At 35.0% G+C, this 72089-nt stretch overlaps 1 pseudogene; it reads left to right on the top strand.

Moving 5' to 3' along the window:
• The first annotated feature begins 18816 nt into the window (after window positions 1-18816).
• LOC131803359 (alpha/beta hydrolase domain-containing protein 17B-like) lies at window positions 18817-53722 on the top strand (annotated as a pseudogene).
• The last annotated feature ends 18367 nt before the right edge of the window (window positions 53723-72089 follow it).

Raw genomic sequence — 72089 nt, 5'->3', positions numbered from 1 at the left:
TTGCTTTAAATGCGATGACATAAACAATTTTGCGTAAAAATCGCTACAATCACTACCTTAAACAGCCCAAGTCGATACTGTAGCTATTTAAAAATAGAAAATCGCTATAACTCTTAAACGATGGTTTTTTATGCGTCAAACATAACCATTAGTAGCGGGAAACCAAATTTAATGTAGCCGTAAATGTAAGTTATCAAATATAAGTTTCAAATATATTCATTCTCTTACTTAATCCGCCAAATTTCAAAATTGTGAAGGAGGCATTACAGTCTTTGGAGTCAATGTGAAAAAGAATATCCTGCCTATGAAGATAATATTCCAAATAAGACTTTGACATTGATGATTTGAGTGTCAATATGAGACTGCTGATGCTTCGGTATTGATACTTCTGCACTCGGATCAGAGAAAGAACTTCAGAAATCGAAAAATCTTTTGCTGAAAATTCTACTTTGAATGTTCGACTATTGAAACATCTAATTAAACCATACCAACTCTAAAACAAGCCACTGTCTTATATAAATGCAATTATATGTACGCGTATTACAATTATAATGTGATGTGGAGAAGATCAGGGACGGAGAAAAAGGAATGCATATTTTAATGAAGACTTTGCTAAAACTATGTTAACACAATATGATACAACGCACCCCTTTAGACCGATTAATAGGTTGGTTTGTTGATAAAGAAAATAAAAGTATAGTTAACAGCCCCGTAGAAACATACTTCAATGTAATTAAAACTAGATTACTGAAAATATTTATGCACAAGCAAAACTAAAAGGTTAAGACACTTTTTCAATCCAAAAACAAGAATAAAAAAGAAGAACATAACATAAACATAAACATAAAGACAATCTAAAAAAATATAACTCCGCGACATTTATTAAAAATTAAAGAATAGAAACAGTCAAAAAAGTTTTTAAAAGAAAATGTATGGACATTTTGTATTAAAAACTCCTTAACATTTTCCAACAGCTTCGCAATACTCTAAGTCAGATCAGAAGTTATGTGTTGTTCAAATATGAAAAAATCGAGATTTAAAATGTTTTGCCAATTTTTACATTTATTGGCGTAGAGGAGATTAAAAGTATGGAAAATACAAAAATGTTATTTATAGCACTGTTGATATATTTTTAACAACATTTTTCGCACCGCGAGAAAATCGTTTTCTACAACTTGTCACGATGATGAAACAATTTTTTACAGTTCAAAATATATTCTTCTCCCATTAGATGAGTATGAACAAATTATATCCCCATATTGCATTCCATACACTACATAATATTATATATATACTATAATATATATATATATATATATATATATATATATATATATATATATATCTATATATATATATAGATATATATATATAGATATATATATATATATATCTATATATATTATTCTATATATAATACCTTGACTACTAAATAAACCACTGATATATCTTGAATGTCAAATCCAATATAGAGAATACATGACACGTTTAATGGAAAAATATACTGACCCAACCAAAACTATTAGCTCCATTGCGGTCGTAATGGTTCACACTTAATATATGTTGCAGTTGTAACCGATGTGTTTGTGAAGGCTGTTTTTAATTTTACTATGCTAATATAATACACAAGTGCACCATAAATATAGTTTTAAGAACGACAGCAATACATAAAATAATTCTAATGTATATAAATGTATTACAATATGAGAACTGGTAAGTATCCAATAAGGCATGCAAACCAAGCAAAAAGAAGTGGCGACGGAGTTTTAATATTCAGGGATGTATTTCTATAGTTTTCGAAGCTGTTCTACCTTCTTAGTGTACCAGTCTAATGGGGAAATCCAACAAGAAAAAAGTGGCAACGATGTTTCTATGTTTCTCAATGTATCTTGCATGGTAGAAGAATATAGGTAGACGCGTCGACACAGCTGCTGGACAATGAACTGTCAAACCATTTTGGAATTGAAAATAATGAAAGAAAGACTATTTAAATTTGTAAAAAATGTTGAAAATGAGAATTATAATAGCCTACGAATGACGTAGTGTAAGAAAACATATAAAATCTACTTATATTTGAAAAAACATTAAAATTTTTTTGATATATCAATGCTCCTAAGCGTTGATGCATCTACCTGTATTCTTCTCTCATGGTATCTTGGAAAGTATGCCTTTAATGGAATTCAGCCAAATAAGATAAATGAAACTTTAAGTGTTCTTACGAACATATCAAGAACGCCTTATTATTTTATTGCTTCATTGTTTATTTAAAAATTATATTTAATAGTTATACCTATAAGAAGTTACAACTTAGTATGTAGGATCATAGGGGGAGCCAACCAAGCAAAACAAAGGGCAACGCACAGGGACAGTACCTCATGCGTTGTGTGGAAATCTGTCACTATAATCAATAAAACAACTACATAAAACATATGCTCAAATATTTTTAAAGCCAGAGCGGATACTCTATTAATGAAGCTGGATCATCATTAACTTTCAACGGATCCCTCTTTACGGTATCTATCAAAACACTTTTTTTTGTGCAAAATCGTCTAATATTCCGATAGGTGCGTCACAATCTACCCTGGTATGGTACTTTTCATCACATTTATTTCATATAAAAAAAAAGGGCTTCAAATTTTTTTGTACATCATGTTCTGGCACCTCTGGCACAAGAAAAATCTATTACGGCTTAGAACACCATCTAAATCCATACCGTCTACTGGCATACACGACATTTAGCCTCCCTACCTTCGATCATCTGTTGCATGTCCTGATGACCGCTTTTCTACACAATCAAACACCACTTACCTCCCTATTTTACCTCCTCAAAAATTTTTTAACACATCATTTTTCTAAAATTACATCACGCCTTGTACAAAATACTTTGTACATACTTTTGAGTGAGATTGAGGCGCTGGGAAAATCCAACAATTAAAAATAAATATTTCCAAATTATCAGTTTCCCAGCGGTCATAAAATATCACATGTGTAGAATTAAGTGATCTTGTGCGCTGTCGCATACGATAAGGTGTAAGATAATAAAGGTCATGACCACACACACACAGTATCGATGCGTACAGTGGATAGCCAAGACCACTTGAATGAAGGGACAAGCACCCATGCAATGTTTCTTTTAAATCTAATAATAGATAAGAACAATTGTGTGGCTGCGACTAGGTTAAGTTAGATTAGTTTCAGTAGTACGTAAGGAACATATTTTAAAAATAAAATTAGAATTGAATCAACAGCCACACGATACGGTCGTGTTTTCTCTTCTCCCGCTTACATATGGTCAATCGAGCCTTCACTTTTTTATAAAGTGGAAATAACTAGCGGCCGTAAAAAAATTGTAGGAGTTTTCCCCCACCAGTGGTAAGAGACTCACTACAAGCAGAAATAGATATTCTCCAGAAATAGAGGAGAATTTCTACAAAAAACAAAGTCCGTTAAGGCATTTTAAATATAAGACCATAGGGGCATTTTGAAATAGCCGAAGGGACTAATTTGAATAAAAAAGCCATAGGGGCAAAATAAAAAAAAAGCCATAGGGGCAAAATAAAAAAAAGCCATAGGGGCAAAAACAAAAAAAAAAAAAGCCATAGGGGCAAAAATAAAAAATAAACGAAAAGAGGACAACAGAAGTCCCAAATAAAAAAAAAAATATATATACATAGTTTTGAAAAGAGGACAAAGAGTCCCATCTAAAAAATTTTAAATTCATTCAAAAATGTTCAAAGACATAGAAGAAGCTGTCACCACTTTGGCAGACTATTTCGAGGTGTTAACGTCGACGTCAACCTTTGAAAAGTGAAACACGTCGAGGCATGGAAAGTACTGGTAGAAAATACATATTACCAGTTACGACGGTACTTGAGGATATACCAAAAATATCTTCCAAGCCATATGAATGCATTACCATGTGAGGTGGATATGTGTTTACTGTCGGCAATGAAACTTCTAACAACTCGGAGTCGGAAATCCACAGATATGTACATCGATGATGAAATCGAAGAGTCGATGAAACCTCCATTAGGATGGATGCTCTCCGTAAAATGTGACTATTCAACTTGGGAAGAACAATTGGAAGAAAGCAGACAATTAAACTACGTAGAAAAAAAGGAAGATTACGACAGAGAATTGGAAGATGGTTTGCACGGACAAATGCGAGCCTATGAACACAATTTACAATCTCTGCAGGGGCAAGTAATCAAACTGCGTTCTCAAATAAAAATCGAAGTTGAAAAAAGTGAACGGATATTGAGAAATGCGAAGGCCCACGAAAAATATCTGCTCGCCCAACATGAAGAAAACATGCGGGCCAAGGATGAAGAATTGGAAGAGAAATATCGTGTTCATAAAGGTCAAGTGCGACATCTGGAAACCAAGTTAGAAAATATGAATGAAAAATTAGCTAGTTTGGAAGGAGCGCGGCAAGTCGTCGAAGCTGAGAGAGATGACCTGCCCAAACAACTGACAAATTTAAGAGAGGGACTTAATGCTGATAATCTAAAACAGATTCGCTGCTTAGAAGGTAATATTGTGAAGTTTTTCCCGCCGGCAAGTCCTCAATTTGAGGAACAAGATGATGGAGGAAATTCAGAGGTCGAATCCGCCCCCACCAATGAAGCACTCGGTGAAGAACGAATGGATTTTTACGATGACAACGAAAAGATTGATAATGGGGACTACCTAAATATACATTTGGTAAGAGAAGAAATAAATAATCTTGTTGCAGAAGAGACAAAAGAAGGAAAGCCGTTATGCACAAAAGGCCCCAACATTTACGGCGAATATAATTATTACGACAACGATTCTAACGGAAAAGAGCGCATCGAAGAAGTGGGAAAAGCCGAACAAATTTCTCTGGCTCCGGTTCCGAAAGAAATCAATAGCAAACCGTCAATGGCCATTAAAACAGAAGACGACAAACCGAAACTTACCATAAAACCATTGCCAATACTTTTCTACAGTGATGATGACAGTCTGCAACGATGGACTATCAAATCGGCAGCATGGACAATGAAGCCGGCAGATAAAGGTGGCGGTATCGACAAGAGAGACTGGGCAAAGAAATGGAGTCGTTTCCTGAAAGCGGTTACTTAACGAGACATTCATATTATTTTACATAGTATATACATGTTTATATATAGATTATATTTCATATTGTTATATTTGAATATTTCGTGCCAATCATTTTATAAAAAAAAAAAAAAATACAGTCCACTATAAAAATATACACATTTAAGCCGCCCGGGAGAATGTACAAAATACTTTGTACATACTTTTGAGTGAGATTGAGGCGCTGGGAAAATCCAACAATTAAAATAAATATTCCAAATTATCAGTTTCCCAGCGGTCATAAAATATCACATGTGTAGAATTAAGTGATCTTGTGCGCTGTCGCATACGATAAGGTGTAAGATAATAAGGTCATGACCCACACACACAGTATCGATGCGTACAGTGGATAGCCAAGACCACTTGAATGAAGGGACAAGCACCCATGCAATGTTTCTTTTAAATCTAATAATAGATAAGAACAATTGTGTGGCTGCGACTAGGTTAAGTTAGATTAGTTTCAGTAGTACGTAAGGAACATATTTTAAAAATAAATTAGAATTGAATCCAACAGCCAGACGATACGGTAGTGTTTTCCTCTTCTCCCGCTTACACGCCTTCTTTCTGCTAAGTAATTTTAAGGCTTATATTAATACAGAAATAACTAACATAAAATATTGTAGAACAAACAAAATTATTTACAATTACTCCGATAGACAAGTTTTATGCTTTCGAGCAACCGAATCTACCTAGTTTCACGAAAAATTAACTATTTTCTATGATGGACTCTAGAGGGATCCAACTATCAGTTTCAAAAACTTGCCCACGAAAAAATTAATGAATGAATTCCAAATAAAGACTTTAGCAAAACATTTAAGGTGACGACGTAAAAAACACATTAAATAAATTATTTAAAAATATTACAAAATGTAAGTTATAAAAAGAATACGGAAATAGAGAAATTTATCTTAAAAAATAGTAAAATTCGTGATAAAAAATTTTTCTTTTTGTAATTTTTAATAAGTTTGTGAACACACTGGGGTCATCTCTGCGACCAAATAAATTCTTATGAAGTTATAGCTTCCTTTTAAATCAATTGAATCAAGCATTCATTGGGTTGGAATTACTTGGTTTCGATGCGATTCCAAAACACTGTGTGGCTAATAAACAGCCTGGAGAATTCGCCGTATCAGATCCAAATTTGGTGTTTGTGATTAATTATTTTAGCTGCTGAGCACAGATTTGCAAAAGTGTTGCAAAAATTAGTTATGCAGTGGACCACGTTATATATTGATTTCTTAAGTGGTCTTGATAGGACTGCTGTCCCTAAGATCTCCCTGTCTGAGCCTGAATCCGACCTGCCGAATTAAAAAAGGTTACGTTACATGATTTCCTAACAATTTGTAAGCATTTCATTCTCTCACCTTATTTGTTTGTCGAAGTAGGGTAAGTATGCCTATGTTCGGCATGTCCCAGTAGTCGGTACCTTTTATTGTTAAGCTTGAATAAATGAAACATTGTAAACAGATTTTTTTTGCTTCAAATATAATGTCAGCTATCTTTGAATACAGTTTCGCTAAGAAATTTAATTTATTCTAATAAAAAGTAAATTTTTGTCTGTGAAGGTCCTCAGAAAGAACGGGACAATGCATATTCTTAAGAAAAGTATAATAATGATGTCAAATCAGTGTAACTAAGCAAAATATAATATTTTAATAAATTATTATTAATTATCCTTACAAAAAAATCGGTATGCCTACTGTTAGAACACGTCATACCGACAATTGGCAAGTGGTGCTGGAAAAAAATCATTATTTTATTAAAACTCCAAATTTTTGAAATTTAATAAAAAGCTATTAAAACTTTTTTATTATTGCAAAAATATACAAAACGTCGTATCTGAATAAATTAACTTTGTAATAACTGAAAAGTTCCACTCAAAATGGTGAACGATTGAAAATGCGAAAATCCTAAAAGTGCCGACTACTGTGAACTTACCCTATATTTATATAAGCTGCTTCAATTAACCTTTAAAAACTTTAGGTGTATCATTCTCATACTAGTCATGGTACAATTGTAGAAGGTAGAACAAAGCTACCCCCTAAATACAATTTTTTTTCTTTTGGTGTCGTTATTCTGTCAATACATATATACGTCTTGTTTACGTGTGTGTATTGTTTTAAATAAAATATACAATAATTTGAAATTATTTCCAATTCGGTTGCAAAATAAATGCATACTTTCAGTTTTACAGTGTTGGGATAAAACTGTATTGTAGTACTATTTCAGATTCAATCCTGTGGAATAACCTACAAATTCCATTATTGTTCCATTCTCCAGCACAGAGTTGCATTTTCAAGCTTCTTTGAAGTTGGGCAAGATTCCATGATACTAGTCATCTAATACATAAACAATTATTGTATACTTTTTCTCACATTTTGTTTGTTTTGTATTTCTTATAAAAAAAATATTTTTCACATATTATGATGTTAACACACTTTCGTTTTATGGAACAAAAATTAGCACAATACCACTAAATAACTTCACCTTTCACTCTTAGAAACAACCCTTTTTGACAATGTATTTTTTAATGGTCTATCCTTCCTTGTAATTATTGTACCATGGGTCGATCTGCCAACAGCTGTAGTCAGGGATGCCAACTGTTCCGACGTAAAAATCGCTACAGATAAGTTTTTTTTTAAACCACCGTAAATCGCTACTGAGTTAATTGCCAAATTGTTATTGGAAGTAGTCTTCTTGTTCAAATTATATAGGTTTTGGTCAGTTTTTCGTTTTGTTTGCTTTAAATGCGATGACAATAAACAATTTTGCGTAAAAATCGCTACAATCACTACCTTAAACAGCCAAAGTCGATACTGTAGCTATTTAAAATAGAAAATCGCTATAACTCTTAAACGATGGTTTTTATGCGTCAAAAATACCATTAGTAGCGGGAAACCAAATTTAATGTAGCCGTAAATGTAAGTTATCAAATATAAGTTTCAAAATATATTCATTCTCTTACTTAATCCGCCAAATTTCAAAATTGTGAAGGAGGCATTACAGTCTTTGGAGTCAATTGAAAAAGAATATCCTGCCTATGAAGATAATATTCCAGAATAAGACTTTGACATTGATGATTTGAGTGTCAATAGTGAGACTGCTGATGCTTCGGTAATTGATACTTCTGCACTCGGATCAGAGAAAGAACCTTCAGAAATCGAAAAAATCTTTTGCTGAAAATTCTACTTTGGAATGTTCGACTATTGAAACATCTAATTAAACCATACCAACTCTAAAAACAAGCCACTGTCCTTATATAAAATGCAATTTATATGTACGCGTATTACAATTATAATGTGATGTGAAGAAGAATATCAGGGACGGAGGAAAAAGGAATGCATATTTAATGAAGACTTTGCTAAAACTATGTTAACACAATATGATACAAACGCACCCTTATAGACCGATTTAATAGGTTGGTTTGTTGATAAAGAAAATAAAAGTATAGTTAACAGCCCCGTAGAAACATACTTCAATGTAATTAAAACTAGATTACTGAAAATATTTATGCACAAGCAAAACTAAAAGGTGTAAGACACTTTTATTCAAATCCAAAAACAAGAAATAAAAAAGAAAGGAACATAACATAAACATAAAAGACAATCTAAAAAAATATAACTCCGCGACATTTATTAAAAATTAAAAGAAATAGAAACAGTCAAAAAAGTTTTAAAAGAAAATGTATGGGACATATTTGTATTAAAAAACTCCTTAACATTTTCCAACAGCTTCGCAATACTCTAAGTCAGATCAGAAGTTATGTGTTGTTCAAATATGAAAAATCGAGATTTAAAAATGTTTTTGCCAATTTTTACATTTATTGGCGTAGAGGAGATTAAAAGTATGGAAAATACAAAAATGTTATTTAATAGCACTGTTGATATATTTTAACAACATTTTTCGCACCGCGAGAAAATCGTTTTCTACAACTTGTCACGATGATGAAACAATTTTTTACAGTTCAAAATATATTCTTCTCCCATTAGATGAGTATGAACAAATTATTATCCCAATATTGCATTCCATACACTATATAATTATATATATATATATATATATATATATATATATATATATATATATATATATATATATATATATATATAATACCTTGACTACTAAATAAACCACTGATATATCTTGAATGTCAAATCCAATATAGAGAATACATGACACGTTTAATGGAAAAATATACTGACCCAACCAAAACTATTAGCTCCATTGCGGTCGTAATGGTTCACACTTAAATATATGTTGCAGTTGTAACCGATGTGTTTGTGAAGGCTGTTTTAAATTTTACTATGCTAATATTAATACACAAAGTGCACCATAAATATAGTTTTAAGAACGACAGCAATACATAAATAATTCTAATGTAATATAAATGTATGTACAATATGAGAAACTTGGTAAGTATCCCAATAAGGCATGCCAACCAAGCAAAAAGAAGTGGCGACGGAGTTTTAATATTCAGGGATGTATTTCTATAGTTTTCGAAGCTGTTCTACCTTCTTAGTGTACCATGTCTAATGGGGAAATCCAACAAGAAAAAAGTGGCAACGATGTTTCTATGTTCTCAATGTATCTTGCATGGTAGAAGAATATAGGTAGACGCGTCGACACAGCTGCTGGGACAATGAACTGTCAAACCAATTTTGGAATTGAAAATGATGAAAGAAAAACTATTTAAATTTGTAAAAAATGTTGAAAATGAGAATTATAATAGCCTACGAATGACGTAGTGTAAGAAAACATATAAAAATCTACTTATATTTGAAAAAACATTAAATTTTTTTTGATATATCAATGCTCCTAAGCGTTGATGCATCTACCTGTATTCTTCTCTCATGGTATCTTGGAAAGTATGCCTTTAATGGAATTCAGCCAAATAAGATAAATGAAAACTTTAAGTGTTCTTACGAACATATCAAGAACGCCTTATTATTTTATTGCTTCATTGTTTATTTAAAATTATATTTAATAGTTATACCTATAAGAAGTTACAACTTAGTATGTAGGATCATAGGGGGAGCCAACCAAGCAAAACAAAGGGCAACGCACAGGGACAGTACCTCATGCGTTGTGTGGAAATCTGTCACTATAATCAATAAAACAACTACATAAAACATATGCTCAAAATATTTTTAAAGCCAGAGCGGATACTCTATTAATGAAGCTGGATCATCATTAACTTTCAAACGGATCCCTCTTTACGGTATCTATCAAAACACTTTTTTTTGTGCAAAATCGTCTAATATTCCGATAGGTGCGTCACAATCTACCCTGGTATGTACTTTCATCACATTTATTTCATATAAAAAAAAAACGGGCTTCAAATTTTTTTGTACATCATGTTCTGGCACCTCTGGCACAAAGAAAAATCTATTACGGCTTAGAACACCATCTAAATCCATACCGTCTACTGGCATACACGACATTTAGCCTCCCTACCTTCGATCATCTGTTGCATGTCCTGATGACCGCTTTTCTACACAATCAAACACCACATACCTCCCTATTTTACCTCCTAAAAATTTTTTAACACATCATTTTTCTAAAATTACATCACGCCTTCTTTCTGCTAAGTAATTTTAAGGCTTATATTAATACAGAAATAACTAACATAAAATATTGTAGAACAAACAAAATTATTTACAATTACTCCGATAGACAAGTTTTATGCTTTCGAGCAACCGAATCTACCTAGTTTCACAAAAAATTAACTATTTTCTATGATGGACTCTAGAGGGATCCAACTATCAGTTTCAAAAACTTGCCCACGAAAAAATTAATGAATGAATTCCAAATAAAGACTTTAGCAAAACATTTAAGGTGACGACGTAAAAAACACATTAAATAAATTATTTAAAAATATTACAAAATGTAAGTTATAAAAAGAATACGGAAATAGAGAAATTTATCTTAAAAAATAGTAAAATTCGTGATAAAAAATTTTTCTTTTGTAATTTTTAATAAGTTTGTGAACACACTGGGGTCATCTCTGCGACCAAATAAATTCTTATGAAGTTATAGCTTCCTTTTAAATCAATTGAATCAAGCATTCATTGGGTTGGAATTACTTGGTTTCGATGCGATTCCAAAACACTGTGTGGCTAATAAACAGCCTGGAGAATTCGCCGTATCAGATCCAAATTTGGTGTTTGTGATTAATTATTTTAGCTGCTGAGCACAGATTTGCAAAAGTGTTGCAAAAATTAGTTATGCAGTGGACCACGTTATATATTGATTTCTTAAGTGGTCTTGATAGGACTGCTGTCCCTAAGATCTCCCTGTCTGAGCCTGAATCCGACCTGCCGAATTAAAAAAGGTTACGTTACATGATTTCCTAACAATTTGTAAGCATTTCATTCTCTCACCTTATTTGTTTGTCGAAGTAGGGTAAGTATGCCTATGTTCGGCATGTCCCAGTAGTCGGTACCTTTTATTGTTAAGCTTGAATAAATGAAACATTGTAAACAGATTTTTTTTTGCTTCAAATATAATGTCAGCTATCTTTGAATACAGTTTCGCTAAGAAAATTTAATTTATTCTAATAAAAAGTAAATTTTTGTCTGTGAAGGTCCTCAGAAAGAACGGGACAATGCATATTCTAAGAAAAGTATAATAATGATGTCAAATCAGTGTAACTAAGCAAAATATAATATTTTAATAAATTATTATTAATTATCCTTACAAAAAAAAATCGGTATGCCTACTGTTAGAACACGTCATACCGACAATTGGCAAGTGGTGCTGGAAAAAAATCATTATTTTATTAAAACTCCAAATTTTTGAAATTTAATAAAAAGCTATTAAAACTTTTTTATTATTGCAAAAATATACAAAACGTCGTATCTGAATAAATTAACTTTGTAATAACTGAAAAGTTCCACTCAAAATGGTGAACGATTGAAAATGCGAAAATCCTAAAGTGCCGACTACTGTGAACTTACCCTATATTTATATAAGCTGCTTCAATTAACCTTTAAAAACTTTAGGTGTATCATTCTCATACTAGTCATGGTACAATTGTAGAAGGTAGAACAAAGCTACCCCCTAAATACAATTTTTTTCTTTTGGTGTCGTTATTCTGTCAAAACATATATACGTCTTGTTTACGTGTGTGTATTGTTTTAAATAAAATATACAATAATTTGAAATTATTCCAATTCGGTTCCAAAATAAATGCATACTTTCAGTTTTACAGTGTTGGGATAAAACTGTATTGTAGTACTATTTCAGATTCAATCCTGTGGAATAACCTACAAATTCCATTATTGTTCCATTCTCCAGCACAGAGTTGCATTTTCAAGCTTCTTTGAAGTTGGGAAAGATTTCCATGATACTAGTCATCTAATACATAAACAATTATTGTATACTTTTTCTCACATTTTGTTTGTTTTGTATTTCTTATAAAAAAAATATTTTTTCACATATTATGATGTTAACACACTTTCGTTTTTATGGAACAAAAATTAGCACAATACCACTAAATAACTTCACCTTTCACTCTTAGAAACAACCCTTTTTGACAATGTATTTTTTTAATGGTCTATCCTTCCTTGTAATTATTGTACCATGGGTCGATCTGCCAACAGCTGTAGTCAGGGATGCCAACTGTTCCGACGTAAAAATCGCTACAGATAAGTTTTTTTTAAACCACCGTAAATCGCTACTGAGTTAATTGCCAAATTGTTATTGGAAGTAGTCTTCTTGTTCAAATTATATAGGTTTTGGTCAGTTTTTCGTTTTTGTTTGCTTTAAATGCGATGACAATAAACAATTTTGCGTAAAAATCGCTACAATCACTACCTTAAACAGCCAAAGTCGATACTGTAGCTATTTAAAATAGAAAATCGCTATAACTCTTAAACGATGGTTTTTATGCGTCAAAAATAACCATTAGTAGCGGGAAAACCAAATTTAATGTAGCCGTAAATGTAAGTTATCAAATATAAGTTTCAAAATATATTCATTCTCTTACTTAATCCGCCAAATTTCAAAATTGTGAAGGAGGCATTACAGTCTTTGGAGTCAATTGAAAAAGAATATCCTGCCTATGAAGATAATATTCCAGAATAAGACTTTGACATTGATGATTTGAGTGTCAATAGTGAGACTGCTGATGCTTCGGTAATTGATACTTCTGCACTCGGATCAGAGAAAGAACCTTCAGAAATCGAAAAATCTTTTGCTGAAAATTCTACTTTGGAATGTTCGACTATTGAAACATCTAATTAAACCATACCAACTCTAAAAACAAGCCACTGTCCTTATATAAAATGCAATTTATATGTACGCGTATTACAATTATAATGTGATGTGAAGAAGAATATCAGGGACGGAGGAAAAAGGAATGCATATTTTAATGAAGACTTTGCTAAAACTATGTTAACACAATATGATACAAACGCACCCTTATAGACCGATTTAATAGGTTGGTTGTTGATAAAGAAAATAAAGTATAGTTAACAGCCCCGTAGAAACATACTTCAATGTAATTAAAACTAGATTACTGAAAATATTTATGCACAAGCAAAACTAAAAGGTGTAAGACACTTTTATTCAAATCCAAAACAAGAAATAAAAAAGAAAGGAACATAACATAAAACATAAAAGACAATCTAAAAAAATATAACTCCGCGACATTTATTAAAAATTAAAAGAAATAGAAACAGTCAAAAAAGTTTTTAAAAGAAAATGTATGGGACATATTTGTATTAAAAACTCCTTAACATTTTCCAACAGCTTCGCAATACTCTAAGTCAGATCAGAAGTTATGTGCTGTTCAAATATGAAAAATCGAGATTTAAAAAAGTTTTTGCCAATTTTTACATTTATTGGCGTAGAGGAGATTAAAAGTATGGAAAATACAAAAATGTTATTTAATAGCACTGTTGATATATTTTTAACAACATTTTTCGCACCGTGACCAAGAGAGAAAATCGTTTTCTACAACTTGTCACGATGATGAAACAATTTTTTACAGTTCAAAATATATTCTTCTCCCATTAGATGAGTATGAACAAATTATTATCCCAATATTGCATTCCATACACTATATAATACTTATATATATATATATAATACCTTGACTACTAAATAAACCACTGATATATCTTGAATGTCAAATCCAATATAGAGAATACATGACACGTTTAATGGAAAAATATACTGACCCAACCAAAACTATTAGCTCCATTGCGGTAGTAATGGTTCACACTTAAATATATGTTGCAGTTGTAACCGATGCGTTTGTGAAGGCTGTTTTAAATTTTACTATGCTAATATTAATACACAAAGTGCACCATAAATATAGTTTTAAGAACGACAGCAATACATAAAATAATTCTAATGTAATATAAATGTATGTACAATATGAGAAACTTGGTAAGTAGCCCAATAAGGCATGCCAACCAAGCAAAAAGAAGTGGCGACGGAGTTTAATATTCTTAAGAATTTCTGGGAAAGTAGGCCTTAAAGAGAAGTCAACAAAGAAAATTAAATGACAACTTTAAGAATTCTTACCCATAATTCAAGAATACACTATTAATTTATTAATTCATTCTATATTTTTAGATTATACTTAATAGTTGTACCTATAAGTTTTAATTATATGTAGTAAGGTAGAGCTACGAGCTGATTAGAATTTTGTTCTTCCAGTTTAGTGTATGTATTTATTGTTTTGAAAAATGAAAACAAAATAATTTAAAACAATGATTGGAAGACACGTACATTGTGGTTTGCGCATTAAAGCTATAAAGTTTGCCGCGAAATTGAAAGATTGAACAGGTTGGATCATATTTTTGAGAGAAAATTCAAGCATTTCATTCATTTCGCGCTTTTAACTCATTTTACAACTAGTTGTACATAATTTTGAATGAGTCCGACAGGAAGCGGTCATAGCCTCAGGGATGTATTTCTATAGTTTTCGAAGCTGTTCTACCTTCTTAATGTACCATGTCTAATGGGGAAATCCAACCAAGAAAAAAGTGGCAACGATGTTTCTATGTTCTCAATGTATCTTGCATGGTAGAAGAATATAGGTAGACGCGTCGACACAGCTGCTGGGACAATGAACTGTCAAACCAATTTTGGAATTGAAAATGATGAAAGAAAAACTATTTAAATTTGTAAAAAATGTTGAAAATGCGAATTATAATAGCCTACGAATGACGTAGTGTAAGAAAACATATAAAAATCTACTTATATTTGAAAAAACATTAAAATTTTTTGATATATCAATGCTCCTAAGCGTTGATGCATCTACCTGTATTCTTCTCTCATGGTATCTTGGAAAGTATGCCTTTAATGGAATTCAGCCAAATAAGATAAATGAAAACTTTAAGTGTTCTTACGAACATATCAAGAACGCCTTATTATTTTATTGCTTCATTGTTTATTTAAAATTATATTTAATAGTTATACCTATAAGAAGTTACAACTTAGTATGTAGGATCATAGGGGGAGCCAACCAAGTAAAACAAAGGGCAACGCACAGGGACAGTACCTCATGCGTTGTGTGGAAATCTGTCACTATAATCAATAAAACAACTACATAAAACATTTGCTCAACATATTTTTAAAGCCAGAGCGGATACTCTATTAATGAAGCTGGATCATCATTAACTTTCAAACGGATCCCTCTTTACGGTATCTATCAAAACACTTTTTTTTTGTGCAAAATCGTCTAATATTCCGATAGGTGCGTCACAATCTACCCTGGTATGTACTTTTCATCACATTTATTTCATATAAAAAAAAAACGGGCTTCAAATTTTTTTGTACATCATGTTCTGGCACCTCTGGCACAAAGAAAAATCTATTACGGCTTAGAACACCATCTAAATCCATACCGTCTACTGGCATACACGACATTTAGCCTCCCTACCTTCGATCATCTGTTGCATGTCCTGATGACCGCTTTTCTACACAATCAAACACCACATACCTCCCTATTTTACCTCCTCAAAAATTTTTTAACACATCATTTTTCTAAAATTACATCACGCCTTCTTTCTGCTAAGTAATTTTAAGGCTTATATTAATACAGAAATAACTAACATAAAATATTGTAGAACAAACAAAATTATTTACAATTACTCCGATAGAGAAAAAATTAACTATTTTCTATGATGGACTCTAGAGGGATCCAACTATCAGTTTCAAAAACTTGCCCACGAGAAAATTAATGAATGAATTCCAAATAAAGATTTTAGCAAAACATTTAAGGTGACGTAACTATTATAAAAAACACATTAAAAAAATTATTTAAAAATATTACAAAATGTAAGTTATAAAAAGAATACGGAAATAGAGAAATTTATCTTAAAAAAATAGTAAAATTCGTGATAAAAATTTTTCTTTTTGTAATTTTTAATAAGTTTGTGAACACACTGGGGTCATCTCTGCGACCAAATAAATTCTTATGAAGTTATAGCTTCCTTTTAAATCAATTGAATCAAGCATTCATTGGGTTGGAATTACTTAAATTAAGGGTGGTTTCGATGCGATTCCAAAACACTGTGTGGCTAATAAACAGCCTGGAGAATTCGCCGTATCAGATCCAAATTTGGTGTTTGTGATTAATTATTTTAGCTGCTGAGCAAAGATTTGCAAAAGTGTTGCAAAAATTAGTTATGCAGTGGACCACGTTATATATTGATTTCTTAAGTGGTCTTGATAGGACTGCTGTCCCTAAGATCTCCCTGTCTGAGCCTGAATCCGACCTGCCGAATTAAAAAAGGGTACGTTACATGATTTCCTAACAATTTGTAAGCATTTCATTCTCTCACCTTATTTGTTTGTCGAAGTAGGGTAAGTATGCCTATGTTCGGCATGTCCCAGTAGTCGGTAGCTTTTATTGTTAAGCTTGAATAAATGAAACATTGTAAACAGTTTTTTTTGCTTCAAATATAATGTCAGCTATCTTTGAATACAGTTTCGCTAAGAAAATTTAATTTATTCTAATAAAAAGTAAATTTTTGTCTGTGAAGGTCCTCAGAAAGAACGGGACAATGCATATTCTTAAGAAAAGTATAATAATGATGTCAAATCAGTGTAACTAAGCAACATATAATATTTTAATAAATTATTATTAATTATCCTTACAAAAAAATCGGTATGCCTACTGTTAGAACACGTCATACCGACAATTGGCAAGTGGTGCTGGAAAAAAATCATTATTTTATTAAAACTCCAAATTTTTGAAATTTAATAAAAAGCTATTAAAACTTTTTTATTATTGCAAAAATATACAAAACGTCGTATCTGAATAAATTAACTTTGTAATAACTGAAAAGTTCCACTCAAAATGGTGAACGATTGAAAATGCGAAAATCCTAAAAGTGCCGACTACTGTGCACTTACCCTATATTTATATAAGCTGCTTCAATTAACCTTTAAAAACTTTAGGTGTATCATTCTCATACTAGTCATGGTACAATTGTAGAAGGTAGAACAAAGCTACCCCCTAAATACAATTTTTTTTCTTTTGGTGTCGTTATTCTGTCAAAACATATATACGTCTTGTTTACGTGTGTGTATTGTTTTAAATAAAATATACAATAATTTGAAATTATTTCCAATTCGGTTGCAAAATAAATGCATACTTTCAGTTTTACAGTGTTGGGATAAAACTGTATTGTAGTACTATTTCAGATTCAATCCTGTGGAATAACCTACAAATTCCATTATTGTTCCATTCTCCAGCACAGAGTTGCATTTTCAAGCTTCTTTGAAGTTGGGCAAGATTTCCATGATACTAGTCATCTAATACATAAACAATTATTGTATACTTTTTCTCACATTTTGTTTGTTTTGTATTTCTTATAAAAAAAATATTTTTTCACATATTATGATGTTAACACACTTTCGTTTTTATGGAACAAAAATTAGCACAATACCACTAAATAACTTCACCTTTCACTCTTAGAAACAACCCTTTTTGACAATGTATTTTTTAATGGTCTATCCTTCCTTGTAATTATTGTACCATGGGTCGATCTGCCAACAGCTGTAGTCAGGGATGCCAACTGTTCCGACGTAAAAATCGCTACAGATAAGTTTTTTTTTAAACCACCGTAAATCGCTACTGAGTTAATTGCCAAATTGTTATTGGAAGTAGTCTTCTTGTTCAAATTATATAGGTTTTGGTCAGTTTTTCGTTTTTGTTTGCTTTAAATGCGATGACAATAAACAATTTTGCGTAAAAATCGCTACAATCACTACCTTAAACAGCCAAAGTCGATACTGTAGCTATTTAAAATAGAAAATCGCTATAACTCTTAAACGATGGTTTTTATGCGTCAAAAATAACCATTAGTAGCGGGAAAACCACCAAATTGGAATCGCTGGCTGTAGTGCTGATGATTTCACTAGCAACTAATATTTTTAATCTATTGTTGAATTTCGAGAGCAATTTTGGTGAAATACTTAAAGTATTCATGTTTCAGGTAACTTTAGCTTTCTTCTAAGGTTTCTATTGTTAGAGTTGCCATGTATTTCGCGTTAACGGCAGGGACGGAGATGTTATATATGCATAAAGCGTAAGTATTGGATAAGCGAACACACCGTACGTAAAAAATAGAAAATAATGCCCACACTTGCGGCCTCTATACAATATAACGAATACTATTGGCTTGGATTTTCTTTACTAAGGCAATCATTCTACAAGCTTATTAATAGCTTGTTCTTAATTCAGCTCTTCTATACATTAAGGACGCAGTGCAAATAATTCATTTTCTCCGTAAAAAGTTTTTATTTGAAGCATCAATAAATCTTTGGAATTAAAAAATCAATGCTGTTATAATACGCCCTGACAGGTATTCGAATTTGTTTTATTTGCACTGCGGTTTTAATACTCAGTTTCTCTTTACAGCAATTACATTCAACCCAATACTGACATTTTTTTATTTACTGTGCAAAGTTATGTTCAGTATAAGTGAACTTTGTTGTATGTTTTGCTGCCCGCCATGTCCTGGGCCGATTGCAGCTAAATTGGCTTTTCAACCTCCAGATCCAACATATAAATTAACACCGACGGACGGAAATAATGCAAAATATAATATTCAATTCTTTGATCGAGCAGAATGGCAATATTCAGATAGAGATAAGTCGAAAGTGGAAGCATTTTTTACCCGAACCTCTCGTGGTAATCTGATAACATGTATATATGTCCGTTGCAGCAAAAATGCAAAGTATACTTTGCTTTTTTTCACATGGCAATGCAGTTGACCTAGGGCAGATGAGCAGTTTTTACATATCACTAGGTTCACAACTTAATTGCAATATTTTCGGGTATGATTATTCTGGATACGGTATGAGTGGAGGAAAGCCTTCGGAAAAAAATCTGTATGCTGATATAGAAGCGGCTTGGCAATCTATGAGGACCAGGTAAATGACAAAATATTTTATTAAGAGCAAATATTAAGACTTATGTATTTAGATTTAACATCAACCCTGAATCCATCATTCTCTATGGGCAAAGTATTGGAACGGTACCTACTGTAGATTTAGCAACGAGACATGAAGTAGGAGCTGTAATACTTCATTCCCCCTTAATGTCTGGGCTTAGAGTAGTTTTTAGGAACACCAAACGAACGTGGTTTTTTGATGCATTTCCGAGGTAAATGTGTTTTGTTTTATAAATGGGACAAAGTTAATGCAATGACAGAATTACAACTCATATTTAAACATACATTTTACATGAACAAAGTTGCTATACCTTCAGTAAAGCTTCTTTTTATATTGATATATTTAATCTTAAAATGCATTTGAACACAACTCACTTTTTTATATTTTAGTGATATAAACTATTTCTTGCTGTTTATTGTTCATGAAATGCCTCTTTTAGTAGAATGATAAGGTAAAAAATGTTCCTCGATATAAATCAATAGTGAGACGTATTTACCAGTAACTTGTTTTTAGTTATAAAAATCACAATTCCAGACTATAGTTTAATCCTGTTATGTCAAATTTTAATTTTGTCGCATGTAATACTAATTTTTTACAGCGTTACCCAAAATGCGATGTACTCTGCCGACGTTTTTGACCACACAAGTAAAACACATGTATTCATATAACATTGACAATTGGAGAATTTCTTTTCTTGTGTGTTGAAAATAGGAATGAATGAAACAAAAAATGTGAAAGTTTGTAATTTGAATATGTAGATAACAATTGAATGAATGTTGAAAACTATCAATTTTTACAACATTATTATGTGGCGTTTCCACTGCACTTGATTCGCTCTCTATTCGTTGTTTGACCCTAAACCATAGACAAATAAAGGTATAGACTAAAAAGTTTTAAAATTTACCGCTTCCGGCAGATGTTACTATGGTTAATCTTGGGCTAGTAAAGTCACTCAGGGCTAGTGAATCACTCGACTTCGAAAACAATTTATTCATTTTTCTGCTATTTAAGTTCTATATTTCACGACATAGTTGGGTAATGTAAAGTCACTGTTTCATTTTCAATTGAAAAATAATAATAAATCATAAAAATATTCAATATTTTGTATTTTGAGAGAATTGAGTGAATAGTCTTATGCTCTCTCACAGCATGAACGACATCTATTGAAGCGCTTTATTTCGAGGATAATAGATGAGACAACTTTTTTTGTCTATACATTTATTTGTCTATGCCTAAGCTATGGAAAAACGACTTAATTCTACACACAACATTTCCTGAGCGAACGCTGATATCCGACATTGTTCAAATCAAATCACTTTAGCACTTAACAAATGAGAGCATTAATCGAAAAATTTAATTATGAAATTAAATTTCAAAAAATTCCAGACAGACTCAAATTATGAATGAAAAATATAATGCTAAATGCCATGTATATATTCAGACAAAAGAACATTTTGTTCTCTATCTAATCCATGGTACGCATCTTGTCCATAGGGTCGAATATGAGCACAATTCTAGAGAATAATATACATTTTGCCAATGGCGGTATCAATATTTTTTTTTTTTGACATGTCTCTCTTCTGTTGAGTTGAAAATTGCAAAAATATTACAATATATTTAAAATATCAATAATTTTTGAAAAAAGCGGAAAACATTGATTAAAAGTGCATAATTTTTAAAGAAAAACACGTTTGAAAAAAAAAACTGATTTTTTTATTTATTTTTATTAATATTTCTTTTCATTTGTTTCGATAAAAACATGGAAACAAAAAATAAATATGAATCATGTTGCTATGTATGACGAATGGTGCCATGCGAACGGATCTGTTCGTGTATATAATTCTGAGAGCGAACAACGTTGTTCTGTTTCCAATGGAAACGTACTATTAGTCGGTAGATGTTAAGATATGGACCTGGCGTATTTGGGTAATTCGGGCGTTCAAAACATTTTATAACTGTCTAGACTGTTAGATTTACAAACATTTTGTATTTGACATTATGGCTTTGCATTGCGATTCGATTTAAAAATAAAGGCTTGTTTCCGTATGACGATACGAAAATGAAATGAAGCAGTCATCAAAGACTAAAATTTATAACATCCAAATTCCACAAATACAATCGAATCCGTTTCCATCAAATATCTGATGACAATTTATCGCCATCTCTCGGAATCTGACACGTGCATTACAACAACAAATTTCTATATGGTTCCTCTTGAATAGTGTGTGTTGTATTATCCAAATACAAAAGAATCGTCAAGGAATCCAAATAAGATAATTGCAAAATGTTGGAATTTTATTTTCGTCTGCATTTTATTTTTCCAATTGCATAGATTCACATTAGTTTCTATTATTATTTTTTTAACTTTGCAAATTTGTACGTTCTACTTATTTCGGAAAAATTCTTAAAAGTTCATATTACATAAAATTCAAAACTTGTGATTAAAATAATTGAAGGCCTATGCCAGATATTCAATAGGACCGTTATTTTCATTTCACAAAGTTGAATGTTTTAAAAGTTTTAAAAATATAGGTATACTAGCTGACCCGGACCGCGTTGCTGGCAGCCTATAGTTTTATTGTTTAATGCATATTTTTAAGATCCTAAAATTAGTTGTAAACGTTTAGCTTTTCTCTTTGAAAAAGCCTAAGTATAGGATATTCCCCTTTTATTAAGAAAACTTCTTGTGTGGATTTTAAATTCAGCTTTTCCATTTACTGTGTGACAACTTGTTCACACCAGTAAACGTTATATACTAAAAAATATTATTTTTTTCTTTTCATTACGAATACATATAAAAGCAAAACCTACTTTTATAACATAAAAAAGCATATGGAGAACTATGATCTATATATTTTTGAATGGTTAGGTTTAGGTTAAAGGATGCGCGGTTATAAGAAAACAATCACTCCACTCGGAGACCTTTTGGTCCATTGTCTTCATATTAATTAAGAAAATACTAGAATAGAATAGAGAGAAGAAAAGGAAATGGATAGCGAAAAGTGAAGAAGTAAGAATTTGTATAGGCATTAGAGAAAATAGTTGGTTTGTATCCACGGTGTGTTAACGTATCGTCTTTAGTCACTTTAGTCTTCTGTCTAACAAGCATGATAACATAAATTAGTTTTTATTTTATTTATTATTTATATTTGTATGTTTCCCAATGAACAATTTTGGTGCAATTATCCAACACACCCCCTCAAAAATATATTATATATACTGCTTTCCAAGCAGAGATAACTTCTCAATTCCAAAAATCTAGCAGCTGGCAAGGTGTTTCTTAATATACCAGCAATCTGTTTATCTGTTGGAATATACTCAATAGTTATTAGTTTATTTTCAACTTGTTCTCTGGAAAAATTATATTTAATATCAATATGTTTCGATCGTTTTTGATATGATGGATTTTTTGATATACTTCTACAGCCTTGATTATGCTCGTAAACTTTAATAGGACTATTGAACTGTATTTTAATACTACTCGCTAATGCTTTTAACCATAAATTTTCCCTTACTGCTTCAAACAAAGCCATATATTCAGCTTCAGCTTCTACAGAGTTCTGTTTCTTTGTATTCCAACAAATTAGTCATGTTTCAAACATTTTATACAAGTACCCTTTTGTACTCTACCGATCAATCTCGCTTCGACCCCAATCAGAATCTACATATCCAATAAATATGTCACTGTGACTGTCGTTTCTTTGGTAAGTCAATTTCAACTTAAGAGTACCCCTGAGGTATCTTAACACCCGTTTAAGACAAGAATCCATGTCTCGTTCTTAAAATTTGATCTCGGTTTCAGTTTCGAATTGGACAACTGATTATTGTGTTCATTTGATTCTTCAAATACAGGATCACCAGTTAAGAAGATAGATGTTCAGTTAAGAAGATAGATGTTCTCTACCATTATTTTCATAGATGTTAACAACCTTTAAATTAAAATAACATCCGAATGAATAATAAATAAAGGTCTTTTTATATGTTTTTTGTATTCCATTTTACTAAATGACAACGTACATTGCTTACCATCTATACAAGCTTCGCATTAATCACAGCCAGGTTCTGCACTTGCCCTTGCTTTTTATTTCTAGATCTAAACGGAACATTAATTCTAATAGATGAGATTTGGAAATCTGAAGGTATATTACCATTTAACATTTTAGTACAAACATGGAGTTCAACATAATATGTCTGCTTTTAAGTGTAGGCAATCTAATCAATTTTAGCCTGCTAGCATAAGATGGTAAAACTAAATCACAATTCCAATGTAAACCTCGTTATTATGCAAATAGCGAATATTGTTTTTGCACGGATTCTATTTTATCTGTGTATATTGCATATTGAGGATCCCATACAACAGAACCGTATTCTAATATAGGTCTAACAAGAGACGTAAATAACTGTTTTGTTATATATCGATCAGAAAATTCGTTGGCCCACCGTTTAACAAAACCTAAAACACCATTTGCTTTAATTACTATTGTTATTGTAATTTTGGATCCATCAAGAGTCCTAGATTGAGAAATTAATCTACAGTTAATAATGAATGACCATAAATATTATATTGCAATATCAGAGAAGATCTGGAGAAGCACATATGCTTACATTTGCTTAAATCCATACAATTTAACCTGCACCATTGGAAAAGGCTAACCAAATCGTTTTGAAGTAAACTACCTTGTTTATTAGAATTATATATACCATCCATAACAACTTTTCCGTTTTTGGTTACTAAAACACACCCTGGATCATGGTACAATGATATCAAGGTAGGGCTATGATACCATATGATTTCAATTTTTTTTATTTTCTTGGCTTAATATGTCATCTTTATTTATTTATGTATCTGGCGGTTTTCAATTATTTATTCAAAATAAATGCAACAAGTTGTTTGATTTTGTTATTGTTTTGATACTATTTCTGACATTACAAGCCAAACAGGTAGACCTCTATACTTGCAATTTTTTCAAAGTTGACCTACCTTCTCTTCATTGTACCTACCTTCTCTTCATTGTTAATAGGACTATTGAACTGTATTTTAATACTACTCGCTAATGCTTTTAACCATAAATTTTCCCTTACTGCTTCAAACAAAGCCATATATTCAGCTTCAGCTTCTACAGAGTTCTGTTTCTTTGTATTCCAACAAATTAGTCATGTTTCAAACATTTTATACAAGTACCCTTTTGTACTCTACCGATCAATCTCGCTTCGACCCCAATCAGAATCTACATATCCAATAAATATGTCACTGTGACTGTCGTTTCTTTGGTAAGTCAATTTCAACTTAAGAGTACCCCTGAGGTATCTTAACACCCGTTTAAGACAAGAATCCATGTCTCGTTCTTAAAATTTGATCTCGGTTTCAGTTTCGAATTGGACAACTGATTATTGTGTTCATTTGATTCTTCAAATACAGGATCACCAGTTAAGAAGATAGATGTTCAGTTAAGAAGATAGATGTTCTCTACCATTATTTTCATAGATGTTAACAACCTTTAAATTAAAATAACATCCGAATGAATAATAAATAAAGGTCTTTTTATATGTTTTTTGTATTCCATTTTACTAAATGACAACGTACATTGCTTACCATCTATACAAGCTTCGCATTAATCACAGCCAGGTTCTGCACTTGCCCTTGCTTTTTATTTCTAGATCTAAACGGAACATTAATTCTAATAGATGAGATTTGGAAATCTGAAGGTATATTACCATTAACATTTTTAGTACAAACATGGAGTTCAACATAATATGTCTGCTTTTAAGTGTAGGCAATCTAATCAATTTTAGCCTGCTAGCATAAGATGGTAAAACTAAATCACAATTCCAATGTAAACCTCGTTATTATGCAAATAGCGAATATTGTTTTGCACGGATTCTATTTTATCTGTGTATATTGCATATTGAGGATCCCATACAACAGAACCGTATTCTAATATAGGTCTAACAAGAGACGTAAATAACTGTTTTGTTATATATCGATCAGAAAATTCGTTGGCCCACCGTTTAACAAAACCTAAAACACCATTTGCTTTAATTACTATTGTTATTGTAATTTTGGATCCATCAAGAGTCCTAGATTGAGAAATTAATCTACAGTTAATAATGAATGACCATAAATATTATATTGCAATATCAGAGAAGATCTGGAGAAGCACATATGCTTACATTTGCTTAAATCCATACAATTTAACCTGCACCATTGGAAAAGGCTAACCAAATCGTTTTGAAGTAAACTACCTTGTTTATTAGAATTATATATACCATCCATAACAACTTTTCCGTTTTTGGTTACTAAAACACACCCTGGATCATGGTACAATGATATCAAGGTAGGGCTATGATACCATATGATTTCAATTTTTTTTATTTTCTTGGCTTAATATGTCATCTTTATTTATTTATGTATCTGGCGGTTTTCAATTATTTATTCAAAATAAATGCAACAAGTTGTTTGATTTTGTTATTGTTTTGATACTATTTCTGACATTACAAGCCAAACAGGTAGACCTCTATACTTGCAATTTTTTCAAAGTTGACCTACCTTCTCTTCATTGTACCATGCCCTGGATTAAATTCAATAGTCAAACCAGTTCTCTTGACGGATAATAAGTCCTGGCAATATAAAACATTTTCCAGTCTGATTTGCTCTTGATCTTAAGTGTACAGCTTTACTATTCCTTTTTTGGTTGCGTATATAAATTCTCCTTGTTTAGCAATTCCAATTTTAATGGAAAACTCCGGGCAAATAAAATCTGTGTACAAGATTGATTCATTTATCATGTGGTCGGAGGCACCGGAGTCCAATAGAAAAGAATTTGTTTTTCCGATATATGAAAAAATACATTTTTTTGTAATAAAGTATTTTGGAATACTAATATATTTCAGGTACTTCTAATGGTCCACCCAAAATTATCACATATCGTGGTTATTGACGAAACAATCCAAATTGTCAATCTTTATTAAAAATACCTGTTAAATTTTCTTAATAAAAACACGGCTTTTGCCTCCAGTACTGAGGAGTAAATGAAAATGAGTGCTACTTTAATTCACGTAAACAAAACTATATACTTCCATTGTTCTGTTCTGTGAATATTATGTTATTGAATAAGTCATATCTGTCCTAATTTAATAATAAGAACATTTTTTAATTATTGGTTTGGTATTCAATTTTATATTTACGCGGTGTTTGTTACTTCAAAATTGCAGCACACACAAAAGCACATCCTCACCGTCGAAAGTAACCCACACACACTCTCAATTCAAGCACACGTACACAAATGACACACAATTTGACGATGACACGGTTCGAAGTCATCGTTGACACCCTGCATTTATGGAGCACACCATGCAAATATTCGAGTCAGCCATGCCACGATCGAACCTTAGACAATGGCACACATGAATCAAAATGGGGGATGTTGCTGGTTGTCATTGCCTATCTAATACATAGCGCATGATTGAGTAGACAAAGTCAGTGTGTCGAAAAAAGCATAATTCATACAATTCGTCTTGTGCAGGCCTTTAGTCCTTTTTTACCACAGAAATGGCACCTTACACTTGATTAATTCAGTAATCAGGTTATCGAATATAATGAAATGATTCATTATCAATGTATACCCTTTTAACTTTAAAGACAGCTGTCTTTTTCGCACCACCAATTGGGATGCCAAACACTTCCGTTCATGTACTCCATCCAAATCTTTAAACATTTGATTTGCTGCACTTTCCGTGTTTGCAAAACCAATAAAAGAATCGCTTAGATATTCAATGATTAAACTTTTTGCATTTCGTTCACTTCTTATCCATTGTGGGGTTAACTTTTCGGGAATTCACAGTCTATAACTTTCAATGCGTCCATTTCTTCCAACAGCGCACTAACTCTAAACTTCCACACTGAATATCTTTCTCCATCAATGGGTTTTATATTTCTATTTAACAGTTCCAGCGTAGCCTGGGCGCATAATCTATAGGATATTCCCCTTTGATTAAGAACACTTCTTATGTGGATTTTCAATTCAGCTTTTCATTTTATTATTAGACAACTTGTCCAGACCAGTAATCATTATAGACCAAGGGTAGGCAAAGAGTATCCCTTGGGATATCTGTGTGTACACCAACACAATTGTAAAAAATAAATTGTTTTGAATTTTCTGTCAAATTTGTTTTGGGAGAATATTTAGTTTTGTTCGAGCAGTCGTTGAGGAAGGTGCTGTCGGATTTTTTTATGAATACACCGTAAGAAATATTGGATCACATAAATATATCTTACAACATATTTGAAACAAATATTTCCGAAATTGTAAAAATTACAACTTTTAAGATTTATCTTTTTTGATTGAATTCTATTTGACAAAATTTGCATACGAACTGATATGTTAGGACTATAAATTCATTTCATGTTGTTAGACCAATTTATTGTCCTTCCAAATTAGTGGACATTTTCATGATTTCTCTGAAATTATATGTACCCTCTTGGTCAATATTAGGAAAAATAACAGGATGTGATGTTTCCATTCTGTTTGTAATTCATAGATATAATATTTAAGGACCCAACATAGGATATGAGTTTCTGAAAAGCATAAAATTCTACGACTATTTGCGTACGTCAGCCTGTGGTAATCGGTATTAATTTTTAAAGGGTCAATTTAGATGGTTAGCATGTTATGTCCGAAATAATTAAACACAAATAACATCAAAATTACATAAAATTTCTGAAAATGTCAACTTATATATTTTTTTTATTTTAAAACGAATCATAATCGACTTAGCTGTGCAAGTATATCTCCGAATTGTCTGATCAAAATATTAATTTTCACAAACGAAGTTGTTTTGAAACCCGAAAATTTTAATCGAAAATTTAAAGATCGCCAATTATTTCTCACTCTGTAAAGAGAGGCAAAAAAACACTTGCAATATTTTGATATTTCAAAACACATACAATCACAAAAAAATTTTGAGGCTCTCTGCCTAGCCCTGTTATAGACTAACAAAAATTATTTTTTTTTCATTACGAATACATATAAAAGCAAAGCCTACTTTTGTAACATAAACCAGTAAAGAAAGTCCTAAAGTCGGGCGGGGCCGATTTTATGATACCCTACACCACTTTGCTAATTTAGTTGAGCTCCGCTTAATAATTAAAAGTTTTTATGGGAGAATTCAATCATACACGCTATGATTATAATTATAATTTAAAATTCAAAGGACTAAATATGCCAAAGCATTTGTATCTTTTAAATTCGGACTTGTATTGCCCATTTGGTGCAAAATTAATTTGAAATCAGATAAAGATATATATGGGAACTATATCCAAATCTGAACCGATCTCGATAAAATTTGGCAAAGATATTTTTGAGCTGTATTTGATATATTTCCCTGAATATCGTTGTTACGGAGTGCATATTACGGCTGTAGGTAACAAATACAACAAATCGGATGAACAATATATATGGGAGCTATAGCTATATCTGAACCAATCTTTACCAAATTTGGCATACTACCTTCTAAACTAATTTCGGCCGTATGTGCCAAATTCCATTCCATTTGGGCAAATATTAGACGTTTGGTGCACAATAAAAGGTAAATCGGACGAAGTTATATATGGGAACTATATCCAAATCTGAACCGATCTCGATAAAATTTGGCAAAGATATTTTTGAGCTGTATTTGATATATTTCCCTGAATATCGTTGTTACGGAGTGCATATTACGGCTGTAGGTAACAAATACAACAAATCGGATGAACAATATATATGGGAGCTATAGCTATATCTGAACCGATTTCGATCAAATTTGGCATACATATTTTCAGGCCTAATTTGGTTGTATGTGCATACTATTCGGGCTGATATTACACGTTTGGTGCACAATAAAAGGCAAATCAGACGAAGATATATATGGGAGCTATATCTAATTTTTTACCGATTGTCTCCAATTTCAATAGGGTTCGTCCTTGGGCCAAACAAATGTTGTTTGCAAAGTTTCATCTCAATCGGATAATAAATGCGACCTGCATTTTGTTCACAAGAATACATGGACAGACGGACGAACGGACGGACGGACGGACAGACGGACTGACATGCATAAATCAACTCAGAAAGTGATTCTATGCAGATCATCAAAAGGAACTATGGGTCTATCTCGTTTCCTTTTGCCTGTTACAAACAAATGCACAAAGACATAATACCCTGACCACCTTGTGGTGTAGGGTATAAAAAGCATATGGAAAACTTTGATCAATATGCATGGTAACGTAAATTAGTTTTTATTCAAATATTTTTATGTTTCACAATGAATAATTGTGGTGCAATTATCCAACAAATTTGCCGGGTTTTTTGTGTTTTCCTTGTTTTGTGGTTTACTGTATATACACATATATTTAAGGAGCACGCTATTTATGATGAATGAAGGACATTTTCCATAAACATTTGCATATATATCTTCGATTTTTTTAAGTTTTGGTCCTTAGAATTGATAGTAATTTCTAAATTGAAGTAAACTCTAACTACAAAAATTCAATATAGATTCACGTACCGGTTTCTTTATGCGTTTCAAGTGTCCTGGCTACATGGCCTTAATTTAACTATCAAAAATAAGTTGTCATTTGTTTATAAAAGGTAGGGACCCCATAAACTATGTAAATTGTAGAAATCTTTGTCGATTAGAATATGTCCGTTTGTCTCTCCGTTTGCCATTTCAATTACGATATTCAACATGCGTCTTTGATACTATGTATGTACAGACATTTATATTATTCTTAGGATTATTGATGTTACAAAAGCTATATATTTGTCCCCATTTAGATGTAGCTCTCATGCTAATTTAGCATTTAATGATTTCCTTTAACACTGGTTTCACTCATATAACCTGACGATTTGAGGTATTTATGATTTATTTCCTATTCACCAGTACCTCTTTATGCTCATTCATTTCGTAGTATTTATCGCATGTTTTTACTATACCTGTGGGATGCCTTTTTTTATTAAAAAGACGTTTATTTAATATTTTCAATTCAAAATAAGCACATTCTTTATTCAAGTGATTTGTTCTAATTTTCAGTAGTTTTCAGTGGTTTCGGTTTTGTGTGGCAATTTTAAATTATGTTTGTGTTGTTATTTAAATATAATAATGATTGTTATTTTTGTTTGAAAATTCATGTAAATTTTTATGTTTTTTGAAATTCATATAGTTTTTATGTATGATTTTCTGTGTAAAGATTAATATCTCTTTGTAATCTGTGTAATGATTTTTTTATGGTTGAATGTTCTTCGTGTTGTATATTTGTTGAATAAATATTTTGGTGATGTTTGTTGTGTGTTATGTTTGTTGTGTGAAAATGTTCTGTAATTATGTTTGTTAATTTCAATCGTCACTTATTATTGAACTTTAATTTTCACTTGTCACTGGGGAGCACTTTTGAACTTTCGCGGGCGCGATTTTAAGACGAACTGTCTTGATGCCTAATTTGCATCAGCTTAGCAACCAAATTTGCAAATCAATTTTTTGCTTATTTACTTCCAGTCAGTTGGAAGTTACCGGTGACTGCGCATTTGTATTGGTGCAACATATATTTACAATTTTGCCGCAGTGGCCGTTAACTCCAACTGATAGTGGAGATCAAAAGTTTACGCATTCGTAAACATTTCTGGGCCCCCGAGTGACAAGTGTAAATCTTCAATTCCGCTTGCTCCATACAATTTTCGGCAGCCAGCATGTTCCGGATCGGTCCAGCAAACACATATCCCAGTTGTGTGTTGAAAGCCCGTACATCCCCTAATCCAACCGCCACACACCCACTTTTGCAAATCGCGTTGTATGTGTCCGCCCCTAATTCCACATCTATAGGCGTGTTCCCCCTAGGATCTGGGTCGGCGATGGCGTAATTAGTGAAGCCCCGGGTGGGGTCTTCCAACAGCTCCGAATAAAGTCGCCTGGGGAGTTTGTCGCTCACTACCGCATTTACTTGCAAAGACCAGCTGCTGCTAATTCTTCTGGGTCGTATAGTGAATGTGGTTATGCGTTGCCCCTTATATATGCGGTGCTGCAGGCCAAACCGTCTATATGCCGCATATGAAATGGTGGTCATAGTTACCGACTGGCTCATCAGTGCCCGCACCATCACGAAGCCTTCCATCCCTTCGGCCATTAACCTGATCATTACGGTGGGCACCAATACCAAATCCCATACAAAGGCTGGTGCGTTTATAGCTTCCATATTCAGAGGCACCTCATCCAGTTGCGAAGCCCCGTGCAGGGTCGTATGGTGCCTGCTGTCGCAACGTCTGCAGCCATCCAAACTGGGGCAATCGGGGGCAAGATGGCTCCTTGCCAGACAGTTCCGACAATAACCACGTCTTTCCACCGTCTCATACCTTTGAAACGGGGTCTGTCGCCGGAACACCGGACACGAGTAAAGGCTGTGGTCCTGTTGGCATAGTCCACAGGAGTACTGCCAGTTGCTGGGTCTTTCGTTTAAAAGGCGTCTGTTGGGCTTTGCCTCACGTCTGCTCCTCGGTGGCTGGTTGGGACTGCGGGCTGTTCGATTGTGTTGTGTGGTTGGGCGGTTGGGGCTCCGGGCTGAGTTACTAGGGATGCGGCTCCGGTCTTCCATGCGCCAGTCCTGATTCGGTAGATAAGCAGCCATATCTGTAAAAAACAAGAAGCGAGTACTATGTTCTTTTAGGAGGAAATATCCGGCTAGTCAGTCGGAGAATAGTTTAACAATTTTGGTAATGGGTCTGCTTATATTGCCACCAGAAGTCCGTATATCCACTACCCGAGTATTTTGATCCGTGCCCTGATAAGTTTTTTGAACGCGCCCCAACTTCCACTCGTTTGGAGCGAGTCTGTCATCCTTAATCACTACTAAGTCTCCCTCTTTAACATTGTCTTTTTGGTATTTCCATTTGATTCTTCGATGGAGTTCATGCAAATATTCTAATTTCCATTTGTTACAAAAATATTGTGAAATCACTCTGAGTCGTTTCCACCTATTTACTAAATTTATGTCTGTGTCTGAAACATCGGGCTCCGCTGGAGCAAGCATTGATGTACCTATAAGAAAATGACCAGGAGTCAAGGGTGACAAATCATTAGGGTCGTCGCTAGATGGACTTAATGGTCGCGAATTGAGACAAGCTTCTATTCGGGCTAAAATTGTTGTAAATTCCTTAAACGTAAAGTTCATTTTTGGTATACTTTTCTTTAAATGAAGTTTAAATGACTTAACTCCTGCTTCCCATAAGCCAACCATGTGCGGCGCACCAGGTGGGATGAATTTCCAACTAAGATTTTGGTAAAAATTGCTGTCAATCGTATTTGTTTGGAGGCTTTGATAAGCGCAATTCTATCTCTTTTTATTAAATCGACAGCTCCAACGAAATTGGTTCCATTGTCGGAATAAATTCAAGACGGACACCCTCGGCGACTAACGAATCTTGAAAACGCAGCAAGAAATGCATGAGTTGAAAGGTCGCTTGTAGGCTCTAAATGTATTGCCTTGGCCGCAAAGCATACAAAAAGACACACATAACCTTTTGTGATAAAACAAGCTCTTCCAGAATAACTTTTGACGTTGAAGGGTCCTGCAAAATCGACACCAGTATTTGTGAAGGGTCTGGACAGAAAAGTTCGTTCGGGTGGAAGTGATGCCATTATTTGTTCCTGCGTCCTTTTTTATGTATAATGCATATTTTACAGTGACGAAGAGTTTTCTTGACCAGCGACTTTAATCCAAATATCCAGAATTCGGACCTTATTATTCGAGTCATCAACGGATTTCCGCCATGCAAAGTGAGTTTATGAACAAAGTCCACCAACAACTGGCTAAAGATTGCTCCATGAGGCAAAATTATAGGATGACGTTCATTGTATGTTAAGGCAGTAGATTGTACCAATCTTCCATTGGCTCTCACGATGCCTTTCGAATCTAAAAATGGATTTAAGGTCAAAAGTGGATTTGTTGATGAAATTGGAGTCTTTTTCGTCAATGCTTCATATTCGTTCATGTAGAAGAACCTTTGAGTCTGTATTATGCTTGCTCGTTTTCCATCTTGAATTTCGGCAGCTGTAAGCTCGTTTGACGTCATACTAAGTTGTCTGTTTGATCCAGTGTTTTTCCTGAACCTCAAAGCATATGCGTATGAACGATAAACTTTGGCTAACGATGAGAAATTCTTAAGGGGGTCATCTTTTTCCTCAAATAGCGTAAGAGTTTTGACTGTTTTTGCCTCTAAATTAGTATCACTTTCAATTGGATTTGATGGCCAACGATCCTTGGGCAATGTGAGCCAGTGGGGTCCATGCCACCAGAGTTGTAGATTATGCAATTCGAGAGGTGAACATCCTCGGCTGGCTATATCAGCTGGATTGTTTTCAGAGTCAATGTGCCTCCAGTTCTCTTGACCCACGCCCGCAGAAATCTCCGAAACTCGGTTTCCCACAAATGTGCTCCAATGACAAGGTGGCTTTTTTAACCAAGCCAACACAATCGTGGAATCTGTCCAAAATTGGGTCGTATAGTGAGAAATTTGTATATTATTCGTTATCGATACTGCCAGTTTGGACAACAGAACTGCGCCACATAATTCGAGTCTAGGAATAGAGAGTTTTTTGATCGGAGCTACCCGAGTCTTTGCAGCTAACAAGAATGTATGTGCGCTTTTGTCAGCATTTTCGACTCGAATGTATATTGCTGCTCCATATGCGTTTTCTGAGGCATCACAAAAGCCATGAATTTCCACCGTACCTGTCTAAGGTGTATTGAATCCATCTTGGTACTTCAACTTTTTCTATATTTTGGCTATTTTTCACGAAATTATTCCAGCTTATTTGGGTCAAAGGCTTCAACGTTTCATCCCAATCAATTTTGTCCAGCCAGATTTGCTGCATTATAAATTTTGCTACAATTACCACTGGCGCCAGCCATCCACAAGGGTCAAACAATTTGGCTATTGTTGATAGGACTCCTCTTTTGTATGTCTTTCTTGATTTTCCATTTGTGGTGGCGTAAAAGAGAAAAAATCACCGGAAATATTCCATCGAATCCCCAATGTTTTGGTGGAGGCATCCTCAGAAATATCTAACCAATTCAGTGGCAGTAAATTTTCTTTCGGAATATCTTTGATTACATTGTGTTCATTTGAGGCCCATTTCATTACAGTAAATCCAGCTGAGTCCAAAGCAGCTGCTAATTCCTTTCTGGCCATGATTGACTCCTCCAATGTATGGCCCCCGGCCAGTACATCATCAACGTATAAATTATTCAATATTATATCCGCTGCTCTAGGGTGCGAATCTTTATCATCTTCTGCTAACTTAATGAGAGTTCTCAATGCTAAAAACGGCGCGCAGTTTACTCCAAAGGTCACTGTTAGTAACTCGTAATCCTCTACTGGTTCTGCTGGTGATTTTCTGAATAATATCCTTTGATATTTTGTTTGACTTGCGTCTAAAAGTATTTGCCGATACATCTTTGTAATGTCGGCGTTAAATGCGTATTTGAAAAATCTCCATTTCAAAATTTGTAGTACCAAGTCCTGTTGTAATATGGGTCCAGGAAATAGTATGTCGTTTAGACATGTTTTATTCGATGAAGGGCATGAAGCGTTGAATATGACTCTTAACTTTGTTGTAATACGATCTGGTTTTATAACTGCGTGATGTGGCAGATAATAATTGGGCATATCGTTAATTTCATTTGGGTTAATTTTCCTCATATGGCCAAGTTCGAGATACTCGAGTATCGAATTGTCGTACTGTTCCTTGATATCTGGTGTTTTCATAAGTTTCCTCTCCATTCGATAGAATTGAGCTAAAGCAATGTTCCTAGAAATCCCCAATTCCTCGCATTTTTTAAATGGGAGAGTCACAACATATCTTCCATCCTTGTCCCGTATTGTTGTGTCAATGAAATTCGATTCGCAATATTGGTCTTCTTCTGACCGTAAAACTTTTTTAGGGGTCTCTTCCACCTCCCAAAAACGTGTAAGTATTTTCTCAATGGATGTTGTGTTTAACAATGAAATTTGTTTTCGTTGGATAGCATTTCCAGGAATGGGTCCTGGGTCGAAGGCTTTATATTTCCAACGGATTCCATTGTTTTGAATTTGTTCGTTAGAAATGTGTCGAATTGTTCCCATTCTGGGAGTATTTTACAGTTGCTTAGTGATTTCTCGAATTCCTCCAAAAAATTTCTTGGTAATTTTGAAGAGCAAATGTATATTAGAAGAGGATCCCATCCTTTGACATCGACTTCTAGCAATTCCAAGGTCTGTATACAGCTGTTGACAGTTCGTTGTAATTTTGTATCGAATAACTTGAATCGGCCGAAACTCCAGGTAGATTAAAAAGTGTTTTTATCTCCTCATTTACTTGCATCCGTTTATTTTCATACCTATCAGTAAGATTTTTCCATGCAAGTTCAAATCCATCATTAGTCAATGGTACGTGAATAATAATTTCCTTTGCTTCCCTAGTGGTTTTTTGTTTCAAGTGAAATAGTTTTTCTACGTTGCTTAGCTTTGATCCTTTTGTATAAATTGCCGTAAATAAGTCTCTAAATGTGGGCCATTCTCGATATCCTCCTTTAAAGGTGTCCGTATCGCATGGTGGTAAGCGAGATACGGAAGCAAAATCCATATCCTTTCCCTGCTGTGTCGTTAATGACTCTCGTTTTGTTTTTTCCAACATCTGTTTTTCTCGAACATTCTGTAATTGAATTTTGACGGCACTTAAAGCCTTTTTATATGCGTCCATCGCCTCCATGTAATTTTTCCTTAACTTGTTTTTATCAATAACATTTTCTCCTTCCTTTGCTTCATGCTCTCTGCAATCGATATAAACTCTCCTTACTTGACTCCAATTTGAATTCAATTCCTAACGTGTAACCTTTCAAAATTTTGGTTTATTGTCCAAAATCCAAAAGAAGCCCAACGAGAAGGACTGACTCTGTTTAGAAATTCAACTTTTTGTGGTTCAAAAGCGAGAAAGTCTCTTTCTTTTAAATTTGCAACGAATTACCTATTGGGTCAATATTTCCAAAACCTACCGAGAAAATTGGAAAAAATTTAACTTTCTGTGAACGCTTCGATGGTTATACAGTTTTTCAATCCAAAATCTGGAGAACTGTTTTTCCAAAATTCGTCCTCAAACGTATTCGAATATAGTTGGATGAGCGAAAGGTCAACTGAAAGAAGCTTTATCCGATTACAAAAGAAAAAAAAAGATATTCCGCTTCAAGAAAAACGAATGAAAGAACAAAAAATTAAAAAAGATCTATGAAACCTTCAATCGATGAACACATGTACCCACAATTTAAAAAAATTATTAAAAAAAAAGTCAGAAAATTGTAGAGTAATAATTGGACAGCTCCGTCTATCCACCAAAGTAAAAAATGTTTGCTGGGTTGTCGTAAAATTCCGAAAAATTCAAATTCCAAAATTGCATGCAATCTCTTATGATATCCTTTGTTAGGAAGCGTTTATGGCTTGTCCAATTTAAACTTTTCTCCAAAAGTAAGTTTCTTTAAAGTAGTGTCTGAATATTTCTCTAAAGCGACAAATATTCTAAGTGCGCTACGATGTTATTCAGCAACAAAATAAAAAATTTCGGTGCACAAAAATAATTTTGGGTCAAAACCCCAGATATTGTTTTCAAAAGTTCTCAAAATGTGAACAATTCCGAAAATATTCCAAAAAATGAAAAATTTCTGGGTCAAAAACAGTTTTTTTTTATACAAAAGAACTACAAGGTTGCACAATTCCCAAAATTATTGCAAAAAATTTAGAATATTTTAGATTAAAGCAATATAAAACAAAAAAAAGCTGAAAATTAATTAAATTAATTAAAAAATATATGAAGATAATATTGTTTATTAAATTCCGTCTGTCCACCAGACGCTGATAAAAAAATGTTTCAAAAATGTTGATTTTGTCTGTCCATCAGACTTCAACAATTGCGTAGAAAATTCTAATAAATCACAGAGGTTAGGATTTATGGCATAAGTCTATGTCACCAGACTTTGTTATTTAATTCGCTATGTATTTGCTTTTAAATATGGCGCTATGTAGTTGACGGCGTTATGTTTTTCCAATATGTATATGTATAATTTGAGATATAAAGTTTATGTATTCGTAGTGACGCCAACTTTCCAAAAAATTTCCATATAGAAAACTGTATGTACAAATATGGCGAAGTTAAATGCCTGAACTCCACGTTCAGCTAATTTCCAAGAAAAAAATGGCGTTTGTATATTCGTAATGATGCCAACTTTCCAAAAAATTTCCATATAGAAAACTGTATGTACAAATATGGTGAAGTTAAATGCCTGAACTCCACATTCTGCTAATTTCCACGAAAAAAATGGCGTTTATATATTCGTAATGACGCCAACTTTCCAAAAAATTTCCATATAGAAAACTGTATGTACAAATATGGCGAAGTTAAATGCCTGAACTCCACGTTCAGCTAATTTCCACGAAAAAATGGCGTTTATATATTCGTAATGACGCCAACTTTCCAAAAAAAATTCCACTGTTTTATATAATAATCGCAACTTATTTTGTGTGAGTCTTTTGTATTAATGTCCGTCCGTCCAAAAGATCACCGATATAATTTTTTTTTGCCAATTTTTAGGTTAATATTCCCGAAAATTGCGCAAAAAATGTCAATGGGGCAAGTAGCAGATTCCAAAAAGGTGTCAAAGAAATTTGCATATATGGCTCAGAACAAATATTAATGATCTGTCAGAACCAAAAATGCTTTTTGTGTCTTAAAAATTCCAAAAATCTTTCCACAAGTACTCACTTTGACGAATTTCTGGGTCTCTTCTTGGCTTTTCTGGGTTTATCTCCTCGAATATGCTGGGTCTCCTTTTTGTAAAAATGTTTTTTTTTTTAATTTTTCGTGGGTATTTTTTTTTATATATTTTTTTTTTTTTTTTTTTTTTTTTTTTTTTTTTTTTTGATTTTAAATATATTTTGTATTTTTGGAACTGTGTTCCACTATGCAAAGTCCGTTTTTGCACCACTGTGAAACGACAATTCGTTGTGTTGGATCACTTTTAGCAATGACACGAATTTTCCAGTTTTTTCTTTTGTTTGTTGTAAATCTTTTAACTTCTTCTTTTTTATATGTTCGATGAACTTTTTGCTTGTCACGCACTAATGTATGTACATGTATTTTTTTTTTTCGTTTTTAGTTATTTAAAAAAACTGCACTTTAATCCGGCGTTGAAGGATCAAATGTTTTTTACTATACCTGTGGGATGCCTTTTTTATTAAAAAGACGTTTATTTAATATTTTCAATTCAAAATAAGCACATTCTTTATTCAAGTGATTTGTTCTAATTTTTCAGTAGTTTTCAGTGGTTTTGGTTTTTGTGTGGCAATTTTAAATTATGTTTGTGTTGTTATTTAAATATAATAATGATTGTTATTTTTGTGTGAAAATTCATGTAAATTTTTATGTTTTTTTTTTTTTTTTTTTTTTTTTTTTTTTTGAAATTCATGTAGTTTTTATGTATGATTTTCTGTGTAAAGATTAATATCTCTTTGTAATCTGTGTAATGATTTTTTTTATGGTTGAATGTTCTTCGTGTTGTATTTCTAATGTTCTGTAATTATGTTTATTAATTTCAATCTTCACTTATTATTGAACTTTAATTTTCACTTGTCACTGGGAGCACTTTTGAACTTTCGCGGGCGCGATTTTAAGGCGAACTGTCTTGATGCCTAATTTGCATCAGCTTAGCAACCAAATTTGCAAATCAATTTTTTGCTTATTTACTTCCAGTCAGTTGGAAGTTACCGGTGACTGCGCATTTGTATTGGTGCAACATATATTTACAATTTTGCCGCAGTGGCCGTTAACTCAAACTGATAGTGGAGATCAAAAGTTTACGCATTCGTAAACATCGCATTTCGTACTTTATCATCTGGGCTTACTTTCAAACTTAGACTTACTTCTAAACAGGCCTAACTACATTTTCTCATTGAACCTAAAAATTCACTGGTTATATAATTGGAAACGATAACAAAAATTAAACTTTATTCCAAATTTGATCGAAAATTTAATAAAATAACATTAAAATAATGCAAAAACAACAACTAAAACCTTTATTTTTTATCACGTCGGACAATCTCCGTGGTAAACTTTCAACCAAAGTCCGGCAACGTGAAGTTGGTATCGACTCCTAAACTTCTTTTATATTTCGAAATTGCTCCTCATTATTTTTTGGAGTCTTCGGTTTTAACATTCTTTCGACATCTTACCATAGGTTTTCGATTGGGTTTAGGTCCGGACTTTGTGGTGGCCAAGACAAAACCGCGGTATTCGTATCCATAAACCCTTGCTTTACAACTCGGGAAGTATGCTTAGGATCGTTATCCTGTTGAAAAACGTACGTAACGGGCATATTTTCGAACGAGTACGGTATATTGATGTTGGTCCTTTCGACCATCTATGCGGTGTATGGGACAAACACCATACCAACTGAATGCTCCCCATACCATCACATTTCCGCCGCCGTGCTTAATCGTCTTGATGGTGTATCTAGGATCCAAAGATTTGTTAAGGGGCCGTCTAACATAACATTTTCCATCTGATCCGAACAAATTAAACTTCGATTCGTCGCTCCAAAGAATGTTTTCTTTTAACTTCTTCTTTTTTATATGTTCGATGAACTTTTTGCTTGTCACGCACTAATGTATGTACATGTATTTTTTTTTTTTTCGTTTTTAGTTATTTAAAAAAACTGCACTTTAATCCGGCGTTGAAGGATCAAATGTTTTTTACTATACCTGTGGGATGCCTTTTTTATTAAAAAGACGTTTATTTAATATTTTCAATTCAAAATAAGCACATTCTTTATTCAAGTGATTTGTTCTAATTTTTCAGTAGTTTTCAGTGGTTTTGGTTTTTGTGTGGCAATTTTAAATTATGTTTGTGTTGTTATTTAAATATAATAATGATTGTTATTTTTGTGTGAAAATTCATGTAAATTTTTATGTTTTTTTTTTTTTTTTTTTTTTTTTTTTTTTTTTTTTTTTTTTGAAATTCATGTAGTTTTTATGTATGATTTTCTGTGTAAAGATTAATATCTCTTTGTAATCTGTGTAATGATTTTTTTTATGGTTGAATGTTCTTCGTGTTGTATTTCTAATGTTCTGTAATTATGTTTATTAATTTCAATCTTCACTTATTATTGAACTTTAATTTTCACTTGTCACTGGGAGCACTTTTGAACTTTCGCGGGCGCGATTTTAAGGCGAACTGTCTTGATGCCTAATTTGCATCAGCTTAGCAACCAAACTTGCAAATCAATTTTTTGCTTATTTACTTCCAGTCAGTTGGAAGTTACCGGTGACTGCGCATTTGTATTGGTGCAACATATATTTACAATTTTGCCGCAGTGGCCGTTAACTCAAACTGATAGTGGAGATCAAAAGTTTACGCATTCGTAAACATCGCATTTCGTACTTTATCATCTGGGCTTACTTTCAAACTTAGACTTACTTCTAAACAGGCCTAACTACATTTTCTCATTGAACCTAAAAATTCACTGGTTATATAATTGGAAACGATAACAAAAATTAAACTTTATTCCAAATTTGATCGAAAATTTAATAAAATAACATTAAAATAATACAAAAACAACAACTAAAACCTTTATTTTTTATCACGTCGGACAATCTCCGTGGTAAACTTTCAACCAAAGTCCGGCAACGTGAAGTTGGTATCGACTCCTAAACTTCTTTTATATTTCGAAATTGCTCCTCATTATTTTTTGGAGTCTTCGGTTTTAACATTCTTTCGACATCTTACCATAGGTTTTCGATTGGGTTTAGGTCCGGACTTTGTGGTGGCCAAGACAAAACCGCGGTATTCGTATCCATAAACCCTTGCTTTACAACTCGGGAAGTATGCTTAGGATCGTTATCCTGTTGAAAAACGTACGTAACGGGCATATTTTCGAACGAGTACGGTATATTGATGTTGGTCCTTTCGACCATCTATGCGGTGTATGGGACAAACACCATACCAACTGAATGCTCCCCATATCATCACATTTCCGCCGCCGTGCTTAATCGTCTTGATGGTGTATCTAGGATCCAAAGATTTGTTAAGGGGCCGTCTAACATAACATTTTCCATCTGATCCGAACAAATTAAACTTCGATTCGTCGCTCCAAAGAATGTTTTCCGAAAATTAAGGGGTTTCTTCAGGTGCTCTTTTGCATACTGTAAGCGTTTCTTAATATTTTTGCTGGAAACGTGTGGTTTCTTTCGTGTAATGCATCCATGAAGACCAGCTTCTCTTAATCTACGTCGAATAGTTCTAGATGAAATATTCTGTGTAATTTGTGGAGTTACGATAGCAGTTATTTCAGCAGAGATCAAAAATGGATTGGCTTTACTGGTTCTACAAATAACTCTATCATCGTGTTGAGTAGTTTTTTTGGCTTTGGAATTCTTTCGGGGTTCTCAAAACTTTCTGTGTTTCGAAAACCTTGTATTGCTCCAAAAACCACCTTTTTTTTAACAGCAAAATCTATTCGCTATCTCAGACAGCGACTGATTTTCTTCATAATAGCAGCGTACAATCAACACTCGAAGTGCTGGAGTGCATGTTTTTTCCACATATTTATTCTGAATTATTTCATAAATTAGTTAAATTTTATTTAAAAACTAAAAAATAAATAAATTTTCACAAATAAAAATTCACAACTTGGAAAAACGAACTATAGATCCCTGCAATGAACAAGCATTAAATTTGAGCTCTGTCAAGAAAATAATTAAATATTTAAAATTGGAGAAATTTACAAATTGACTGGACTATTACTTGTGGATATTGCTGCTTGAAGGTCTGGAGCTGTGGCTTTTGATGGAGTTGATTTTTCTTCTCGCCTCTTTTTTTTAATCATTTACATCTGCCAAGGTAATCCTGAAAATGCCGTCGCTATTGACCTGTAATGTTTGTAAGGATCATATTGCCAAATCCAAATATAGGATTTGTTGCAAAGGCTGTGCAAATTTTTTCCATTTGGATTGCGTTGGCATTTCCGAGGCTGAGGCTAAAATAAATAAGCAACTCAGATACACTTGTGTGTGCTGTGTTCGGGCTGCTGGTGGTAGTGGTGATGCTGATGTGGTTGATCGCGGAACAAAAGTGAACACTGCAGTTGATGGATCTAGGGTTGGGGCCACAGCTGATGCTTCTTTGAATGGTGGTGATGGGACAGTGGGTGTTGCTGCGTGTGATGTTGTTGAGAATTCTGATGCTCTGCGCGAGCTGCAGGATAATTTGATTTCGTCTATGAAACAACAAATGGACACGTATATGGCTAGATATCTGTCCGAATTCCGTACCAAAACGGATACTCTGTTTGATCTTTATAATGCACAAATCACTGAAGTAAAGCGTGATGTGGTTGAGCTTAAAAAGACCGTAGTTGAGTTGAAGGTGACAGTCTCTGAAGTTAAAAGTACGGCTTTGTTAGCAGAAAAGAAACTTGCTGATAGGATTTCTGAGCTTGAGTCTTTTAACAATGTGCTATCTCATGGCGACATGTAGCAGTGCTGTTACATATCTGAACGTAGAGCGGTTTTGGAGTTTAATTCTATTCAGACAAGAGATTCCCTTATCCGCCGATTTGTTAAAAGAGGGAATGTAGCCCTAAAAGATGTTATGGAGAATTGTCTATTGGAGTCCCGTATCTACTTAAATGATCATCTTGTTAAATCGGCATCTAGTCTTGTCTTTTCCTGCAGAGGCCTGCTCAAGAAGAAGAAGAAGATTAAGAAATTCAGGTTGTTGAATAGTGATGCACCTCAAGTTGTGGTGATACTTGCTGATGGAAGTAAAACAATTTTTGAGCGACAAAAGCTTCTTGAATTTGCTTGTAGTTGTCCTCTGGTGCTCTGTTGGTTGGTGATATGCTGCTGGGCCCTGCCTTGGGAGTATAGTCATGTAATGTAATTATTGATTTTGTTTTGATCTTATTAGCAATTTAATTGTTTTCTTGATGTAAATTCTTGCTTAATTGTTCGAAATAATCTTTCATATATTTATTTTTTATTATTATTTATATATTCATATTTTTCAGTTTTTAGTATAAGATGCGAAATCGAATTTACATAATTTTGCTCCCCAGCCCCTTTATTTGGTTTGATGTCACTTGATGATAATATGGGACCCATAATTAATGACGCTGGCTTTTTTAAACCCTAATTTGAGGGTTTGTCTGGTAAACTTATGACCACTTGAACTGCCAAAGTATTCGCCCATCGAGATTCAATAATAAAATCGATGAGCTTCGATCCTTACTGGTTGGTAGTGGTATCAGCATTTTTGGTGTCACTGAATCTTGGCTTAATTCTGCAGTCTCATCGAAATCGTTGGTTATTCCAGGATATAGGCTGGTGCGGAGTGATCGTGTTGGTGGTGGGGTATGTCTCTATATTGGTAGTGGCATACCTTATAAGGTAGTTTTTCGTCCAAATAATTTTGGTGTTTGTGAGTCGGTGTGTGTTGAGTTGAATATTGGGGCATTGGTTTTGATTGTGGCGGTATTATATCTTCCCCATGGCGATGGTCCAGTCTTTCTGTGATGTACATGAGAGTTTGTTTGATCGCTTCTCTAATATCATTGTCCTTGGTGATTTTAACTGTAATTTATTTGTGTCTTCGAACTCTGCTTTGATGAGGGTATTATGCAGATCATTGGGGCTAACTATTGTGCATAACATGAAACCTCTACCTCGTTAATTGATTTTTGCCTTATTAGTGATAATTTGTCGTTGGTTTTCTCGTCTCAGGGTCGATGTCCTGGTATATCACACCATGCCTTTGTTTTTGGTTTGCTTAACCTGCCTGTATTTTCAGAGGAGAGATTTATTGAGTATCGAAACTTTGGTCGAGCTGATTGGTTGGGCATTTTAAATTTCATATTTGATTTTGACTTCAACCCCTTATATTCCACTTCTGATGTGAATTGTCAACTTTCACTATTTGATTTGTTGTTTAACACTCTATTGTCTTTCGATCCAGTTTCTGTTCCTAAGGTCAACCCCAGGAATGATGCATGGTTGGAATCTGATGTAGTGAAATTGGCACGGATGTTTAGAGATCTTGCGTACTTTGAATGGCGCAAGCGACCTATGGGGGTCGCTGTATGTATAGGAATCGTTGTAAGGCTGTGATGAGGAATGAGAGGCGTAAGTACTATAATGATTTGTTTTGTCGTATGAATAATAATCAGCTGTGGAAATCTCTAAAGTCGTTTGGTGTTTTGGGTAGTGGTAATGATGCTCCTCCAATTGATGTCAATGCTGCTAATCATTATTTTATGACATCTACTTTTCCTCGGGCGTGGAAGGTTGCACGAGTAGTGCCTGTGCCGAAAACTGGCGAATCATTTGATTTGTCAAATCTGCGTCCCATTAGTATTCTACCTGCTATGTCAAAAGTCGTTGAACATATTAAAGAAGCGATTGTTGACTTCCTCGATGATCGTAGGCTATTGAGTAGTTCTCAGTTTGGTTTTCGGCGACGATGTAGTACGACTACACACTTATATCTTACTGATATGATAGGTTAGGTTAGGTTAAAGGATGTGTGGTTGTGTAAAAACAACCACTCCACTCGGAGACCTTTTGGCCCATTGTGATCATCCTAATTTAGGAAAATGAAAGTGAAAAAGTTAGGAGGTTAGAGTAGAATAGATAGGAAATAAAAGATTTAGTGGGTTTGCATCCACGGTGTAGTCAGCGTGTCGTCCTTAGCCATTTTAGTCTTCTGGCTAACTGAAGAATAACTACTGGCTCGGTTTCGGAGAGGCATGACAAATCGGGCAGAATTTGCTTACCTAGAAGCCTATGTCTATGTGACAGAGTAAGTGTTCCACCGTTTCTGTTTCTTCCTCATCTTGGCAAAGCCTGCAGTATTCAGTGTCGTCACCCCCCCCCCCCCCCCCCCATTTTGAAGTCATGGCCTTTATGTTGCAATGACCGGTAATTAGACCCACCACAAGCTTCAGGTCCAACTTCGTCATGGATGTGAGTGACCGTGATCTCTTTTCTGAGTTCACTGGCCAAATCTTTTTGGAGATGTTACATCCCCTTCCAGATAGCCAGTTCTGTTGAAATCTCCCAAGGTAGTGATTATGAAGTACTTGAAAGAAGTGGCATAAAGGTGGCTTCACTGAGGTCTCAATCTCTAGATCTACTGACTCAGATCCGCGTCTGGCCAATTCATCGGCAGATTCATTGCCAGATATGTTGCAGTGTCCAGGAACCCAACAGAGCTTGACAAACGACTTTACCTTTTCCAGGGCAATCTTGCACTCCAGAACAGCCATAAATTTGATTGTAAAGGAATTTACACCTTGACTGTAGACATATATAGTCACCGTTCCATCCCGTTCCTTGATTCTGTTTTCCAACAGCTCTATGGCCATTCTGACAGCAAAAATCTCTGCCTGAAAAACACTACAACCGCTGTTTGTTCTGAAAGATCGTTGGATACTTAAACTTTCACAGTAGACTCCAGCCCCCGTTCCACTTTCCATCTTTGAACAATCAGTATAGACAGCTATATCGTTAAAAGGTGGAGTGCCACGGGACCAGATATCCCTGTTTGGTATGCGGATGTCGAGTAATTCAAAGCTGTGCTTAGGGAGTATATAGTCACTAGCTATAGCCTGATTACTTACGTTCTCCACATACTTAAAAATGACAGAGTGTCCGATGGATTGACTCCGCCATTGTCCCAGTTCATTGAGTCGCAGGGCACACCTAGCAGCTAGTTCCTCTACAAATAAGCCTAGCGCTTTTTTAAATTAAGTAGGGTATCTAGAACGGATTGTGGCGTGCTCCTGATCGCACCTGTAATTAGTAGCGATGCAACTTTTTGAACTTTATCAATATTCTTGCAGAGGGTGGTTTTCCTTAAGGAATGCCACCAAACAAGTCCCCCATATGTTAGGATTGGTCGGACGATTGGCTCATATATCCATCGGATAATATGGGGTTTAAGCCCCCAACTCTTTCCTATTGAGTTTTTGCAGGAGTAAAGTGCATTTAAGCCCTTCTTCGCTCGCTCCTCGATATTCCTCTTCCAGCTTAGTTTCTGGTCTAGGATAGTACCGAGATATTTTGCTTCCGAAGAAAGGCTTAGAATTACACCGTCCAGCATTGGTAGAGAGAAGACAGGTATTTTCCGCCTCCTTGTAAAAAGGATATGATAAGTATGTATTTAATTCATCTGATGTTGGGTTATTATTGGGCCTTGACTTGTCAAAGGCTTTTGATTCGATCGACCATTATCTTTTACTTGACAAGTTGAGGTTTAAGTTTGGTTTTTCATCTTCTACGTGTCATTTAATGGCTTCATATTTGGAAGGTAGGTCTCAGTTTGTTGTTCATTTGGGTGTTTCGTCTGAAGTTTGTAGTGTCCAATGTGGAGTCCCGCAAGGTTTTGTACTGGGGCCGTTGTTATTTATTATGTTCATTAATGACATTGTGTTAATGATTGTGTTGTCTGTTTTTGTATGCAGATGATATGTCTTCTTCAGAGAGGCTGATATTGCTGGGTTGGAAGGGTTGGTTAATTCTATTGTTTTGTCTCTTTCATCGTGGATTTCGCTAAATGACCTTATGATTAATTGGAATAAAACTAAAGCTATGCTGTTCAATGATCATAATATTTATATTTCTGTGGGTTCTGTGTTAGTTGTATTTGTTGATGAAATGAAATGTCTTGGTATTATAATTGATCGGAAGTTGGACTTTAAGGTTTCAGCTGCGGAGGATTTATTGTCTTAACGCGTATTTGCCTTTTCATGTTAGGAAGAGAGTGGTTGTATCCTTGCTGTTATCGCAGGTAAATTATTGTCTGGAGGTAGTAGTTTTGTTATGTTGTAGTTGTTATGTGCAATTTTGACTCACCTCTTCGTGACAACTTTGTGTTTTGTAGATCATCTCGAAATCCTCAATTGTTGTGTCCAAGGTTTTCGTCCTCCATTGGTGAGAGATCCTTTGTGGTTAGGACGGTGAGATTGTGGAATCAGCTTCCTTTGGCCTACGTACTTTTGCCTATACCAATTATCTGTTTAGGTTTTAAGTAATTGAGTACCTTCGCCTAAATATGTAGGCTATGTTTTTATAGTGGTTGCGTTGGTTTATTATGGGTTTTTCTTTTTGTTGGGCTGGGGAGCCACTTTATTATCTTCTTAATTTTATTTGTAGGGTGTTATAATGTAAGTTACTATTTATACTCTGTTTAGAGTAATAAAATAGTTCTCTCTTATTTTTTGCTCGTTTCTGCTACACTTTTTCACTACTCTACTAGACTATTGTTTAGTTGGTGATGGTGAATCGACTTGTAGGGTTCGAGTTTCTCGTGAATTTTTAAGACAAATTATTAGGTTTAGTATGTTATTTGTTAAGTTTGCATTAATCATTGAATTTGTATTATGTTAGAGTATTGTAGATCGGTAATATAAGTTATGGGCCCTGTGGGGTTATTTATATTTCTTTGTAATGTAAATAAATGAAATTAAATTATGAATGCGTTTCTAATTATATGACCACCCTCAAACACAGACATGGTAGAAATAAGAAGGTTTAGCCATGCAATCATGTGTTCAAAACAGGGTTGGGCATATTGCACTAAATTTTTAGTGCACTAAGAATTAAATCATTAGTTGTAGTGCAATTTTTTATTCCACTACCACTAAAGGGTTAGTGGTAGTAAAAATTAATTGCACTACCACTAACCATTTAGTGATATTTAAAAAATTGCACTACCACTACATTTTAGTGGTAGTGAAATTTTAATAGCACGACTACTAACTAAATTTAGTGATTTTTCAAAAAAATTTGCACTACCACTAAATTTCAGCGAAGCCAAAAAAAGCACTATGTATAGGGTAAGTGCGCCTAAGTTCGGCATGTCCCAGTAGTCGGCAGATTTGAAATTTAAACTTAAATAACTAAAAATGGAATTGACCAAATAATGAAATAATTGCAAAAAACGTCAACGGTGTTCTCTGCTCTCTTTCTGTAAAAAAATGAGCTCCGATCATTTATTACGAGAGAATAACGGTTTTCGTCAGTGAGTGTCTTCCAACGCGTGCGATAGTGCTTGTCTGTAAAGAAAAAATTGGTGGTGGCGTCAACTTAATAATCGATTTAAGTAAATTAAATTTAATACTTTTTGGATCAGAAATAATTTATAATAGTAAATAACTAAGTAAGACTATAAGTCTAAAGATCATATTATAACTTGAAAAACATACATAATCAAGCATTTTTCTCTTATATTATTTAATGCCGACATTAGGAACAGAAAAAAAGAGATTTGCCAGTAGTCGGCAGGGGTTGCCGATTACTACAAAAATATCCTATTTCATCAAAACTTGAGAAAAGTATTTAAAAAAAAAAATAATAATCCAAAAACAACTCAAATAAAAAATAGTTTTTAATTAAGTAGGTTTTCTAAATTAAGTAGGTTTTTAAATCAGCTATTTGACGTCTTAGATAGCAGTGGCATTTAAAAAATATTGGTTATATAAAGGAAAAAGATCAATTCACAAATTCCAAATATAAGAAAGGTACATTTTTATTTAATCTCATTTTTATTTAATTGAAAATCCATACATTACTGAAGGTAACCATACTATTCTTGGTTTTCTACCTATATTTGGTTTAGAATAATAATTAATTAAAACACTATTTAAAACGAAATTAGTTATTTAAACTGTGAATTAGTAATACAACATTGTTTTATACTATTTGAAATAAAAAAAATATACAAAATAATATTTTTTTTTACTGAAATAGTATATGCCGACTATTGGCAAATAGACATGCCGAGCATTGGAAATTGATGCCGACTACTGGCAAAAAACTTCTATTTTAGTAAAATTGCAAATTTTGCCAATTTAATTAAAACAAATTCAATTGTTGTTTATTATTTAGAAAACTAAACAAAATTTGGAATCTGAACAACTTTATTTTTCTGCAATTGAAAGATTTCACTCAGAATGAAAAATTGAAAAGCCAAAAAATGCCGACTATTGGTACACTTACCCTATAAGTATTATACCAGCTATTATGAAGTGTATTGAAGTGAATAGCGTACAATATGTAGCACATATTAATAAATGTGATTACTTTTCTGAATAGCTCAAATTTAGTGCTATTTTGTTTTTAAAACATTACCATTGTGTTCCACGTTGTTTTTATAAACCAACAATAAGGGGATTAAGCCTGACCACTAATTTAGTGGTAGTGCTATTGAAATTTCATATATATATATATATATATATATATATATATATATATACATATATATATATACATATATATATATATATATATATATATATATATATATATATATATATATATATATATATATATATATATATATATATATATATATATATATATATATATATATATATATACATATATATATAAATCGGATATATATATATATATATATATTATATTTTTAGAAAATACATATCGCGTTTGGTGCTTCAAAAAAGCAAAATGTATGTTCGTTTTAAATTCCGTTAGATATTTCACATTTCATTGAAATTATTGATACAATGCGTGTTTTCATCAAGCTCTACCTAGTATAAAGTAAAGGCCTGCACAAGACGAATTGTATGAATTATGCTTTTTTCGACACACTGACTTTGTCTACTCAATCATGCGCTATGTATTTGATAGGCAATGACAGCCAACAACATCCCCCATTTTGATTCATGTGTGCCATTGTCTAAAGTTCGATCGTGACATGGCTGACTCGAATATTTGCATGGTGTTATCCATAAATGCAGGGTGTCAACGATCACATCGAACCGTGTCATCGTCAAATTGTGTGTCATTTGTGTACGTGTGCTTAAATATTGACAGTGTGTGTGTGTGTTACTTTCGACGGTGAGGGTGTGTTTTTGTGTGTGCTGTAATTTTGAAGTAACAAACACCGCGTACATATAAAATTGAGTTCAATAACAAAATGTGCATAGACATCAACAAATGAATACAAAAAATGAAATATTTACTGAAAAATCCCAATTTGTTGGTGATTATCATAAAATTTTGGTCATAAAAAAGAGGAAAATATTGTTTGCCTATTTTCTATCTACATAAAGTGTTCTTTTAAAATTAAAGTTGTGGGCAGAGATTTGACTCTCATTCAATAACAGAATATGCACAGAATTGAACAATGGAAGTATATAGTGTTGTTACGTGAATTACAGTATCATTCATTCTCATTTACACATCACTACCGGAGGCAAACATTTACGAAATTATAATCAAAATACAATTTTTCAGGGGATTATTGTTTTTTATAAGGATTAACATTTTAAATTGTTTCGTCAATAACCACGAAATGTGAAAATTTTGTGTGGACCAATTAGAAGTACCTTTAATATTTTAGTAATCGCCAAGAAATTCTTTATTACAAAATATTTTTTTCACATATCGGGAAAGCAGGTAGCGTTTGCGCTTTGCCTTCATCACGTGTGTGTCTTTTTCGTTGGCAATTGTTTCATAATTGTTGTTGTTTTTTTGATAGAACATTTTTGTACGACACACTATTCAACATTCCCTTTTATTGGCCATTACATGTTATGACGATGGGTTTGAGTGTGACCGACATGACGAGACATCGAGCATTTGGTTGGATGTCACCCACCCCTAAATGGTGGGTATGCTTCATAATTTTTTGTCATAGGCTGTTGGCTTAAGAGAAAGGATGTACTGGAGTATATGTCAAACAGAGTTTTTGAACATGCAACAATTTGTTTTATTTATTCAAACAGTTTTCACGAAATCGGGGTTTCTCCACAAAATTGAATCTATGATAGTAGGACAAGATTATTTTATCCCAAAATTATACATTCTGTTGTCTCTAATTTTGAAATAATAAGTTTTGATTGTAATTGTATCATGGGCTGTAGTACCGATTCTCAACTTAAATAAGAAATTTGAAACAATTCCGGAGAATCAAAATACCGAAGGAGGTACCGTTATATGGTGGCGTGTCATAGATTGTAGTACCCTTTAAGATCTTCAAGTGAGAACTTTTAAACTAATCCAATAAATAATTTCTTTAACATTATCGTAATACCGAATATAGGTGGGGTACCGTTATATGGGGAGTATATATAGAAACGTGGACCGGCATGGCCATTTTAAGAACCTGACTACTGGTAAAATACATAAGTGTGCAAAATTTTAGGTTTCTATCTCAATTCGTTCCAAAGATAGCGTGATTACAACAGACAGACAGACGGACATCGCTAAATCGACTTACAATTTTAGGCTGATCAAGAACATATAGTACTTATTGGGTCTGACATGAGTATTTCTAAGAGTTAACCTTCATAGTATGGCGGAAGGTATAAAAACAATGTATGTCCTAAAGTATTACAATAAATACATTTTTTATATTCTTAAATTTGTTTTTTTTTTCTTTTATTCAAAATTATAAATGCATATAAAATAAAAGGTGCGCTTCGCTACCCCGGGTTCAGCTATCTTCTATATCTATCAAATGGGAAAATGTTTGTTTGTAATTTATGGACTCGAAAAACGCTGCACAGATTTTCCTGACAATTTCCAAGTATACTACAACATCGCCTGAAAGTAACATAGGCTATATAAATTTTTGAAATTCTACTTGGAACAGAAGATATAGCATCAGAATCGGAGGTACCTCCCAAAAATTTAGATTTTATATACACATATCTATTGATCGATTATTACAGTCACCAAATTTGGAATGCGTAACGGAATTTGGAGCAAATAAATTTGCCAAATTATATTGAAATCGGTTCAGATTTGGATATGGCTCCCATACATATTTTCGGCCGATTTCATGTATTTGATGCATAAAACACTTTAAAAAACTGATTGTCAAATTATATTGAAATCGTTTCTGATTTGGATATAGCCTCCTCGGTCGATTTCATGTATTTACTGCACCAAACACGATATGTATGTTCGATTCCTATGTAATTTGGTATAAAAGACGGAATTTGTTAAAAGATAAATTTGTCAAATTATATTGAAATCGGTACAGATTTTGGATATAGTTTCCATATATTTTTTCGACCGATTTCGTTTATTTGATGTACCAAACACGATATGTATGTTCGAAGTATGTTGCTATCTCGAATACTCTAATAGCAACAGAAATGCCACTCAACTTCAAAAGATTGCAGTTTCCTGCACCCTTGGCATTTGCTATGAAATTAATAAATCCGAAGGATAAACACTTCGTGTATGCGGACTAAATTTGGCATGTTCCTGCATGGACAGCTGTTGCTGGCATGTTCACGCGATGGTAAACCGAGCTATTTGTTTGTTTACGCAATAAAGTATTGTTTTGAATTTTTTTTTTTTTTTTACCAACAAATATTCGTATACACATTTTGAATGCATATAAAATCGAAAGGGGTAGCGAAGCGCACCGGGTTCAGCTGGTACCTCATATAATTCAGACACATTAACATTTCCAATAGAAGTGAATTTAACTATTCACTTAAATTTTGACACTTTTTGAAAAAGTCTTATATGGTACGAATACGCAAGTAGCGAGCAGTGTTGTGCCACAAAGATCTGTTCTTGACCCTCAATTGTTCATCATGTATGTTAATGATTTGTTGAGTTGTGTTAATGGTAGAAATTTTGTTTAAAGGAGAATATATGTTTATGGATGTGTTGTAGTCACCAATTGATTTTTATGTTAATATGTTGGTTACGTGGTTGTCATGTAACGGCCTCTCAACCAATACTCAAAACCTAATGTTCAGTTTTTTGGGAACATGTCTGATGATTCAATAAACATTTATAAATGTTGAATGCTCGATGAAATGCCTTTGTCTGTTTCTTGATTCTTGTTTGGCATTTGACGTGCATGTGAATTCTTTAGTGTCCAAGGTAAACTTTATTTTAAAGAAGTTGTGTTTAGAATGAGAAGGATTTCCTCGCTATTCGGTTGTCAATTTAATTCTAGTTTTTATTTGAAAATATGTTCCTTAAGTGCTACTTAACCTAATATTTAGATTTATAATTTTTCCAGCGCCTCATCCGCACTCAAAGGTATGTACAACGTATTTTGTGCATTCTCCCAGGCGGCTTAAAATTGTATGTTTGTAGTGGATTGTATCATTATAAAATTGAAAATTTGACAATACGAAATATAAATATAAAAATATGAATAGTAATCTATGGTTTTTTATATATAGAAATAATATAAATATTCAGTGAGGTAGGGAACGACACCACTGTTTAGGCCAGCTACTCCGACAGTCACCGCCACCTTTATCAGCTGGCTTCATTGTCCATGCTATTGAATTAATAGTCCATCGTTGCAGACTGTCATCATATATATATTTGTCGAAAATGTTGGGACCAGTGTGTAGCGGTTAATTTGTGAAGAATACCTACTTTTTGCTTCTTTTAAGTTTCTAACCACTGGTGGGGTATAGGTTAGGTTAAAGCACGCGTGTTTACCATATGCTCACCGCTCCACTCGGAGACCTATAATTCCATTGTGTTCATCCTAGAAGAATGTTAAGAGGAAGAATGTAAAGAGGAAGAAGTGGTTGGTAGAAGAGGTAGAGTTATAGAGTGTGATCTACGGCTGAGGAGTGTGATACTAGTTCTCCCACTAGTCTGTGTCTCACATTAATGAGTGCTTGGCAGTGGCAGAACAAGTGTTCGACTGTCTTGACTTCTTCTTCATCTTGACAGATCCTACAGTAGTCAATGTCGTCGCTGTCCCCTTTCGAGGTCTTAGCCCTCTCCTTACAATGACCTGTGATGATACCCACCACAAGTTTTAGATCCGGTTTCGACAATGACAGCAGCGACCTTGTTCTCTTCTCTGAGAGTGTGGGCCAGATTCTTTTGGAGATGGTGCATCCCATTTCCAAAAGATTCTCTTAGAGTAATATCTATGAGTGACCTGTGGGAAATGGCACAGTGGTGGTTTAACCGAGTTGCCTACTTCAATTGTAGTTGATTCGGATCCTAGCCTGGCCAATTTGTCTGCAGTCTCGTTACCTGGGATGTTATAATGGCCAAGAACCAAACAGAGCTTGGCCTTTTTGACCGCAAAGATTTCCGCCTGAAATACGCTACAGCTGTTTCCAAGCTTGTAGGATTCACTCCATCTTTGAACCGTCGGTATAAACAGCTATGCCGCGGAAAGGTGGGTTGTTATGGGCCCAGGAGTCTCTGTCAGTATGGTGGCATTCTTTGAAGAAGTCAACCTACTCACGACACATTAACAAAGTTCAAAGAGCCGCATCCCTACTAATAACGGGTGCCTTCAGGAGAACGCCTCAAGCAGCACTGGATACTCTACTGGGGTTAAGTCCGCTGAGTATACATGTGGAGGAACAGGCATCATTGACTCATACATCCATTTAATGATATGTGGTTTGAGGCCCAGCTGTTACCTATGGAGTTCTTACAGGATTAGAGTGCGACCAAGCCTCTCTTAGCTCGTTCTTCAGTGTTCCTCTTCCAACTTAATTGGCGGTCAAGGATAGTGCCAAGGTATTTGGCTTCTGGTGAGAGGTTTAAAGTGACTCCATCTAGTCTCGGTGGTGTAAGTGAAGGATATTTACGTTTTTTAGTGAAAAGGACAAGTTCTGTCTTTGATTGGTTCACGCCTAGTCCATTGCGACGCGCCCACCGTGATAGGGCGTCTAGAGCTCCTTGCATTAGGTCATAGATTGTTTGCAGGAATTTCCCGGCAATTAATAGGACGACATCATCAGCGTATGCGACTACTTTGGGGTACCTTAAGTTTTGATAGTGAATTATGAATGTATTCTAACGTGACGTTGTTGAAGGCTCCCTCAATATCGAGGAAAGCAGCCAGTTACCCTATTATTGTATATATAGGGTTCCTGAACCAGGGCTATGTCTACTTCAGCTTTTGTGAGGGATAGGAGTTCGGCAGCAGCTGCTTTGCCGTGATGCAGATTAATCTGCATGATTCTAAGTAACTGCTGTTTTCTTCCTCCTAATGCAACGGCGTTAGCCGAACACGGATCCAGCCGGCGCCGAAGTGCAATTTTCCCCCACGAGCTTGAAGGTACTCCTGGCATTCCGTATCCCTATATACTTTGATGACCAGACCCCCTCCCTCAGTGCTTGAACTGAAAAGACGCGGCTATCACGGGATCCGGTTTCTTGGCCTTCCTGTTCCTGCTCTTTTTGGCAAGTGGGTTTGACCCAGCAGGGTCAGCACTAGCCGTCACCGCGTGAACAACAACCGGAGTGGTCTTGTTATCGGGGGTGGATTTACTGACCTCCGCAGGGCCCTCAACAGAGGGTTGAACCACAGGTGGGTTTACCCTTTTGTTGATAGCAGATGATAGGAGAGTTAGAAGAACCTGATTAAGAGAACAGCTTGGTAAATGCGGGTGGTTCTTTTCGAACTTTGCAATTACCTTGAGGTTCATCTTAATCAGAATACTCTCTCTCTCCGTTATCTGTGCGGGGTCCTGGCCGATAAATTTCTTACAGTAATTTACCGACCTTTTATAGCCCCGCCTTGCTTTCGCCTCCTTCGTGTCGGCGCCTTCATGAGAGGTAGGGTTGCTGCCAGGATTCCTGCCAGTACCTACGTTTATGGCGTCTTGGCTTGTAACATCGGAGGAGACCGACGATGATCCCTCCTGGATTTGTGACTCTGTGCAAGTCTCGTCGGGAGTGTTCTTAGCGGCTTTTTGAAATGACTTACCACTTTGAAACGAGGAAATGACCGTGATGTCAAATTCCTCATCAGAGAGTGGTGAGTCATTTCCAAAGCCAAAAGGAACACTTTCCTGACTGAGCCTCAGTGCTTTTGTCTTTCCCAGGAGAGCGGACAATTGTTCACTATGTTGCTGAATACTGTCATGGATGACGTCACTGTAATTCAGTATTAAGTCGTCCCCTCCCGAGTTGAAAATCGTGACCTATGACAGGTTCTTGGTCGTTGCTTCCTTGGAAGCAATAGTGTCATTGGTGGTTGTTGTTTTTGATTGTATTATTTGCCTCCATATGAAAAGTCGGACATGGAGGAAACGAGGTTCGCCATGGCAGCCTCCCTACTATGGTAAGGACTTGGCAACTAAGCCTGTTACTCACTGAGGTGCCCAGGTATCAGTGATTCAACCATACGAATACAATACTGATGGGCACGGTTTACGTAACACCCCAGCGTTAGGGGTCTTAATCTTCGGTAGACCAATACCGATCACTGGATAATTTGAGGTGCCAGTTGTTCGCCTCGTCGAACCAGGGATCATGGGCACCCAGATATTTGTTCCGAGACTCTCCCCCCGGTACCGCTGAGTTGTCCGCGACTGCTTATTTATTCGCAGCTGCCCAATATATCTATTGGGCGTTCCACTATCCGCAACCTGTGGACTCGTCCGGTAGCATCCAGCTATGCTTTCTTATGAGTCCATATATGCATGGTTTTCTTAGTGGTTTCATAAACACAAGAAATCTTATACAATTTACTTCAAGGGCATTTATATGTTTTGTGTTCACCGTAATGAAACTGACACTGCTTGGTGGTTTTTGTAGGTTGCACTGGGGCTGGTAGAGGCTTTAAACTTGATATCTGGGATGAAGTGTACGTTTTATTGTCAATTTGAACAGTTGAATTATAGTGGTGAATAACATACGAGCCGTTGAGCGATAAAGTTGAGTCATCTATTACTATTTAGCCGACATATTGATTAAGCATTATAACATCTTCCTCTATTTCCTCTATTGTTGGTTGTGGTGCAGGTTGAATGTTGGCTTTTCATCAAATTTGGAATACAACTAGTGTTTGTAATATCAATAATTTTATTGGTTTCGGAAATTTAATGAATTATAAAATTTACATTTGTCTTTAAGGCCGAAAAAATTGTTACATTCAAGGATAAATTCAAATTCAATTTTCAATATTTCATCTCTATTTTTTTATAGTTGTAATCATTTTTCTCTTACAATTTTCCTCTTTATGTCACTTATGATATAAATTATATTAAATCCTTCTGATGCTATTTTTACTCTCGAGAAATGTAGTGATTCGTCAATACTATGAAACGGAATGTTTTCTTTGTTAAACATTTTATTAAGTGTTTCAATTTCGATAGCTGACAATATGAATGAATTTACAACGTTTACCTTAGCTAAATAGATCGCTAGTTCTATATTAACAATTTCTTCTTTCAAAATTTCTAATTTATATTTGAATTCAACAATTTTTCATTTTCTTCGTTATTTTCGGATTTAATGATTTTTACAATTTCGTTAGACATGTTTGTTAATTGATTAATTTTTTCAATTGGAAACTTATTAATAATTATTTGATTATCATTGTTCTTAAGAGTATTTTCAATTTTCTTTGAAATGATTTCAAAATGTTGGCGGTCTGGGCTACCAGCCAACCATTTCCAAGCTGTACCGAGAAAATCTAGCGATCTTCTGGATCTTATCCTAGGTTTAATTCTAGCAATATGGGATTTTATTTGGGATAAGGTGAAGGATATGTATGGGATTAAGAGATGACGGCTGTAAAAATGTTTTCTTCAAATTTACGTATTATATTTTCATAATTCTGCAAATCGATGGTATGAATAATTTTAAATGATCTGGTTTGAATTTTTGTTAGCCCGGCATGTATTGTCATTAATTTAGAATTGGAATAGTCCAATATTTGGATATCTGCTCTACATAATGACAGCAGTAGTGGTACTCTGCAATATATTAAGTGAATTTAGTTAATGTGGTGGTACTCTGCAATATATTAAGTGAATTTAGTTAATTTTTTATGTGGCTTTTGTGGACTATTCGTCCACTTTCGGTTACTATGGTTGAATTTCTATTTTCCTTTACTATTTCGTCTTGTTTACACCTTTCTGACAATTTTGTCCCTAGCCGTTTATTTATCTTAACGTAGATGTGTTGGCCTGGTAAATATTCCTTAACATCGGTTCTGTTTTGGTTGTGATATCTTATGTCATATGCCTGTTTTTGCTGCAGTTTGTCAACGTTTGAGAGTCTTGTACGGTCGTAACTACCGGGTGAAAAATCTACAGTTCGACCGAAAAATAGAACAACCGGTTTTTTCCCTATCGTTGAATGAATCGAGTGATTGTATTCGTTAACGGCCTTTTCTAAAAGTTCTTCAAAATCACGGCATACTCCTTCAGATTTAATGCATCTCAAAAATTCGGCTAATGTTGAGTGGAACCTTTCGATTTATCCATTAACTTCGCTCCTGTAAGGTGGGCAAGTAAATACATCAATCCCTAATTCATCATAAACATTATTGATGAAGAATTCAACGATCTTTCATTGTCTATTACCACCGTTTTTGGTACCCCATAAAAAAATAAGAGATCTCTAAGAGTTCTCCTTACATCTTCCGTAGATTTTTGTCTATGGATGTTAGCACTGATATTTTGTCCGTTGAAAAGATATCCAAATGAAGGATTTGTACTGGATAGGTGGGTGGGGATAGGTGTTTCATTAAGTTTTGGGTTGCTAGGGTGCCTTTCGTATTTATTTGCTTTGCAAATCGTGCATAGTTTCACATTCCTTTTTGTCTTGCCTAGCATTCCGGGGAAGTAATATTTTTCCAACATCTGTATTTTATTTTCCTCGGCATTACGATGTGCCCTTTTATGGGTGTCTATTATAATATTTACTTGGTCAGTTTCAGATGTAACATCGTCAACAACATTCTGGGAAAATAAAACTTTGTAATTTCGAAAATGAATGGGGTATATTTCCTGAATTTTGCCCATAATACATTCTGGTGCTTTTATACCATTTCTGATTGAAGGGTTTAAATAACGCTTTAAAAATTTTGTCAAGTTCTCTAGTGTGAATTCTCGTTCGTTAATAATATGCCTGTGGTAACCTGGGAATATAATTTTAAATTGGTAGGATGGCTCATCATGTATAGAGAACCAAATTTGGTTCTTAAATACGTTAATTGGAATTTCTGTACTATGAATTAAATTTTCTGCGGAACTTTCGTGACTGTGCACAGTTCCTGTAAGAAAATTGATATTGGACGTGTTTGTCCTAGAAAGAGCGTCGGCTACCACGTTTGATTTTACTGGTTGGTATTTTAACTCATAATTATATTCTTCTAAGATGGTTTTCCATCTTTCCATCTTAGGGTTGTTATTTTTTTACTAAGGGCATACGTGAGGGGTTGGTGATCGGTAAAAATTACTAATTTAGCTGTTCCATATACGTAATTTCTTAAAATATCTAAAGCCCATATTATTGCCAACATTTCCCTTTCATTGGTAGCATAGCTTTCTTCAGTTTCTGAAAGTACTCTGGATATAAATGCTATTGGTCTACCTTCTTGGCTAAGAACTGCACCTAATGCACTGTTTGAAGCGTCTGCATTCAAATGAAACTCTTTCTTATAGTCGGGGTAATACAGCATTACATCTCTAGATACCAAGGCATTTTTAAGATTGTCTATCGCTTTTTTCTTATTCTCTCCCAGAGCAATTTTTATTTTGCTTGATTACGCCCTAGGTATGTTACCATAAGGTCCTCGTACATCCATGTACGAATCGTCGATAGTAATTGCATTGCCCTAAAAATAAATGTTGACAAGTGCCTTCTTCCTTATAGTTTTTATCCCTTCCCCAGAAACTACAAATCCTAACTGTATCTTCATGTTCGCGTTGTCCAATGTCCAAACGATTTATTCCAATTTTTTTTAAATGCGACTGTTCGTCTTTGCTAAAAATAATCACGTCGTCGATGTAGACATAGCAGATCTTACCAATATAATCTCTCAATATATCGTCGAGTGCCCGTTAGAATATGAAGGGCGCATTCTTTAATCCGAATGGCAACCTTGTAAATGCATATTTGCCGTTATTGACAGGGAACGCGGGTTTCTCGATATCTTCCTCTCTTAAAGGGATTTGACGAAATCCACTTTTTAGGTCAATAACTGAAAAGAACTTATTTCCCCCAAGCTTTGAAAAAACTTCAGTAATCTCCGGAATTGGATACATATCTGCAATTGTTATTGAGTTCAACTTCCTAAAGTCTACCACCACATGATATTTTTTTTGCTCTGATGCATCTTCCTTTTTTGGAACTACCCAAATAGGCGAATTATATGGTGAACGAGAAGGTCTTATTATTCCATCCTTGAGACGCTTACTAATTTCTTCGTCTACTATCCCTTTCAGTGCTGTTGGATATGGATAATTTCGGTTCGTTAGTTGTAGTCCGAATTTCGCCCTTTACCCGAGTGGTATAAGTTAAACGCTCGTCTGGGTCAGCAAAAAGGTTCCTAAAAGTATCAATCATCCGTGAAAGTTGTACCTTTTGATTTGGAGTCATTTGTCCCATTCTCATTTCTGTTTTATTAATGTTTTGAATCAAATATTGGTATATGGGTCTTTTTACTTGATTGTGAAGTGTAAAGTAATTTTTAGATGAGTAAATCACAGCAGATAATTCCACAAGTGTGTCATTTCCCAAAATAGCCTCAAATGTACGTCAGCTTGGCAATATGTAAAATTTTATTGCTCCAATTTCTTTACCGAATACTTCAACTAGGGTATGGTGAGTGACTAAAACATTACCCGATATTGCATTGGCAGCAGCGTCCGATGTTGCTCTGGATTAGCAACATTCTGGTAAATCCTTAAAATCTGTATTTACTGAATTTGGTGTATCCTTTGTCTTCAAATGAAAGTTGCGTTTAACTTTATTGACTGGTGTTTGAAAGCTTGCGGTTGCTGGCCCTTGGTCGTTGCTTCCTTGGAAGCAATAGTGTCATTGGTGGTTGTTGTTTTTGATTGTATTATTTGTCTCCATATGAAAAGTCGGACTTGGAGGAAACGAGGTCCGCCATGGCAGCCTCCCTACTATGGTAAGGACTTGGCAACTAAGCCTGTTACTCACTGAGGTGCCCAGGTATCAGTGAGGCAACCATACGAATACAATACTGATGGGCACGGTTTACGTAACACCCCAGCGTTAGGGGTCTTAATCTTCTGTAGACCAATACCGATCACTGGATAATTTGAGGTGCCAGTTGTTCGCCTCGTCGAACCAGGGATCATGGGCACCCAGATATTTGTTCCGAGACTCCCCCCGGTACCGCTGAGTTGTCCGCGACTGCTTATTTATTCGCAGCTGCCCAATATATCTATTGGGCGTTCCACTATCCGCAGCCTGTGGACTCGTCCGGTAGCATCCAGCTATGCTTTCTTATGAGTCCATATATGCATGGTTTTCTTAGTGGTTTCATAAACACAAGAAATCGTATACAATTTACTTCAAGGGCATTTATATGTTTTGTGTTCACCGTAATGAAACTGACACTGCTTGGTGGTTTTTGTAGGTTGCACTGGGGCTGGTAGAGGCTTTAAACTTGATATCTGGGATGAAGTGTACGTTTTATTGTCAATTTGAACAGTTGAATTATAGTGGTGAAAAACATACGAGCCGTTGAGCCATAAAGTTGAGTCATCTATTACTATTTCGCCGACATATTGATTAAGCATTATAACATCTTCCTCTATTTCCTCTATTGTTGGTTGTGGTGCAGGTTGAATGTTGGCTTTTCATCAAATTTGGAATACAACTAGTGTTTGTAATATCAATAATTTTATTGGTTTCGGAAATTTAATGAATTATAAAATTTACATTTGTCTTTAAGGCCGAAAAAATTGTTACATTCAAGGATAAATTCAAATTCAATTTTCAATATTTCATCTCTATTTTTTTTATAGTTGTAATCATTTTTCTCTTACAATTTTCCTCTTTATATCACTTATGATATAAATTATATTAAATCCTTCTGATGCTATTTTTAAAATTAATGAAACGGAATGTTTTCTTTGTTAAACATTTTATTAAGTGTTTCAATTTCGATAGCTGACAATATGAATGAATTTACAACGTTTACCTTAGCTAAATAGATCGCTAGTTCTATATTAACAATTTCTTCTTTCAAAATTTCTAATTTATATTTGAATTCAACAATTTTTCATTTTCTTCGTTATTTTCGGATTTAATGATTTTTACAATTTCGTTAGACATGTTTGTTAATTGATTAATTTTTTCAATTGGAAACTTATTAATAATTATTTGATTATCATTGTTCTTAAGAGTATTTTCAATTTTCTTTGAAATGATTTCAAAATGTTGGCGGTCTGGGCTACCAGCCAACCATTTCCAAGCTGTACCGAGAAAATCTAGCGATCTTCTGGATCTTATCCTAGGTTTAATTCTAGCAATATGGGATTTTATTTGGGATAAGGTGAAGGATATGTATGGGATTAAGAGATGACGGCTGTAAAAATGTTTTCTTCAAATTTACGTATTATATTTTCATAATTCTGCAAATCGATGGTATGAATAATTTTAAATGATCTGGTTTGAATTTTTGTTAGCCCGGCATGTATTGTCATTAATTTAGAATTGGAATAGTCCAATATTTGGATATCTGCTCTACATAATGACAGCAGTAGTGGTACTCTGCAATATATTAAGTGAATTTAGTTAATGTGGTGGTACTCTGCAATATATTAAGTGAATTTAGTTAATTTTTTATGTGGCTTTTTTGGACTATTCGTCCACTTTCGGTTACTATGGTTGAATTTCTATTTTCCTTTACTATTTCGTCTTGTTTACACCTTTCTGACAATTTTGTCCCTAGCCGCTTATTTATCTTAACGTAGATGTGTTGGCCTGGTAAATATTCCTTCGGTTCTATTTTGGTTGTGATATCTTATGTCATATGCCTGTTTTTGCTGCAGTTTGTCAACGTTTGAGAGTCTTGTACGGTCGTAACTACCGGGTGAAAAATCTACAGTTCGACCGAAAAATAGAACAACCGGTTTTTTTCCCTATCGTTGAATGAATCGAGTGATTGTATTCGTTAACGGCCTTTTCTAAAAGTTCTTCAAAATCACGGCATACTCCTTCAGATTTAATGCATCTCAAAAGTTCGGCTAATGTTGAGTGGAACCTTTCGATTTATCCATTAACTTCGCTCCTGTAATGTGGGCAAGTAATACATCAATCCCTAATTCATCATTCATCATAAACATTATTGATGAAGAATTCAACGATCTTTCATTGTCTATTACCACCGTTTTTGGTACCCCATAAAAAAGTTTTGGGTTGCTAGGGTGCCTTTCGTATTTATTTGCTTTGCAAATCGTGCATAGTTTCACATTCCTTTTTGTCTTGCCTAGCATTCCGGGGAAGTAATATTTTTCCAACATCTGTATTTTATTTTCCTCGGCATTACGATGTGCCCTTTTATGGGTGTCTATTATAATCTATATCTTGTCGAGAAGATTATACAATCTACGAGACTCTAAAGTATATTTAGATCTAGCAACAGAGTAATTGGTATAGTCTATTGTTAAGCCTGATTTTTTATATTTACGAAAAAGCTTATTTTTTGAATTTTTCAAACTTGATAACTTAACTTAGTGGTTATCCATGGATATTTGTTAGAATTTTTAACTCTAGTGGTTGGCACACATTCCAATTTAAATCTATTAAGAATATCATAAAATTGATCAATTACAAATTTCATATCTTTATGGCTGTTACACACGCACACAGAGGCCAAATTTATTTAGTTATTTATTTCTTCCTGCACAGCAAGATTAATATCTTATAAATTACAGTACAGGCGACAAATATTATAAACATTTCCAACTAATGCAATAAAATACATCATTTGATCATGAAAATTACATATATTGTTTAGTTAATATTAACAATTTGGCCAATGTATGGAAAAGAGAAAATTTAATATTTATGTTAAGTGCTTGTTTCCATATTTTTAAAAAAGAAATTAAGCCTATTTTTTAAGATATACACGTTGCTGATGCTTTGTATGTCAGATGGAAGAGTATTCCAGAGACGAAATGTCCAAGTAAAGAACTGGCATTCGGAAACCCAGCTTTTCTTTCTAAAAGGCATAATCTTTTTACCTCTATTGGATATGATTGAAGAGATATGCTGGACTTTGTTTAACAATAATCTTGTGTAGAAGTGTTAAAGCTTTTGTTTGAAGGAGGTTTTTAAAACTAATGCCGTATAAAGCGCAAGAGTATTGTGACACGTGTTGAGTTCTACGCAGACCGAAGACATAACGCGTAATGTAGTTAAAAGCCACGTTTAACTTTCGTCGACTTATGGAGTCACAATTTGCATAAAGTTCAGAGCCATATATCAGCCCAGGTAACAAGAAAGTTTTAGTCAAAAGTCGTCTAATATGAAGAGGTGTAAACGAATACGTTAACCATAAGGTTCGTAGTTTTCGATAGGTTTGTCCAACCACATGGTTAATGTGGTTAGTCCAACTTAGACTAGAGTTAAAAACTACTCCAAGGTTTTTGGCATGCGTAACAATTTCTATTTTTTGATCATTCAATAAGATATTTATATTTCTCAGTTGAAGTCTTTTATTTTTGTGTATGATGAGGCATTTGGACTTACTAGGGGTTCAAGAGGAGACCATTCGCTCTAGCCCATTTACAAATCCTGTCGAGATCCTCATTTAAATTAACTACAGATTGTCTTGCATGATTCACATTGGTGCTTAGAAATATTTGTACATCATCGGCATACATGTGCACACTGCTATGGATTATTTGGCTGGGAAGATCATTTGCATACATACTGAAAAGAAGAGGACCTACTATAGAGCCCTGATGGACGCCCTTACATATAGCCAATGGTGTTTAGGTGGACCATCCAGAGTATACCGATTGTGAGCGGTTGGACAAGTAAGATTTTATAAGATTAGTCGAAGTGTTGGAAAATTCAACAGATGCCGTAGTGTGATGCAAAGGTTAATGTGATCGAGAGTGTCAAAGGCTTTCGAGTGGTCTAATAAGACAAGGAAATAAATAATTGATATGTTTGCTTACTCTCCTTCGGGTAAGCGAAATTCCTTATATAGTTCTAGAGTTTTATACCGTTTCCATCTTTTATAAGCTTTGTCTCTATAAGCAGTAAATGCTTTGATAGTCGAGTTGAACCAAGGTTTATTTCTAATATCAATACGTTTAGTCTTTAGTGGAACCATATCATTATATAAATTTGTATATAAGAAATATCAGGTCATGCTTAGAAAAACATGACGCTGAAATTTTATCGTATAAGAGAATATTATGGGGATTATTAACAAAAAATAAATCCAGAGGCGTATTAGTATTTAAGGAGAAGTGAGTAGGACGAGAATTGTTTGATACGTCCAGGCCTAACGTAGAGTTTAGCCAAGTCTCAGAGACACATACAATATCAGTACCTGAGTTTTTAAATAAGTACTTGAATTCGTCAACTTTGTTCACAATACTCTGTGCATTAATATGACAAATTTTAATGTCTTCTCTTTGCTTTGTTAGAATTCTCAATAGATTGTATGTTACGTCCCTGGAATTAGTTTCTTGTCTAACCAAGGGCATCGTTGTGGGGTGCACTAATAATAGAGCAATCAGCATCGTGTATATTTGAACTTAAAAAAAAAATAAATAAAAGTATGAAACATGGACCCTTTTAAGATTAACAAGTATTAGTCACTTGTACATTAAAGATTTTAAGAATATAAAAAGAATGATAAAAATTGATTTGCTTATTACAAGGAAAATTTAATGTTCCAATTGTGTGTGAACTTTATTGCTGTTGACCCTGAGATTCGGAGCATAAAACATTTCCAAGCGTGCGAAACTGATCAATAACTTTTCGGTGGTAAACACATATAGGAATCATTACGCCGTTCTTCTTTATCTGTATTGCATCCTGAAGAAGAAGATAATTGGTGTTTGACAGATTTTCATTACCGTAGTATTGGGCATTTGATGAAAAACCAATTGAATTGGTGTACAGTTTATTTTGGTTAGCCTTCTTAAAGATTGATATGGACTTTAGAAAGAAATTTTTATCGTAGGGGACATAAATTTCACAATCTATTTTGCAACCTGTGGATGGATTTCGTAAATGGTGTATTCATGTTGATGGAGCGACAGATGTTATTGAAAACTACGGCCAAATTCTCATCTTTAACAAATGGTACGCCATTAACTCAGATTTCACAGGCCACCGGAGAATTTTCTTGCCTTAATAGCTCAGTCCTAAGGTCCTCCAATTCAGATTTGACAAGCTTACAATCATAAACTTTGTTCTCAAGATTAGAAACCCTGTTCTGCACATCTTCTAAGTCAGCTCTTAGATTAGACAGTTTATTGTCAAGGTCTTCTAGGATACGGGATTCAATGTCTTTAAGCATACTTTTAAATTGCACTGTCAACCGATCACTTAGCTTTGCAAATCGATCGTCGAGCATTTATATTAGGCGGAAAGGAGAATCAGAAACCTTTGTTGTTTTTGAATGATTGGGGGCCCTAATATCTTGTTTATTGATGTTATCAGCCGAAAAACTCACCTGAGTAGTATCTAATTCGCATTCATGGAACATTTTGAAATATAAAGAATTATGGGGACTGGCAGGCTGACTCGTTAAAGTTTTTGTTTGTGTATTAATTATAATATTGTTACGTTCTTGGATTTTACTTAATCCCGTGTAGACGTTGTTTTATTTCCCAATACAGCTCGTACCAAATAAAACGCGGGTTCTTTCGGATTACGATTATTACAATGATTTATTCACACAACTTTACTCGACGGTTTCAATTCGCGATCTGATTCACAACTGACTAACTGCCTTTCCATTTCCCCTATTTATATGAGCCTCGCCTGTCGCTACAGAAGTTTCTAGACGATCTGGTAACGCCTAGATTACGAACAATCTACCAATGCAACGAACACATACAAACTTACATTGAGTGAACAATAACAACAACACATACAAACTTACATTGAGTGAACAATAACAACAACACATACACAGGCGAGGGGGTAACAAAGAAAGAGGAATTAAGCGATCATCAATGATGACGTTTAACAAGAATTGTACGTCAGCAACAAAATAGAAAATGAAAGAGGAAATGGAAGGATGTAGAAAAATCTATACAGTAGTTGTTGTTGTGAAGTTATTCAAATAAACTGCGTAGTAGAAATTTACGTTACAATTCAAATTCTTAAATTAACGGAATTCATCTAAATTAACTTAAATCTAAAGTTATATTCGTAACATTGCCCCCCGCTTAAGCCTGTTCGTCCCGAATAGGCACAGTTCCCGTTCCGTAGGGGGTCAGCCGCTCCAAATGTACAACTTTCATCTTCGACCTGGGACTGTCGCTCCTCTGGATGCGATAAACGACGTCATTTATTTTCGTGACAATCCTGTAGGGTCCTTCCCAGTGCGTTTGTAATTTGGGGCATAGTCCTTTCTTTCGTTGTGGGTTGAACAATAGTACCAGTTGCCCTTCCTGAAACCCATCGGTGTTTGCCGCTCGATCGTACCTTGCCTTCATGCGGTTGCTAACCATTTTTATTCGATGTCGGACTGCATCGTGGACTTTACTAAAAGAGTTTTGACTGTCTTCATCTTGGTTCACATCGTCGTTTGGGGTAGCACCGAATATCAAATCGCCAGGTAGCTTTAATTCATTTCCGAACAGAACTTTGGCTGGGGTCCGGGATGTGGAATCATGAATGGCCGATCTATAAGCCAGTAAAAACTTGGGAATATGCTCATCCCAGTCTCGTTGGCCACTGTCCACCACTTTCCGTAGATGTTCTTCCAGGGTGCGATTGAATCTTTCCACCATGCCATCTGATTGTGGATGTAGGGGCGTCGTTCTGGTTTTCTTGATTCCGTAGGAGTCACACATTTCCTTGAAGATCGCTGATTCGAAATTCCTCCCTTGATCGGAATGAACCTCAGATGGAACACCATAGCGACAAATCCAATTTCTGCTGAACACATCCACAATTGTCCTGGCTTCTTGATTTGGGATAGCATAAACCTCTGGCCATTTACTGAAGTAATCCATGACCACTAAGACATACCGGTTCCCAGAGTCGCTTGTTGGGAACGGTCCAGCTACATCCATTGCGATTCTTTCAAAAGGGGCTCCTGAATTATACTGCTGCATGTAGCCTCGACTCTTCCGTGTTGGACCTTTAGCTCTTATGCACCTTTCACAATTGGCGATCCAGTCGGCAATGGATTTTTGACAGCCGACCCAGTAGAATCTCTGCTTTACCTTTTCAGCGGTTTTTGCTATGCCAAGATGTCCTCCACTTGGCCCATCGTGAAACTCCGACAAGACATCTCTTATTTTGGAGTCTGGGACGACGATCAAGTTCCGGTGAGATTTACCGTCCTCACTTTCCCATTTGCGATATAGGCAACCATCTATTATAAGTAGGCTGTCCCACTGGGCCCAATAGGATTTTAAAAGAGGGCTTTCGGAGGTAATTTCTTTGCGACTAGGTCGTTTGCCCGTTTCTATGGCCGAAATTACTTTGCCCAGAATGGGATCTCTTCGTTGTTCCGTCGACCAATCTTCAACCGACTCAAATTGCAATAGTCGGACATCAACGATATTCTCTTTATTCTCAGCCTTTGAGCAGTGCTTGCATTCTACTTTGCATGGCCGACGAGACAGGGCATCAGCATTACCGTGTTTTCCGCCTTTTCTGTGCTCGATTCTGAAGTCATAACTCTGGAGCCTCTCGATCCAACGGGCTAGTTGACCTTCCGGATTCTTAAACTGCAGCAACCATTGGAGAGCAGCGTGGTCGGTCCTCAGCAGGAAATGCTGGCCATATAGGTATTTGTGGAAGTGTTTAACGCACTCAAGGACAGCAAGCAGCTCTCTCCTCGTCACACAGTAATTCCTCTCAGGTTTCGACAATGTCCGGCTGTAGTACCCGATGACTTTTTCCTGTCCGTCGATTTCCTGGGAAAGGACGCCACCGATGCCGCACGCACTTGCGTCTGTGTCCAGGACAAACTTGCCGCCAGGTATAGGGTATGCCAAAATGGGGGCTCTGCATAGCATGTCTTTGAGCTTTCTGAATGCCTCCTCTTGGTCGTTGCCCCACTGAAACCTCTGGCCTTTTTGCGTCAAACGGTGTAGACAGGCGGCGATGTTGGCAAAATTTTGGACAAATCGACGGTAGTATGTGCAGAGACCCAGAAAGCTTCGCAGCTCATGGAGATTTCGGGGCTGCGGCCAATCTCTGACGGCTTGAATTTTCTCCTTATCCGTCGATATGCCCTCCGGCGTCACGTGGTGCCCCAGGAACTTCACCTCTCGTTGGAAGAGACTGCACTTCTTTGGGTTCAGCTTGAGGCCTGAAGACGAAAGCTGCTGTAGAACATCCTTTAAGTTCTTGATGTGTTCGTCGAAGTTGCGTCCCATGACTATGATGTCATCCAGGTATATGAGGCACGACTTCCACTAAAGCCCTTTTAACACACGCTCCATCAGCCTTTCAAATGTAGCCGGGGCGTTGCAGAGTCCGAATGGCATGACATTGAACTGCCAGAGACCCCCATTTACGCCAAACGCTGTTTTCCTCCTTATCTTTCTCGGCGATCTCTACTTGCCAGTACCCACTCTGCAGGTCGAGGGTGGAGAACCATGACGTCACGGCTAATGTGTCCAATGTGTCGTCGATTCTTGGGAGCGGATAGCGGTCTTTCTTGGTGACATCATTCAACTTTCTGTAGTCCACACAAAATCGGGTGCTTCCGTCTTTCTTCTTGACCAAGACCACTGGGGAGCACCATGGACTTGACGATAGTTCTATTACACCACTCTTTTCCATTTCACTTATCAGCTTCTGAACCTCGTCTCTTTTTGCCAGGGGAACACTTCTTGGAGGCTGTTTAATGGGTCTCGCGTCTGCTGTATTGATTTCATGCTTCACCACTGATGTTCTTCCTTGGTGCTCTTTTGTCAACGCAAAGGTAGAGGCATATTTCCATAATAGCTGCTTAGCCTTGTTCCTCTCGGAAGGTGATAATTGGTGTGTCCACTCTTTTATGTAGCCGTCGAGGTGCTTCTTCTCCATGGCAGCTGGCTTTTCGGTGCTAGTTTCCAAATTAAACTACAGCTTCAGCTGGTGTGCATTGTCCAACATCGGAAAATTGGCAAATTTGCTCTTGCTTGTTTGACAGGTTCAAAACTCTAACAGGAATTAATCCGTCCTTGTTGCTTTTCACCAGGGCATTCGCTATTAGGATGTTACTGTTTCTGTTTTCTGCTGGTTCCACCACCCACAACTTCTCGGCTCCACAATCTCCATTCATTGGTACCCATATTATTGCTTCGGCACAGGGCGGTATTATCTCTGGATGGTCCGTGGTCAGACGTCTAATGGGTGTACTTTCATCGTAGCCCACGTTTAACGGAATTTCGACGTTACACCAGGTCATCACACGTTCTTTCATATCCAGATTGATACCAAAGGCAATCATAAAATCTGCGCCTATTATCACTTCGTCTACGATATCGGCAACTATAAACTCGTAATTCTCCGATTTATTGGCAATAGTTAGTCTCAGGGTAATCTTGCCGTGTACTGCCGCGGGCTCCCCCATTGCTGTGCGCAGTCTGACTCCATTAAGTTGCGTTATTTTTCCCTTACCAGATCTGATCTTACGATGGACTTTGATGCGCCAGTATCTAACGTCAGAACTCGCTTATCACCATTGATGTACCCAGTTGTTGTTAGGTTGTGACTTTCCTGTTGTACTATTGCTATGGAGATTGTGGGGCCATCGTCGATGGGAGCCAGTTCATGCCCCGCTGGACTGGTTCGATTTAGTTTAACTGTGACTCATTGGTGGACTGTTGGGCCATTCTTCTACCATCTTTCGTTGGAGGTGGTGATGATGACCTGGATCGTTTGCGCTTAGCTCTGCATTCGCGCGCAATATGACCTGCTTTATCGCAGTTGTTGCATCTAACCCTGGGCTTAGTCATCCCAACTAACTTTGTCTCTTCTATTACCCGCCTCATGGCGTCTTCGATCGAGTTAACGAGAGATTTGGGTTCGCAACCTTCGGTCTCCAGTTGGCGAATCTTGTGGGTCTGGGGCTTAACAACTATTCTTGCCGTCTCTTGGGCAAGGGCAAACGACACAGTTTCGGAAAATGATGCTTTTGGTGACGCATATGTTGCATACTTAATCTCAGGGTCACGTATGCCATTCACAAAGGTTTCGATTTCATACGGTCAAGCATGGGTGATCCTCTCCTGGATACGTCATTAGCACCAAACGTTCCACCTCAGCTGCAAAGTCTTGTAACGTCTCGTTTGCCCTCTGTACTCTTCCCCTTAATTCCATAAGGTAGATGTTTCGTTTATGTTCGCCACCGTACTTACGTTCCAGTGCAGCAATAACATCTTCATAGTTGTTTCTAGAAGCGACAGGAATACTCTGTATAACATCAGCAGCACTGCCCTTCAATGCCAGAAGTAGTGCAACCGCTTTGTCGCTGTCGTTCCACGAATTTCTAGAAGCCACTGTCTCGAACTGTAACTTGAAAACATTGAATGACGTAGAGCCGTCGAATACAGG

Source organism: Musca domestica, unplaced genomic scaffold (assembly GCF_030504385.1).
Source record: "Musca domestica strain aabys unplaced genomic scaffold, Musca_domestica.polishedcontigs.V.1.1 296, whole genome shotgun sequence".
Classification (NCBI taxonomy): domain Eukaryota; kingdom Metazoa; phylum Arthropoda; class Insecta; order Diptera; family Muscidae; genus Musca; species Musca domestica.
The sequence above is the reverse complement of the archived record's forward strand: the minus strand, read 5'-3'. Positions and strand labels throughout refer to the sequence as shown.